This window comes from Bidens hawaiensis, unplaced genomic scaffold (genome assembly GCF_021521415.1).
Source record: "Bidens hawaiensis isolate Kalapana, Puna unplaced genomic scaffold, B.hawaiensis_p1.1 tig00056972_1, whole genome shotgun sequence".
In the NCBI taxonomy this organism is placed as follows: domain Eukaryota; kingdom Viridiplantae; phylum Streptophyta; class Magnoliopsida; order Asterales; family Asteraceae; genus Bidens; species Bidens hawaiensis.
Window position 1 is genome coordinate 20,184 of NW_027500276.1, and position 61,561 is coordinate 81,744.

General features: G+C 37.8%; 4 protein-coding genes and 4 pseudogenes across 4 annotated transcripts; 4 read left to right on the top strand and 4 right to left on the bottom strand.

Moving 5' to 3' along the window:
• Window positions 1–16,636: 16,636 nt before the first annotated feature.
• LOC143601687 (phospho-2-dehydro-3-deoxyheptonate aldolase 1, chloroplastic-like) lies at window positions 16,637–19,771 on the top strand. Its single transcript, XM_077079034.1, has 5 exons — window positions 16,637–17,083; window positions 17,920–18,197; window positions 18,814–19,090; window positions 19,179–19,424; window positions 19,489–19,771. Exons 1-5 carry the CDS (start codon window positions 16,637–16,639, stop codon window positions 19,747–19,749), a joined length of 1,509 nt encoding a protein of 502 aa, XP_076935149.1. The 3' UTR covers window positions 19,750–19,771.
• A 979-nt stretch (window positions 19,772–20,750) lies between these two features.
• On the bottom strand, window positions 20,751–23,326 carry LOC143601688 (small ribosomal subunit protein eS6-like). Its single transcript, XM_077079035.1, has 6 exons — window positions 23,277–23,326; window positions 23,112–23,176; window positions 21,794–21,851; window positions 21,598–21,706; window positions 21,250–21,519; window positions 20,751–21,190 (listed from the first exon to the last, which is right to left on the bottom strand). Exons 1-6 carry the CDS (start codon window positions 23,280–23,282, stop codon window positions 20,949–20,951), a joined length of 750 nt encoding a protein of 249 aa, XP_076935150.1. The 5' UTR covers window positions 23,283–23,326; the 3' UTR covers window positions 20,751–20,948.
• Window positions 23,327–28,481: 5,155 nt separating this feature from the next.
• LOC143601686 (wall-associated receptor kinase-like 1 pseudogene) lies at window positions 28,482–29,599 on the bottom strand (annotated as a pseudogene).
• Window positions 29,600–32,314: 2,715 nt separating this feature from the next.
• Window positions 32,315–33,148, bottom strand: LOC143601682 (wall-associated receptor kinase 3 pseudogene; annotated as a pseudogene).
• Window positions 33,149–33,354: 206 nt separating this feature from the next.
• LOC143601683 (putative wall-associated receptor kinase-like 16) lies at window positions 33,355–36,144 on the top strand (annotated as a pseudogene).
• A 1,345-nt stretch (window positions 36,145–37,489) lies between these two features.
• LOC143601684 (wall-associated receptor kinase 2-like) lies at window positions 37,490–38,395 on the top strand. Its single transcript, XM_077079033.1, has one exon. The coding sequence runs from the start codon at window positions 37,490–37,492 to the stop codon at window positions 38,393–38,395; it is 906 nt and encodes a 301-aa protein (XP_076935148.1).
• Window positions 38,396–39,771: 1,376 nt separating this feature from the next.
• On the top strand, window positions 39,772–40,341 carry LOC143601685 (wall-associated receptor kinase-like 22 pseudogene; annotated as a pseudogene).
• A 443-nt stretch (window positions 40,342–40,784) lies between these two features.
• On the bottom strand, window positions 40,785–44,347 carry LOC143601690 (serine/threonine-protein kinase SAPK2-like). The gene is made up of 9 exons (XM_077079036.1): window positions 44,207–44,347; window positions 43,544–43,636; window positions 42,930–43,031; window positions 42,287–42,340; window positions 42,104–42,196; window positions 41,916–42,008; window positions 41,594–41,698; window positions 41,406–41,504; window positions 40,785–41,164 (listed from the first exon to the last, which is right to left on the bottom strand). Exons 1-9 carry the CDS (start codon window positions 44,324–44,326, stop codon window positions 40,889–40,891), a joined length of 1,035 nt encoding a protein of 344 aa, XP_076935151.1. The 5' UTR covers window positions 44,327–44,347; the 3' UTR covers window positions 40,785–40,888.
• Between the last annotated feature and the right edge of the window lie 17,214 nt (window positions 44,348–61,561).

Consider the following 61,561-nt stretch of genomic DNA (forward strand, 5'->3'; position numbering starts at 1 on the left):
TGGGTAGGTTCTCCGAGCCGGAGAAAAAACTGAGTATGGTTCGAACCAATGAATCGGATCCGAAATTCGGTCTTGGGGACTTCCATACAATATTTTATACACATACCAAATAATCAGATCAATAATTATTCCCTAACGCCAACTTGGGGCCCGTTCGAAATTTTGCTAGTTTTGCCAAATGGGTATGTTCACCGAGCCGGAGAAAAAACTGAGTAAGGGTCGAACCACTGAATCGGGTCTGAAATTCGGTCTTGAGACATCCATACAAGATTTTATACACATACGAAATAATCGGATCAATAATTATGCCCTCACGCCACCCCGGGTCCCGTTCGAAATTATGCCAGTATTGCCTAAAGGGTAGGTTCTCCGAGCAGGAGAAAAAACTGAGTATGGGTCGAACCACTGAATCGGATCCGAAATTAGGTCTTGGAGACTTCCTTACAATATTTTATACACATACCAAATATTCGGAACAATAATTATTCTTTGCGCCACCTCGGTGCCCGTTCGAAATTTTGTCAGTATTGCCAAAGGGATTTGTTCAACGATCCGGAGAAAAAATTGAGTAAGGGTCGAACCACTGAATCAGGTCTGAAACTCGGTCTTGGAGACTTCCATACAATATTTTATACACATACGAAATAATCGGATCAATAATTATGCCCTCACGCCACCCCGGGTCCCGTTCGAAATTTAGCCAGTATTGCCAAAAGGGTAGGTTCTCCGAGCCGGCGAAAAAACTGAGTCTGGGTCGAACCACTGAATCGGATCCGAAATTCGGTCTTGGAGACTTCCATGCAATATTTTATACACATACCAAATAATCAGATCAATAATTATTCCCTAACGCCACCTCGGGGCCCGTTCGAAATTTTGCTAGTATTGCCAAAGGGGTAGGTTCTCCGAGCCGGAGAAAAAACTGAGTAAGGGTCGAACGACTGAATCGGATTTGAAATTCAGTCTTGGAGACTTCCAAACAATAGTTTATACACATGCGAAATAATCGGATCAATAATTATGCCTTCACGCCACCCCGGGTCCCGTTCGAAATTATGCCAGTATTGCCAAAAGGGTAGGTTCTCCGAGCAGGAGAAAAAACTGAGTATGGGTCGAACCACTGAATCGGATCCGAAATTCGTTCTTGGAGACTTCCATACAATAATTTATACACATACCAAATAATCGGATCAATAATTATGCCCTCACGCCACCCGGGGTCCCGTTCGAAATTTTGCCAGTATTGCCAAATGGGTAGTTCTCCGAGCCGGAGAAAAAACTGAGTATGGTTAGAACCACTGAATCGGATCCGAAATTCGGTCTTGGGGACTTCCATACAATATTTTATACACATACCAAATAATTAGATCAATAATTATTCCCTAACGCCACCTCGGTGCCCGTTCGAAATTTGGCCAGTATTGCCAAAGGGATATGTTCACCGAGCCGGAGAAAAAACTGAGTAAGGGTCGAAACATTGAATCGGATCTGAAATTCAGTCTTGGAGACTTCCATACAATATTTTATACACATACCAAATAATCGGATCAATAATTATGCCCTCACGCCACCCCGGGTCCCGTTCAAAATTTTGCCAGTAATGCCAAAGGGGTATGTTCACCGAGCCGGTGAAAATACTGAGTATTGGTCGAACCACTAAATCGGATCAGAAATTCGGTTTTGGAGACTTCCATACAATATTTTATACACATACCAAATATTCGGAACAATATTTATTCCCTGACGCCACCTCGGTGCCCGTTCGAAATTTAGCCAGTGTTGCCAAAGGGATATGTTCAACGAGCCGGAGAAAAAATGAGTAAGGGTCGAACCACTGAATCGGATCCGAAATTCGGTCTTGGAGACATCCATACAATATTTTATACACATACGAAATAATCGGATCAATAATTATGCCCTCACGCCACCCCGGGTCCCGTTCGAAATTATGCCAGTATTGCCAAAAGGGTAGGTTCTCCGAGCAGGAGAAAAAACTGAGTATGGGTCGGACCACAGAATCGGATCCGAAATTCGGTCTTGGAGACTTCCTTACAATATTTTATACACATACCAAATAATCAGATCAATAATTATTCCCTAAAGCCAACTCGGGGCCCGTTCGAAATTTTGCCAGTATCGCCAAAGGGGTATATTCACCGAGCTGGAGAAAAAACTGAGTAAGGGTCGAACCACTGAATCGGGTCTGAAATTCGGTCTTGGCGACTTCCATACAATATTTTATACACATACGAAATAATCGGATCAATAATTATTCCCTAACGCCACCTCGGGGCCCGTTCGAAATTTTGATAGTATTGCCAAAGGGGTATGTTCACCGAGCCGGAGAAAAAACTGAGTAAGGGTCAAACGACTGAATCGGATTTGAAATTCTGTCTTGGAGACTTCCAAACAATAGTTTATACACATGCGAAATAATCGGATCAATAATTATGCCTTCACGCCACCCCGGGGCCCATTCGAAATTTTGCCAGTATTTCCATAGAGGTATGTTTTCCGAGCCGGAGAAAAAACTGAGTATGGGTCGAACCACTGAATCGGATCCGAAATTCGGTCTTGGAGACTTCCATACAATATTTTATACACATACCAAATAATTGGATCAATAATTATGCCCTCACGCCACCCCGGGTCCCGTTCGGGGTATGTTCTCCCTGCCAGAGAAAAAACTGAGTATGGTTCGAACCACTGAATCAGATCCGAAATTCGGTCTTGAGGACTTCCATACAATATTATATACACATACCAAAACTGAGTGAGGGTCGAACCACTGAATCGGGTCTGAAATTCGGTCTTGGAGACTTCCATACAATATTTTATACACATACGAAATAATCGGATTAATAATTATGCCCTCACGCCACCCCGGGTCCCGTTCGAAATTTTGCCAGTATTGCCAAAAGGGTAGGTTCTCCGAGCAGAAGAAAAAACTGAGTATGGGTCGAACCACTAAATCGGATCGGAAATTCGTTCTTGAAAACTTACATACAATATTTTAAACACATACCAAATAATCAGATCAATAATTATTCCCTAACGCCACCTCGGTGCCCGTTCGAAATTTTGCCAGTATTGCCAAAGGGATATGTTCAACGAGCCGGAGAAAAAACTGAATAAGGGTCGAACCACTGAATCGGATCTGAAATACGGTCTTGGATACTTCTATACAATATTTTATACACATACCAAATAATCGGATCAATAATTATGCTCTCACGCCACCCCAGGTCCCGTTCGAAATTTTGCCAGTATTGCCAAAAGGGTAGGTTCTCCGAGCCGGAGAAAAAACTGAGTATGGTTCGAACCACTGAATCGGATCCGAAATTCGGTCTTGGGGACTTCCATACAATATTTTATACACATACCAAATAATCAGATCAATAATTATTCCCTAACGCCAACTCGGGGCCCGTTCGAAATTTTGCCAGTATTGCCAAAGGGGTATGTTCACCGAGCAGGAGAAAAAACTGAGTAAGGGTCGAACCACTGAATCGGGTCTGAAATTCGGTCTTGGAAACTTCCATACAATATTTTATACACATACGAAATAATCGGATCAATAATTATGCCCTCACGCCACCCCGGGTCCCGTTCGAAATTTTGCCAGTATTGCCAAAAGGGTAGGTTCTCCGAGCAGGAGAAAAAACTGAGTATGAGTCGAACCACTGAATCGGATCCGAAATTTGGTCTTGGAAACTTCCTTACAATATTTTATACACATACCAAATAATCAGATCAATAATTATTCCCTAACGCCACCTCGGTTCCCGTTCGAAATTTTGCCAGTATTGCCAAAGGGATATGTTCACCGAGCCGGAGAAAAAACTGAGTAAGGGTCGAACCACTGAATCGGATCTGAAATACGGTCTTGGATACTTCGATACAATATTTTATACACATACCAAATAATGGGATCAATAATTATGCCCTCACGCCACCCCGGGTCCCGTTCGAAATTTTGCTAGTATTTCCAAAGGGGTATGTTCTCCGAGCCGGAGAAAAAACTGAGTATGGGTCGAACCACTGAATCGAATCCGAAATTCGGTCTTCGAGACTTCCATACAATATTATATACACATACCAAATAATCAGATCAATAATTATTCCCTAACGCCACCTCGGGGCCCGTTCGAAATTTTGCTAGTATAGCCATAGGGGTATGTTCACCGAGGCGGAGAAAAAACTGAGTAAGGGTCGAACCACTGAATCGGGTCTGAAATTGGGTCTTGGAGACTTCCATACAATATTTTATACACATACCAAATAATCGGATCAATAATTATGCCATCACGCCACCCCGGGTCCCATTCAAAATTTTGCCAGTATTGCCAAAGGGGTAGGTTCTCCGAGCCGGAGAAAAAACTGAGTATGGGTCGAACCACTGAATCGGATCCGAAATTCGGTATTGGGGACTTCCATACAATATTTATACACATACCAAATAATCAGATCAATAATTATTCCTTAACGCCACGTCGGTGCCCGCTCGAAATTTTGTCAGTATTGCCAAAAAGATATGTTCACCGAGCCGGAGAAAAAACTGAGTAAGGGTCGAACCACTGAATCGGATCTGAAATTTGTTCTTGGAGACTTCCATACAATATTTTATACACATACCAAATAATCGGATCAATAATTATGCCATCACGCCACCCCGGGTCCCGTTCGAAATTTTGCTAGTATTTCCAAATGGATATGTTCTCCGAGCCGCAGAAAACACTGAGTATGGGTCGAACCACTGAATCGAATCCGAAATTCGGTCTTCGAAACTTCCATACAATATTTTATACACATTCCAAATAATCGGATCAATAATTATGCCCTCACGCCACCCCGGGTCCCGTTCGAAATTTTGCCAGTATTGCCAAATGGGTAGGTTCTCCGAGCATGAGAAAAAACTGAGTATGGTTCGAACCACTGAATCGGATCCGAAATTCGATCTTGGGGACTTCCATACAATATTTTATACAAATACCAAATAATCAGAACAATAATTATTCCCTAACGCCAACTCGGGGCCCGTTCGAAATTTTGCCAGTATTGCCAAAGGAGTATATTCACCGAGCCGGAGAAAAAACAGAGTAAGGGTCGAACCACTGAATCGGGTCTGAAATTCGGTCTTGCCGACTTCCATACAATATTTTATACACATACGAAATAATCGGATCAATAATTAATTCCTAACGCCACCTCGGGGCCCGTTCGAAATTACGATAGTATTGCCAAAGGGGAATGTTCACCGAGCGGAGAAAAAACTGAGTATGGGTCGAACAACTGAATCGGATTTGAAATTCAGTCTTGGAGACTTCCAAACAATAGTTTATACACATGCGAAATAATCGGATCAATAATTATTACTTCACGCCACCACGGGGCCCATTCGAAATTTTGCCAGTATTTCCAAAGGGGTATGTTTTCCGAGCCGGAGAAAAAACTGAGTATGGGTCGAACCCCCGAATCGGATCCGAAATTTGGTCTTGGAGACTTCCATACAATATTTTATACACATACGAAATAATCGGATCAATAATTATGCCCTAACGCCACCCCGGGTCCCGTTCGGGGTATGTTCTCCGAGCCGGAGAAAAAACTGAGTATGGTTCGAACCACTAAATCGGATCCGAAATTCGATCTTTGGGACTTCCATACAATATTTTATACACATACCAAATAATCGGATCAATAATTATGCCCTCACGCCACCCTGGGTCCCGTTCGGGGTATGTTCTCCGTGCCGGAGAAAAAACTGAGTATGGTTCGAACCACTGAATCGGATCCGAAATTCGGTCTTGGGGACTTCCATACAATATTATATACACATACCAAATAATCAGATCAATAATTATTCCCTAACGCCAACTCGGGGCCCGTTCGAAATTTTGCCAGTATTGCCAAAGGGGTATATTCACCGAGCCGGAGAAAAAACTGAGTGAGGGTCGAACCACTGAATCGGGTCTGAAATTCGGTCTTGGAGACTTCCATACAATATTTTATACACATACGAAATAATCGGATTAATAATTATGCCCTCACGCCACCCCGGGTCCCGTTCGAAATTTTGCCAGTATTGCCAAAAGGGTAGGTTCTCCGAGCAGAAGAAAAAACTGAGTATGGGTCGAACCACTGAATCGGATCCGAAATTCGGTCTTGAAGACTTACATACAATATATTATACACATACCAAATAATCAGATCAATAATTATTCCCTAACGCCACCTCGGTGCCCGTTCGAAATTTTGCTAGTATTGCCAAAGGGATATGTTCACCGAGCCGGAGAAAAAACTGAATAAGGGTCGAACCACTGAATCGGATCTGAAATACGGTCTTGGATACTACTATTCAATATTTTATACACATACCAAATAATCGGATCAATAATTATGCTCTCACGCCACCCAAGGGTAGGTTCTCCGAGCCGGAGAAAAAACTGAGTATGGTTCGAACCACTGAATCGGATCCGAAATTCGGTCTTGGGGACTTCCATACAATATTTTATACACATACCAAATAATCAGATCAATAATTATTCCCTAACGCCACCTCGGGGCCCGTTCGAAATTTTGCTAGTATTGCCAAAGGGGTATGTTCACCGAGGCGGAGAAAAAACTGAGTAAGGGTCGAACCACTGAATCGGGTCTGAAATTGGGTCTTGGAGACTTCTATACAATATTTTATACACATACCAAATAATCGGATCAATAATTATGCCATCACGCCACCCCAGGTCCCATTCGAAATTTTGCCAGTATTGCCAAAGGGGTAGGTTCTCAGAGCCGGAGAAAAAACTGAGTATGGGTCGAACCACTGAATCGGATCCGAAATTCGGTCTTAGGGACTTCCATACAATATTTTATACACATACCAAATAATCAGTTTAAAAATTATTCCCTAATGCCACGTCGGTGCCCGTTCGAAATTTTGTCAGTATTGCCAAAGGGATATGTTCACCGAGCCGGAGAAAAAACTGAGTAAGGGTCGAACCACTGAATCGGATCTGAAATTCGGTCTTGGAGACTTCCATACAATATTTTATACACATACCAAATAATCGGATCAATAATTATGCCATCACGCCACCCCGGGTCCCATTCGAAATTTTGTCAGTATTGCCAAAGGGGTAGGTTCTCCGAGCCGGAGAAAAAACTGAGTATGGGTCGAACCACTTAATCGAATCCGAAATTCGGTCTTGGGGACTTCTATACAATATTTTATACACATACCAAATAATCAGATCAATAATTATTCCCTAACGCTACCTCGGTGCCCGTTCGAAATTTTGCTAGTATTACCAAAGGGATATGTTCACCGAGCCGGAAAAAAACTGAATAAGGGTCGAACCACTGAATCGGATCTGAAATACGGTATTGGATACTACTATTCAATATTTTATACACATACCAAATAATCGGATCAATAATTATGCTCTCACGCCACCCCGGGTCTCGTTCGAAATTTTGCCAGTATTGCCAAAAGGGTAGGTTCTTCGAGCCGGAGAAAAAACTGAGTATGGTTCGAACCACTGAATCGGATCCGAAATTCGGTCTTGGGGACTTCCATACAATATTTTATACACATACCAAATAATCAGATCAATAATTATTCCCTAACGCTACCTCGGGGCCCGTTCGAAATTTTGCTAGTATTGCCAAAGTGCTATGTTCACCGAGGCGGAGAAAAAACTGAGTAAGGGTCGAACCACTGAATCGGGTCTGAAATTGGGTCTTGGAGACTTCTATACAATATTTTATACACATACCAAATAATCGGATCAATAATTATGCCATCACGCCACCCCGGGTCCCATTCGAAATTTTGCCAGTATTGCCAAAGGGGTAGGTTCTCCGAGCCAGAGAAAAAACTGAGTATGGGTCGAACCACTGAATCGGATCCGAAATTCGGTCTTAGGGACTTCCATACAATATTTTATACACATACCAAATAATCAGTTTAATAATTATTCCCTAATGCCACGTCGGTGCCCGTTCGAAATTTTGTCAGTATTGCCAAAGGGATATGTTCACCGAGCCGGAGAAAAAACTGAGTAAGGGTCGAACCACTGAATCGGATCTGAAATTCGGTCTTGGAGACTTCCATACAATATTTTATACACATACCAAATAATCGGATCAATAATTATGCCATCACGCCACCCCGGGTCCCATTCGAAATTTTGCCTGTATTGCCAAAGGGGTAGGTTCTCCGAGCCGGAGAAAAAACTGAGTATGGGTCGAACCACTGAATCGAATCCGAAATTCGGTCTTGGGGACTTCCATACAATATTTTATACACATACCAAATAATCAGTTCAATAATTATTCCCATCGCCAACTCGGGGCCCGTTCGAAATTTTGCCAGTATTGCCAAAGGGGTATATTCACCGAGCCGGAGAAAAAACTGAGTAAGGGTCGAACCACTGAATCGGGTCTGAAATTCGGTCTTGGCGACTTCCATACAATATTTTATACACATACGAAATAATCGGATCAATAATTATTCCCTAACGCCACCTCGGGGCACGTTCGAAATTTTGATAGTATTGCAAAAGGGGTTTGTTCACCGAGCCTGAGAAAAAACTGAGTAAGGGTCGAACCACTGAATCGGGTCTGAAATTCGGTCTTGAAGACTTCCATACAATATTTTATACACATACCAAATAATCGGATCAATAATTATGCCATCACGCCACCCCGGGTCCCATTCGAAATTTTGCCAGTACTGCCAAAGAGGTAGGTTCTCCGAGCCGAAGAAAAAACTGAGTATGGGTCGAACCACTGAATCGGATCCGAAATTCGGTCTTGGGGACTTCCATACAATATTTTATACACATACCAAATAATCAGTTCAATAATTATTCCCTAACGCCACGTCGGTACCCGTTCGAAATTTTGTCAGTATTGCCAAAGGGATATGTTCACCGAGCCGGAGAAAAAACTGAGTAAGGGTCGAACCACTGAATCGGATCTGAAATTCGGTCTTCGAGACTTTCATACAATATTTTATACACATACCAAATAATCGGATCAATAATTATGCTATCACACAACCCCGGGTCCCATTCGAAATTTTGCCAGTATTTCCAAAGGGTATGTTCTCCGAGCCGGAGAAAAAACTGAGTATGGGTCGAACCACTGAATCGGATCCGAAATGCGGTCTTGGATACTTCCATATAATATTTTATACACATACCAAATAATCAGATCAATAATTATTCCCTAACGCCACCAAGGGGCCCGTTCGAAATTTTGATAGTATTGCCGAAGGGGTATGTTCACCGAGCCGGAGAAAAAACTGAGTAAGGGTCTAAAGACTGAATCGGATTTGAAATTCAGTATTGGAGACTTCCAAACAATAGTTTATACACATGTGAAATAATCAGATCAATAATTATGCCTTCACGCCAACCCGGGGCCCATTCAAAATTTTGCCAGTATTTCCAAAGGGGTATGTTCTCCGAGCCGGAGAAAAAACTGAGTATGGGTCGAACCACTGAATCCGATCCGAAATTCGGTCTTGGAGACATCCATACAATATTTTATACATATACCAAATAATCAGATCAATAATTATTCCCTAACGCCACCTCGGGGCCCGTTCGAAATTTTGATAGTATTGTCGAAGGGGTATGTTCACCGAGCCGGAGAAAAAACTGAGTAAGGGTCTAAAGACTGAATCGGATTTGAAATTCAGACTTGGAGACTTCCAAACAATAGTTTATACACATGCGAAATAATCAGATCAATAATTATGCCTTCACGCCACCCCGGGGCCCATTCGAAATTTTGCCAGTATTTCCAAAGGGGTATGTTATCCGAGCCGGAGAAAAACTGAGTATGGGTCGAACCACTGAATCGGATCCGAAATTCGGTCTTGGAGACTTCCATACAATATTTTATACACATACCAAATAATCAGATCAATAATTATTCCCTAACGCCAACTCGGGGCCCGTTCGAAATTTTGCCAGTATTGCCAAAGGGGTATGTTCACTGAGCCGGAGAAAAATCTGAGAAGGGTCGAACGACTGAATCAGATCTGAAATTCAGTCTTGGAGACTTCCTAACAATAGTTTATACACGTGCGAAATAATCGGATCAATAGTTATGCCTTCACGCCACCACGGGGCCCATTCGAAATTTTGCCAGTATTTCCAAAGGGGTATGTTCTACGAGCCGGAGAAAAAACTGAGTATGGGTCGAACCACTGAATCAGATCAGAAATTCAGTCTTCGAGACTTCCATACAATATTTTATACACATACCAAATAATCAGATCAATAATTATTCCCTGACGCCACCTCGGGGCCCGTTCAAAATTATGTCAGTATTGCCAAAGGGCTATGTTCACTGAGCCGGAGAAAAAACTGAGTATGGATCGAACCACTGAATCGGATCTGAAATTCGGTTTTGGAGACTTCCATACAATATTTAATACACATACGAAATAATCGGATCAATAATTATGCCCTGACGCCACCCCGGGGCCCGTTCGAAATTTTTACAGTATTGCCAAAGGGGTATGTTCTCCGAGCCGGAGAAAAAACTGAGTATGGGTCGAACCACAGAATCGGATCCGAAATTCGGTCTTGGAGACTTCCATACAATATTTTATACACATACCAAATAATCAGATCAATAATTATTCCCTAACGCCACCTCGGGGCCCGTTCGAAATTTTGCCAGTATTGCCAAAGTGGTATGTTCACCGAGCCGGAGAAAAAACTGAGTAAGGGTCGAACCACTGAATCGGATCTGAAATTCGGTCTTGGAGACTTCCATTCAATATTTTATACACATACGAAAGAATATAATCAATAATTATGCCCTCACGCCACCCCGGGTCCCGTTTGAAATTTATTCAGTATTGACAAAAGGGTATGTTCACCGAGCCGGAGAAAAAACTGAGTATTGGTCGAACCACTGAATCGGATCAGAAATTCGGTTTTGGAGACTTCCATACAATATTTTATACACATACCAAATATTCAGAACAATATTTATTCCCTGACGCCACCTCGGGGCCCGTTCGAAAATTGTCAATATTTCCAAAGGGGTATGTTCACCGAGCCAGAGAAAAAACTGAGTATGGGTCGAACCACTGAATCGGATTAGAAATTCGGTCTTGAAGAGTTCCATACAATATTTTATACACATACGAAAGAATTAGATCAATAATTATGCCCTCACGCCACCCCGGGTCCCGTTCGAAATTTTGCCAGTATTGACAAAAGGGTATGTTGACCGAGCCGGAGAACAAACCGTGTATTGGTCGAACCACTGATTCGGATCAGAAATTGGGTCTTGGAGACTTTCATACAATCGCCCCAGTTACTTTAGTCTATAGATTAATGGCTATCCTATCAATCCACAAGTGGATAACAGGACCAAAACATGCAAGCATGTTCCACGAACTTAAATAACCGACATAATTTTCAGTGAGTGAATTAATTAAAAACACATAACGGTTGCCCTAGTTACTTTCTATTATCAGGTAAATGGTTATCCCAATCATTTACAAAAAATTTTAGGAGAATAAAAATAAATTCAATCGCCCCAGTTACTTTAGTCTATAGATTAATGGCTATCCTATCAATCCAAAAGTGGATAACAGGACCAAAACATGCAAGCATGTTCCACAAACTTAAATAACCGACATAATTTTCAGCGAGTGAATTAATTAAAAACACATAACTGTTGCCCCAGTTACTTTCTATTATCAGGTAAATGGTTATCCCAATCATTTACAAATAAACATCAGGACCAAACATATACAAGTATATGTCCTTCAAATATAAGTAAATGACATAATTTTAAGCAACAATATGCAGAAATCTTTTTGGGTTTTTCTCTGTACATGCTTTAAAAACACAATTTTTTTGTCTTTTCGGATTTTTCTTTACAAACACAAAACACAATATTTTTGTTTTGTTTTTTTCAATGTTTTAATGTTTTTGTATTTTCTAAAATATTTTAAAGACAAAAGTCCAATATCATTATTATAATTTGACATTGAAAAAACAGTTGTAACCCTAAGTAATAGCAAAATGAATGACTACAACTCCAACTCTCGAAACCTGTAACCGTAAGTACCCTAGAAAGTAGCTTTGAATTAAGCTCAACGACTAACTTAAAACACTAAACACAACTGTAACCCTAAATCGCAATAACAGAGTGTAGTGCGTGTACGTAACGTAACGTTTGAGATTCGATTTTCAGGCAAAACACAGGTCCAGTATTCAGCTACCGGTAATTACGCCAACCATAAGTCCACCAATATTATTATAATATTACCTAAAACAAGTAACTTAAAACACCAAACAGAATTGTAATCCTAAGTAATAGCAATAACAGAGTATAGGTCAACAGCTAATTAACTTAAAACACTAAATACAACTGTAACCCTAAGTAATAATAATAATAATAGCAATAACAGAGTGTAGGTTTGAGTTTACGAGATCACAGATTCGATTATCTTACCAGATGATGAACGAATCGGAAATTGGATGAACGGCGTTGGGTTTCTCAGTCTAGCGAGAGCCGTTACGTTTATAATTCTTCAATCAAACCGACCTTTCTATATTATTATTATTATTGTTATTATTATTACTTCTTTTATTTTACAACGGGTATATCGGTGTTTTTGAAAAGGAATAGGAAAGAATAAGGCGATGAAGGAATCGAGTAGAGAGTACTCATCTCTATATTTTCCTGAAATATAGATTTTCAAGTGAACACAATGAAATCTCTTTCAAATGAGGCATAAAGCTTACTAATATATATAAGAGTTGAAGAAAAATCAAGTGTCACACTTAGTTAGTGACTTAATGCTATAATAAAAAACTAATTAAGTGTCATCAAACTACTCTACTTAAGAGTTTCTTCAATCCAAGAGTTTTATACTAATAATACAATCAATTCTAAATAATTTTCCAACATTAATTCTAAATATAGTTATGATTAACCATGTTTCGTATTTTACACGTATAACATGTCGATATGTTCTTGGTGCTAAGTTTTCCTATTGTAACTAGTCCATTCGCAAAAACCACAATATTATGTCATAGGTTATTGTATGATGATAAGATACGTCTCCTCTATTGTAAAGATGGAAAAGTTGAGATAAACGTAAATTTGTAACGGTCTTGATGGGAATGAGAGCAACATGCCTTTTTGTGTGGTGATATGGTGCATCCAATCTATTGTAAAGGTGATTTTGGATGGCAGGTCTTGACGGGAATAAGAGCAACGAATCTTTTGGGATAAATGAAAGTTTCTCTTCATCCATTCCAATGCTCTAATGATATTTTATTGGATACGTTTGTTAGTTTGTTTTAGTTAAACAAATAACTAAGCAAAAAGGTAAATAATAATATGAGTAAGAGGAAATTAATTAAAAATATGAACAATACAAACGAATTTAGTTACTTACATAAACTCACTAATTAGCACAACTCATCATAACACTATTTCCTTCTATATTTTATTTTCTTACATGGTATATGGTAGGTAAAAGCCTCCATTCCCACAGCCTATGTCCGCCTCTGCCCTCATGTCCCGCACTTTAGTTTGTTAGAATGCTCGATAGCTTCAATTAGTTACACTATTAACCCCACACCTTTTAAATACGGTGACCCTTAAGTCTCAATAAGTTACACAAACAACCCTATAAGTTTTAAATATAGTACGGACCGATATCACCACAAACTAAATCAATATTGACTGAGTTTCTGACACATCCCCATCACAACGCGTGAGTTTAAAACAACTACTTTATTAATAATTATAAATAAAAAATTGTAAAGAAAATAGAAGCCAAACGAGGAGTAGGTAGACACTTTGACACAAACCGAAGTACCAAATAATCAGTTGACTTGACAAACATTATAGTCATGCCATTAATCCCACCACATATTATTGTCCTTATCATTTTTAGTAATTTACCAGAAATTATCCTTCCACCTAATCCTGTACGCTATATCGTGCTTGTTTCTTTGTGATTATATTATGACAATGATCTCTTAAATATTATTATGTATTTTGTAATTTTTAGAGTAGATATTTTACATTATGATTATAAAAAAAATATATTGTTATTGGCAGCATGTTAAATTATTTAATGTGTTTAGGGTATTATTACTCATTGAAGGGGTTTTAAAAACTGGTTCAAACCGACCGGTTGAACTGGTTAAACTAGATTTCGCACAGCATACCGGTATTTTCAACGGTTTGCTAGATAATAGTACCGGCGGTTTTTGTCTAAAATACCGGTTTTTATCGGCAAACCGGTTTTAAGTTCGATAAACTTTTGATTTTTGCGGCCCATATTTTTTTCAAAATTACTTTTAACCCAACAATTAACATTCAAACGTGTAAACCTTAGGACTATTTTTTTAAAATTGAGTCCCTTTGCATTATTTTTATTAATATGGATTAACTTTGAGATCATTTTTTGTTATGTAATTATTTAGTTTTGTGTTATTTTTAGATTGAAGTTACATTTATAAGAAATTATAAGTTAAGCTATTCAACAAGTTGAACTTCCCGACATAACTCGTTCAACCGGCTGTACCATTTTTAAACCCAATCCAATACAAATAAAATATCAATTTTTAAAACATTGGTTGAGATAAACTTAATAAGGTCAAAAAAGTTTAAAATTCAAAAGTAGATAAAGCCAAATTAGGAAATGTAACATAAAATACTTGAGTTAAAATTTAATACCTTAAAGATGCACATATTTTTTTATGACCATTAATGTTTTAATAGTCATTCATAGGCAATTCATCCGTTAACGTGCCTAACCCAAGCTTAAGAACATCACTTATTGGTGACCTTACAATTTACGATTAGGGTTCGTAAGAACTCTAGCTCCATAATTTGACGCTAAACTCTATGCCTCTACGCAACCATGCCATAGAAGAGTAGAAGCTCTGGATAAATGAAAATTTCAATTACACACGAGTTCAACATACGTGGTTATTGAAATTAAAATACAAATTTTTAATGAACGCGTGATAGTTTTTCTTCTTTTTTTTCTAAATACAAATGAATACAACGCACCATAATAATCAAATATATAGTCTAAGAACATACATGACGTGTGCCATGTTAATTTTTGTTTAATCATTACTAGTGGGGTACCCATGCGATACAACGAATAACAATACTAAAAAAGGTTGTTAACGAGCTGAGCCATGGTAACTCGAACTTCATTCTAATCTGGCTTGGTTAGGCTCCAAATTAAACTCGATTTGGCTCGTTCGACTCAATTAGCACGACATTACAACTTATTTGTCATAAGAGCCAAATATATAATTTGTTGTTGTTAGTGGGTTAAAAATAAAATTACTTGAAGTATGTAAGTTACAAAATTTATTAATTCTTGTAAGGGTTTAACTCGCATTTATAGAGTATAAATTGTCTCTCTACTTTTGTTTCTCCATCCAATGGGAGACAAATAAAAAATGACAAATGTTTTAACTTTAAACAAAAAAATAATCATCGTATGTTTAAATAACGAGCCTAAATACTTGTTTAAAATCTCGAAAAGACACCAATTATTCTCGATTAATCCCCACTAGACGCTTAGACTGATACCGCTTTTACTTTTCCTAGAACTACGACTTTCTTTCTTTTGTATTAGACCAATAGACTCTTCAAATTGGAGAGTCCGTTGCCCCACTCTGGCCAGACTGCGTTATCTTAACCGGCTCAGGTTGGCTTCAGAGTTTGATTTGGGTGTTCCTCCGAGAATAGGGATGAAATCGGTACCGTACCGACCGGTCCTGGTCCCGAAAATCTTCGGTTCGGTACCAGTACTGAGACGATACCGGTATTGAAGGTAAAAAATATCAGGAAATACCGGTACCGGCACCGTTACCGAAACTCAAAACTTTGGCACTGATTCCGTACCGATGGTACCAAATCGGTACCAGAACTGAATTTGCTCATCCCTACCCGAGAATCCATATCGACGGCCACCACTTGACAATCGTTATGCCATCACAAGAGCATAACTTTCTAATGAAACATACAATTGAACTAAACCTGAGTAGACTCAAAATTCAAACTAACAACTTTACAAGGCGTAGCTCAAATCATTCCGTCCTTTACTACTAGTGAAACATTATCCATCCTTAAAAAAAGATTTGGATTTTCTCTTTTCCTACCAAACCACCACCTCCTCATTAGGGGGGACGGGGCACAACGTGATGGAGCTCTCATCACGCGTGATGTGTTTTTGAACACCGCCGCCACTCTCTTATCAAACTTGACGGAGGTGTTTTGCGTGATGGCCATCACGTTTTAAGTGGGTTTGAGTGATGAAACTCTCTATCTCTATATACATATATATACACCCCAAATACAATACTCTTGCTCACACAAAAATCTATATGTATATATACCAAAACCTATCACATCACATCACTCCTATCAAATTCCATCAAAATGTGATGAATTTGAGGCTGGTGACTTGACATAATTTGATTGGGTGAGGGGTGGGATGAGTGATGACATCACCTCCACCACCACTCCCCCCTTATGTAACCCCTCACTTCTTCTTCTTCACTTCTTCAAAGCTACACCATTTGATCACACAACTTCTTTACTTTTCAAAACAATGGCACTCTCAACCACCACCAACTCTCTAGTACCCACCAAATCCTTCCAAACCAATGTCAGATCATTCAAACCCATCTCAGCCATGCACTCACCTAACCCATCAACCACCACCACCACCACAAAACTCACCACCAAACCAAACTGGACAGTTGACAGTTGGAAAACCAAGAAAGCACTTCAACTACCAGAATACCCAGACCAAAAAGACCTTGACTCTGTCCTCCAAACCCTTGATTCTTTCCCACCAATTGTGTTTGCAGGTGAAGCAAGACACTTGGAAGAAAGACTAGCTGAGGCTGCCATGGGCAATGCTTTTTTGCTTCAAGGTGGTGATTGTGCTGAGAGCTTTAAGGAGTTTAATGCTAATAATATTAGAGATACTTTTAGGGTGGTTTTGCAAATGGGTGCTGTCTTGATGTTTGGTGGTCAAATGCCTATTATCAAGGTTGAGTTTTTTTTTTTTTTTTCTTTTCACATTTCTTGTTAATTCATTCAATTTGATGATAATTTAGCATGAGGCTAGGATCATTTCGAGCTCTTTTTCTAAAGCTGGCTCAGTTGGTGAGTTGTTTTTTTCAAGATCGAGCTCAACTCGTATATTATTTATAGTTTATGTTATTTTTTATTATTCTTATATATCTAAAAAAAAGTATTAGCTCTTTTTTATGATTTTAAACTGACCCTTTTAAGTTTATTGGCAATTCATGATGATAATTTAAGCCCGAGCTCGGTTAGGCTCGAGCTCGGATCATTTCGAGCTCTTTTTCTAAAGCTTGAGCTCACGGCTTGTCTTTTCAAACTCGGGTTCGGCTCATATATTATTTATTAATTAACTTATGTATGTTTTAATTTTTTTTATATATTAAAAGAAAAACAAATTAAACGAGCTCGTCTAGTACCTTAAACGAGCCACTCGGCTATGCATCATTTTAAGCCTTTTTTATTATTATTATTTTTTTATTTTGTATGTTTTACTTATTTTTTATATATTATGAGAAAAACATTAAACGAGCCTAAATCAGTCTCGAGCTCGTGTTGTACGTTAGACGAGCCAAATCTCTGCTCGACTTCGGTTGTGTGGTGTGAAATTAATACATAGAAGTCCAAAAGAGGTCAAACTTAAAAACACACAAGGCTTGAGCTCGAAAAAGCTCGGCTCGTTTGAGATCTTTATCGATCCAATCCAAGCCACTCGCAAGCTAGATTGTAAAGTTATAATCTTTATGAAAATCTTGATTGAATTTGATCTGATTTTGGATTATCTTGATTTGTTGAAAACAGGTTGGACGAATGGCGGGTCAGTTTGCGAAGCCAAGATCGGATCCTTTCGAGGAGAAAGATGGTGTGAAGTTACCAAGTTACAGAGGGGATAATGTAAATGGTGATGCATTTGATTTGAAATCAAGAACACCGGACCCGCAAAGGTTAATTCGGGCGTACTGTCAATCTGCAGCCACTCTTAATCTTTTGAGGGCTTTTGCCACTGGTGGTTATGCTGCTATGCAAAGGGTTACTCAGTGGAATCTTGATTTCACCGAGCATAGTGAAGCCGGTGATCGGTATGTCTTTCTGTTAACTTATTTAATGCATATGAGTCATTGATAATAAGCATATGGGAAGTAGATTGAGTTATAAGGCCACATGTAGTGGGCGACAAAACCACAAAAAATGGGGCGATTTTTGGGCTGAACCCCCCCCCCCCCAGGCGATAAATGGGGCGAGGGGGGGGGAGTGTTTTTTGTTGCTTGTTTTGTTTGATTTATATTATTATTATTATTATTATTATAATTTTGTGTGTGTGGTATGTATATATATATTGTTCTACAACACCATTACACCCCAAAAACAAAAACCTACCTTTGGTGACTGGGTGCCACATGACACAAAACGCCCAATTTTGTAGCCCCTCCACTACACATAGCCTTAGTTATTCTTTTAAGTGTAGAATAGACAGTTAAGATCTTTTACCAAAATTTGAAATTGATGAAGGGTATAATAGGCATTTAAGAGCTTTTTATTGCATTTTGGAGTCCAAGATTTGAAATTGATGAAGGGTATAATAGACATTTAAGTGATGGAGTGACCAAAACCACGAACCTCTATATGATTCTTGTCTCTTGCTTATTTGTATGATTTGGACATATTGATGATAAAAGTTTTGGTTTGGTGTCATAGGTATCAAGAGCTAGCTAGCCGAGTTGACGAGGCACTCGGGTTCATGTCAGCTATCGGGCTTACAACGGACCACCCTATTATGACCACCACCGATTTTTGGACATCACATGAATGCTTACACTTGCCTTATGAACAATCTCTCACTAGATTGGATTCAACTTCAAGCTTATACTATGATTGTTCGGCCCATTTCCTATGGGCCGGTGAGAGAACTCGTCAACTTGATGGCGCACACGTTGAGTTCCTTAGAGGAATCGCCAACCCACTCGGGATTAAGGTAAATTTTATTTTTTGATTCGTTTTCTTACACCCTTTTGTTTGAAAAACATGAACACGTCGTTAAAATATATTTTTTGGTTGTGTAGGTGAGTGACAAGATGGACCCGAATGAGTTGGTCAAGCTCATTGATATCTTGAACCCTCAAAACAAGCCGGGGAGGATTACGATCATAACAAGAATGGGAGCCGAAAATATGAGAGTCAAACTTCCACATCTTATTAGAGCCGTTAGAAGGGCGGGTCACACTGTCACATGGGTTAGTGACCCTATGCATGGCAACACCATCAAGGCTCCGTCTGGCCTCAAAACTCGCCCGTTTGATGCTATTAGGGTAACTTATCTCATTACTCATATCCGTTTTACATAAATGTGTACTAACAATTTTAATATAACAGGCGGAAGTGAGAGCGTTCTTTGACGTGCACGAGCAAGAAGGAAGTAACCCGGGTGGTGTTCATCTTGAAATGACGGGTCAAAACGTGACTGAATGTATTGGCGGTTCAAGAACCGTGACCTTTGATGACCTTAGTTCACGTTACCACACCCATTGTGACCCTCGGCTTAATGCATCCCAGTCTTTGGAGCTCGCTTTCATCATAGCCGAGCGGCTCAGAAAGCGAAGAATGGGAGCTACACAATCTTTGTCCAATTTCTAGTTCATCTTGTTATGTTAAGTTTCTTGTTATATAAGTTGTTTTTAATAAAAAGGAATCATGATCTTGTATTGTATGTGCATACTTGAACAAGGGGTTGGAAGTGATGAGATAGTAACATCAAATGTTATATACTTATATATGCATCAGTAATATAAAGTTTACAGTTTTGTGAGTTTAACTTTGGTGTGATTACATTTCTGGTTTTTGCTATTAGACATTATACTTTTACATTTTATAAAGAAAACCACAAAAAATAATATAAGATTATATATTTAATAATTCAAGGCTTTTTGTCTTGTTTCATATAATACTTGCATATATGATATGATATACCTTTGATTTAGGCTTAGGATTTTGAGGTCTCCCATTTAAAAGTTAAAACCTAATTTACAGGGTTTTTTGTATAGTGATGAGTTTCTTTGATAGTGATTTGGAAACTAGAAGACTCATTTACATATCTAGAGTAGTCCCAACGCTATTAAAGAAAACATGGCACGTGTAAGTTAACATGGTTCTTGGCTACACATGGCAATAGGTGGACTATAGATGACAAAATGTCTCTCTTTTCAAGATCCCTTGTTATAAATTACTGATACCTAATTTTGTCTTTTTATATGATCTAGTGATACAGTTGTTAGGTAGGTAACAATACTTTTATCTCAATTTATGGGTTTTAAGTAGGTATGATCAAACTGTGATTTCAAAGTCTAGTTTGTATTAACTCAACTCAAATCAATAAACAAGCTTACCATATTCAAGTGAGGAGATTAGCTTTAACTCAAGTACTTTTAAAGGTGAAGTGAAAATTTAGGCTAGAAATTGGCGACACTTTATTTGTCGTTCATTTAAAGTAAAAAAAAAATCAGATCCTTAACAATTACAATATTATTAATTATTTTTAATAAACTCACTTTACTCTTTAAAGAAGTAAATTTTATATGAAAATTACACATAGCCTTAGATTGACATGTTTTGACACCAAAATCACAAAAAGAAAAAAAAAAAGCAAACATAAACACCATATAACAAAATCCATCCAATAAAACAGCTATGATCCAAATAACATATAACAACATCATATCAATAACTAAAACCAAACAATAATCCAACTTACTACCACAAAAAGAAACATAAGAAAACCATAATCAATACTTTGATAACCAAATCATTATCAAACTATCAATTCAAAACTCGTTACCTTACGCTGCAATAGACGGCTTCGATGCAGCAGAAAGCCTTGACCTTTTCTTAGCTAAGCTCTCGCTACGCCTTTCTCTCTGTTCCTTCAATCTTGTAGCCAAAAGCTTCTGGTACTCTGCAGCCTCGGATTTCGCCTTAGCAATTCTCTTCTTCTTATCAGCAATTCTCGCACGTTTCCTTTGTAAAGTCAACGGAGTCACCAGTCTTTGAATCTTTGGTGCTTTGCTAACTTCCTTTCCTGTTAAAGAAAAATTCAAAATCAACATTTTATCACCAAGTTTAGTCGCTGATGTGGCGCTAATTGAGTGAAAAAGGTTCTTCGGTATGTGTTAACGTACTTTCTAACATCATCTTCTTTGGAAAGATTGAAAAGCTTGCGGAATTTTGAAGCCCGTTTTGGACCTCTCATCCTCGGCTTTTCAACATCAGTCAACCCTGGAAGATCATTTTCACCCTTCTTCACAATCACCAAGTTCAAAACCGAAAGGTCTTGGCTTACAATGCAGCCGCGAACCGACTTTCTCCTCCTCTCAACGTTCCTTCTTCCATACCCACGGAAGCAGGGCGTTCCTGTAATTTGTTGGTAAATCTAGTAATTTAGATGAAGAAATGAAAATAAATATTAATGATGATGATAAAAATATGAACCTCGAACGAGAAGAAGGCGAACACGGCCTGGAGTTAAGACTCCCTGTTTCATTGGGAAGCCTTGCTTATCACAGCCGCCCATGATCTTGAAAACATAACCTTTGAATTCCTGGAAGATATAAACATGATGAAACTTAGTTATTAATTAAAAAAATGACCAATAATATTTAATTATATTTGAAACAAACTGTTTTACCTCGCCAAGAGCATCTCCGCTAACTTCTTGTGAGATCCTCTTGTCGAAAAATGCTCGGCTACAAAATAATACAAAAAAACAACTTTGAATATGCTTATTTAACATAATAAAACTATAATGAAATAAAAAAACACAGACTTTATCAGCAAACAAAACAATTTGAGCTATGTACAAGCTTCATGAACAAACTAATTTTGTAAACATTATATGCCCCAACTAAAAGTGAAATAAAAAGCAACATATATAAACACAAAGTCATTGTCATACAACATGATTCTGATATTTGAGAGTCAAACTCATCAAATGTAGTAAACAAATATGTTGTAAAAGCTGATTACCTAACTTCAATCAAATGATTATCTTATTTCTTAATATATGACAACGGGTGTAAACGAACCGAGCTATTCAGGATTGGCTCGTTAAAGCTCAAATTGATCCAAGCTCGAGCTTTTAAAAAGGCTAATTAAATAAACAAGCTCAAGCCCAAGCTTCACATATCAAGCTCAAGCTGGCTCGCGGGCCTAAACAATTATTATATAACTATTATTTAATATAATTATATAATAGCTAATTATTATATATAAACAGGGGGGCAAATGAGCCAAGCTGCTAATAAGCTACTCAAGCTCGAATCAATAAAAAGATCGAAACAAGCCGAGCTTTTTAGAGCTCGAGCCAAGCCTGAGCCTCTAACACAGCTTGTTTAGTTATCGATCCCAAACTCGAGCCATATGTGATTTTAAATTTGACTTCTTTTGGACTTCTATATATCAATTTCACACTGCATGACCCAGCACGAGCCAAGCTTCGGCTCGTTTAAGGTACAACACGACCTCAAGCTGAGCTTAGACTCACTTAACGTTATTCTCAAAATATGTAATAAATAATTAAAAACATACATAAACTTATTAATTCATAATAAACAAGCCAAGTTCGAGCTTAAGAAATAAACTCATAAGCGAAGCTCGTACTTCAAAAACTAAGCTCAAAACAAGTCAAGCTCAAGCTCTCTTCAAAAATAATATTTACAAACATTTATGTAAATAATTATAAAAGCTATATATAAAAAACAATTAACTAACAATAATAAACAAGCCGACCTCGAGCTCGAGCCACTTTATATAAACAATCTAAACTCGACTCGTTTACACCTCGAGCACATACGGCCATCATTTAAAGCCTTAAGTATACATTCTAACACCTAAAACCAGTACATACCTACAGACACACCAAACACAAACCCCTAATTTTCAAAATAATACACGATAGGTAAAATTAAGATGCAAATGAATGGAATTAGAAGCTTAATTAGGCTTACAGCTTCTGATCATCGTCAATTTCGAGCTTCTTCTGGCAACCAGTGGTTGGATTAGCGATATTGAACTGCAATTACGTAAATTTAATGATAAGAATCATACGTATTAGTGAAAACAGTAAGTTAATTGATGCAGATTAGAATAATAGTATTAATAATAATGCATACCTTCATCTTCTTCACTCAATTGGCGGCTAAGAGAATTGGAATTAGGGTTTGCTACCAGTTAAAAAGAGTGTGTATGTATGTATATATATAGTCTGTTTAAGCCCTTGTTTTAGTTTGTAAGTACAGTTAGACCCCTTGGAGTTTATTAATGTCTACAGGGTTGTTCACGAGTCGAGCCAGGGTGATTTCGAGCTCGGGCTTGAAATTAAACGAGGCAGCTCAGCTAGGCTCTAGCTCGATTTTAAAGTTTAATGAGATTAAGATCGAGCCGAGCCTAGGTCGATTTTGGCTCGATTACAAAAATGAGCCAACTCAGCTCAGGATGTTTCAAATCAAGTTATTTTAGATAACTTTATTCGAGCTTTTATCGAGTAAGCCATGAGCCCGAGCTTCGAGCCTCGAGCTTTTTAAACAACCATATTTTTGTATAAGATAACAAAAGTGGATACTTTTAGTTACCATAGTGATTATAACTTACTTTATTAGTTAGAGTAACATGATGTTTTTTTAACGGCCAACTAATTCTTTACATGATTACTGGTTAAATTTATCACATCGGAATACACTCATTTTTCGATTTGTGGAAAACACTCACCTAAGGACAACGCTCGTGAACACTCGCTCGAATGCACGACAACGCGATGAGATAAAGCCTGTTTAGTTCAAAGATCCAACTAGTGAACGTCACCTACTCGTCTAGTCTCCCATCACCACCCTAATGCCGTTGAAAATATACGTTGGTGGCAGGAATCAAACTTAAGTCACATAAAATAACAAGTCTCACTAAGTCACCCGATTACATTAATAAACTATAAGTGCAGAAAAGTATGAGACTCAAGGGTTAAAAGGATACCATCTACGACGAATAACGAATTCGTGTTTGTAATAACTTGTCACACCCCAAAAATTTCAGTGGTTCGACATATCAGATCTGCCCGATTCATATTGTAATAACTAGTACCTCTAATAAGGTGTTACCAAAATTATGTTAAAAGATTATCTATTGTAGCTCGGTTTGTGTTATATATAAATTAAGCAACTTATTTAAAAAAAAATCTATATAACCTTCTGTTAGTTCACCATTGTCTTTGCTTGTTCATGATATATTTTTCGACAATTTCACAAGGGTTATCAGAATGCATTGAGTTGTTTATCTAAAATAACCCTCATCTATAATTAAGTATTGCTGAGTGAGCTATGACAAAGTTAACTACATAAATTTGACAATTGTATGTGTAGGGGTATGGTACTAAAACCCGGTTCTACGACCCTAAATCTATTATGTTTGGCTTATTTTATTACATGGACTAATACAATGTTATTGGGCTGAGGGGGTTTTGTGGAGGTAACCCTAACTGGGCTAGGCCCATTAGGGTATCATGATGGTGGCCATGAGACTCTCTATATAAGGAGGTCTCCACCTCCTTATTAGGGGGATGCTCAATAAGAGCCACCACCACTTTTTGTGTCTGTGAACAAAAAATCCTCAGGATATCTTAGCAGTCACCTCCACACCCCCAAAAGCCATCGCAGGTCCGCCGCCAGGTCGCCGGCGCAGCCGCTGAAGAAGATCAAGACGTGGTTCGTTCATCTCGAAAATCCGTGGAAACATCGTCATGGATCAGGTTAGATTCATTTCGTGCTTCGACATTGGCGCCATCCGTGGGACGGCAACGAACTGCCCTTCGATCTTCATCTCGGCTGTCAGATCTCTCCCAGGAAAAACCCAGATCTGGAAGTTTACAGAAAAAGGCTTCAAAGCTCGTTCTATTAAAGCTCAAAAAGATCCATAGATCTAAAAAGAGGCTTTTAGATCTGGGCAAGAAGAAACGGCCTGATTCGAATGATCAGGTCTCCGGATCTATGATGGTTTTAAATCTGCTCCGGGCTTCAGATCTGTCCAGATCTGATTTACAGATTTAGGTCTAGATTACAGACCTGGATTTTAGGTCTAAAGTTGCAGATCTGACTCTAAAATTGCAGATCCAGAAATTACCAGACTTTCGCCGCCATGTACGCACGCCCGCGGATTCTCACTCCGCAGCCGTGCATGTGCCGCCGCGGAAACCACCATCTGGGTTTTGCGCAAGAGACCTCCGCCATGCACGCGCACTCACGAGTCACCACTCCATCGCCGTGCATGCGCGCATCAGGCTACGCGCCAAACTTCAAGGTTGGGAATCCTCCTAATATCCCATATGGCTACGCGCCAAACTTCAAGGTTGGGAATCCTCCTAATGTCCCATATGGCTACGCGCCAAACTTCAAGGTTGGGAATCCTCCTAATGTCCCATATGGCTACGCGCCAAACTTCAAGGTTGGGAATCCTCCTAATGTCCCATATGGCTACGCGCCAAACTTCAAGGTTGGGAATCCTCCTAATGTCCCATATGGCTACGCGCCAAACTTCAAGGTTGGGAATCCTCCTAATGTCCCATATGGCTACGCGCCAAACTTCAAGGTTGGGAATCCTCCTAATATCCCATATGGCTACGCGCCAAACTTCAAGGTTGGGAATCCTCATAATATCCCATATGGCTACGCGCCAAGGTTGGGAATCCTCATAATATCCCATATGGCTACGCGCCAAACTTAAAGGTTGGGAATCCTCATAATATCCCATATGGCTACGGGCCAAACTTAAAGGATGGGAATCCTCATAATATCCCATATGGCTACGCGCCAAACTTAAAGGATGGGAATCCCCATACCACATGCTCACGCATCACATATGCTCACGCATATCACACATGCTTGCGCATCACATGCTCACACATATCACAGTCTACGCGCACGCGCATGCAACATCTGCGCGTGGCGCGTAACACAAAACCAAAGTCTACGCGCACACGCATGCAACATCTGCGCGTGGCGCGGGACATAAAGTAGCTCGTAAGCCGCCTCACTCGCAAGCTCCACTATTATTACAGCTCATAAGACGCCTCGCGCGCAAGCTGTCATTATTCTTTTAGCTCGTAAGACGCCTCGCGCGCAAGCTCTATTATTATAGCTCGTAAGACGCCTCACGCGCAAGCTTTATTATTCACACAGCTCATAAGACGCCTCGCGCGCAAGCTGTTATTATTCTTACAGCCCGTAAGTCGCCTCACGCGCAGGCTTTATTATTCACACAGCTCATAAGACGCCTCGCGCGCAAGCTGTTATTATTCTTATAGCTCGTAAGACGCCTCGCGCGCAAGCTTTTTATTATTCATGCAGCTCATAAGACGCCTCGCGCGCAAGCTGTTATTATTATTATAGCTCGTAAGACGCCTCACGCGCAAGCCTTTATTATTCACAGCTCATAAGACGCCTCGCGCGCAAGCTGTTATTATTCTTATAGCTCGTAAGACGCCTCACGCGCAAGCTTTTATTATTCACACAGCTCATAAGACGCCTCGCGCGCAAGCTGTCATTTTTCTTATAGCTCGTAAGCCGCCTCACGCGCCAGCTTCATTATTATTGTCAAAGCTCATAAGACACCTCGCGCGCAAGCTGTTATTATTCTTATAGCTCGTAAGACGCCTCGCGCGCAAGCTTTTTATTATTCATGCAGCTCATAAGACGCCTCGCGCGCAAGCTGTTATTATTATTATAGCTCGTAAGACGCCTCACGCGCAAGCCTTTATTATTCACAGCTCATAAGACGCCTCGCGCGCAAGCTGTTATTATTCTTATAGCTCGTAAGACGCCTCACGCGCAAGCTTTTATTATTCACACAGCTCATAAGACGCCTCGCGCGCAAGCTGTCATTTTTCTTATAGCTCGTAAGCCGCCTCACGCGCCAGCTTCATTATTATTGTCAAAGCTCATAAGACGCCTCTCGCGCGCAAGCTTTATTACTCTCACAGCTCGTAAGCCGCCTCACGCGCCAGCTCAATTATCATTCTCAGCTCGTAAGACGCCTCTCGCGCGCAGGCTTTATTATTCTTAGCTCGTAAGTCGCCTCTCGCGCGCAGGCATTATTATTCTCATAGCTCGTAAGGCGCCTCACGCGCAGGCTATATCATTCTCAGCTCGTAAGACGCCTCGCGCGCAAGCTTTTTATTATTCATGCAGCTCATAAGACGCCTCGCGCGCAAGCTGTTATTATTATTCTTAGCTCGTAAGACGCCTCACGCACAGGCTTTATTATGCTACAGCTCGTAAGACGCCCCTCGCGCGCAGGCTTTATTATTCTCAGCTTGTAAGTCGCCCCGCGCGCCAGCTTAATTATTATTCTCATAGCTCGTAAGGCGCCTCACGCGCAGGCTATATCATTCTCAGCTCGTAAGACGCCTCGCGCGCGCAGGATTTATTATTCTTAGCTCGTAAGTCGCCTCTCGCGCGCAGGCTTTATTATTCTTAGCTCGTAAGACGCCTCACGCGCAGGCTTTATTATGCTACAGCTCGTAAGACGCCCCTCGCGCGCAGGCTTTATTATTCTCAGCTTGTAAGTCGCCCCGCGCGCCAGCTTAATTATTATTCTCAAAGCTCATAAGACGCCTCTCGCGCGCAGGCTTTGCTATTCTCATAGCTCGTAAGTCGCCTCTCGCGCGCAGGCTTTATTATTCTTAGCTCGTAAGTCGCCTCTCGCACGCAGGCATTATTATTCTCATAGCTCGTAAGCCGCCTCACGCGCAAGCTTCGTTATTATTACAGCTCGTAAGCCGCAACTCGCGCAGGCTCTATTATTATAGCTCGTAAGCCGCCTCACGCGCAGGCTTCATTGTTTTTGCAACTTGTCACCATCATGGGGAAAACCTCCCAAAACTCAGACAATAAAGACAAGGCCAAAGAAAAGGGAAAAAACCGCCTCACACCTTATAAAGTCCAGCGCTCCACCTAGACGCTTGCGCGCCCAGGAGCAACACTGGACTTGGGGGGCTTGTAGGGGTATGGTACTAAAACCCGGTTCTACGACCCTAAATCTATTATGTTTGGCTTATTTTATTACATGGACTAATACAATGTTATTGGGCTGAGGGGGTTTTGTGGAGGTAACCCTAACTGGGCTAGGCCCATTAGGGTATCATGATGGTGGCCATGAGACTCTCTATATAAGGAGGTCTCCACCTCCTTATTAGGGGGATGCTCAATAAGAGCCACCACCACTTTTTGTGTCTGTGAACAAGAAATCCTCAGGATATCTTAGCAGTCACCTCCACACCCCCAAAAGCCATCGCAGGTCCGCCGCCAGGTCGCCGGCGCAGCCGCTGAAGAAGATCAAGACGTGGTTCGTTCATCTCGAAAATCCGTGGAAACATCGTCATGGATCAGGTTAGATTCATTTCGTGCTTCGACAGTAGGCCTTGACTTGCCCTCATGCTCTAGACACGATTTGACAAGCCGAGCAACTTGATAAAGTTTGTCAGGTCTACCGTCGTGCTTCACTGGATCATCTAGTATTTCAAATAGAAGATCATTAGTTAGTGATATTACAAAATGATCTCCAAGGGACCTGCCTCTTTTAATCGCCTCGGGAGAGTTCACTTTCTCTCCGGTGAGCAACTCCGCAAGTAAAACCCCAAAGCTATAAATGTCACTCTTCTGAGTTAAAATACCCGTACTGAAATATTCAGGGTCTATGTATCCAAGTGTCCCTCGCATGGCCGTGGAGACTTGTGTTTTATCTTTAGGAATAGACTGTGATATCCCAAAATCTGAAATTTTAACCGTATAGTCATCATTCAACAGTATGTTAGAAGATTTAATATCTCGGTGTATGACTTTATTAGTAGAATGCATATAAGCTAGAGCTCCTGCAGCTTCAACTGCTATATTCAACCTCAATCTCCATGTCAGCAAAGAACCTCGTGATTTCTCGTGTAAGTGATGGTGCAACGTCTCATTGATTACGAACTCATAGGCTAGTAAAGGAACATCTGTTTCGAGACAGCATCCGATGAGCCTAACTATATTAGGATGGTTGATTTGTGACAAAAGTACCACCTCGTTAACAAACTGTTCGACTTGGTTTGGATCAGCTACCTTTGACTTCTTGATCGCCACCACGGTGTTATCTATCATAATCCCTTTGAAAACGGTCCCAAAAGCTCCTTGGCTAATGATATTGTTCGGATTGAAGTTTTTGGTTGCCTTTTTTAGTTCTTCTTCGGTGAAAATTTTGACAATTTTTGTCGATCCTTCACATTCCGATAGTAACTTCTTGAAAATCGTACCTCCGTTTCTCTTAAATAACGCGTCTTTCTTTTTTGCTACGCGTCGTTGTTTCAACAAATAATAGGATACGAACATCGTGAGAGATGTTATGATGACGCCCATGACGGTGCCTACATATGATTATATTTTAGTTACTTGTTTAAGCAGTTAACAAACGAGAAACCTTCTCTGAATAAATTATAAACGTAAAACATTTTGAATAGTTTGTTAAGTACTTATGGGCATTTCTTGAAATTAAGTCGCGGTATAAATAGACAATTCGAACTCAAACTCAAGCAAATAAACAAAACAAATCTAACATGACAATTCTAAAAAATAATCTCTTTTCATGAAATTTTCTTTTTGACTTATGTTTTTCGCCTTTGTTCCGATCCAAATAACTCTAACAATGGCAACTTCTTAAAACGGCGGTCATAAGTAATTAGCAAAACTCTAAACTTCCAAAATAAATTATGTGATTAGTTACCGATATAGAGACCAACTTTCTCTACATTTGTCTCTTTTCTTTTGCAACCCGTTCCACCCTTTCGACCATCACCAATGTGACCCTTTGGACAGTGACAAGTATAACTTCCAGCAGTGTTGTGACATTGATATGTGCAGTCGTTTAGACTGTCGTCTTCACATTCATTAACATCTAATCAATAGAAGATATATAGACATTCAAACACTAGTTACACCCAATATATAAAACCTAAAGATACTTCGAGATTTTAAGATACGCAAAAATAGATACCTTGGCAACTGTTTTCAAGGAATGGATTTCCTCAATAACCATGGGAGCAACTGCAACGATAGCCATTGGCGTTATTAGAATCAAAACACTCGCTTCTTTCTTTACACAAGTACCTCCTTGTGTTCTTTTGAGCTTCTTGGCATCTTGTATTACCTACCGTCCAATCTAGCATCATTTCATATGACCCGGGCTTCTCCATTGACAAGTCATAGACATCGATCGATGAGAAGTTATATCGACCATCTTCAACAACTATTGCATAGCTGCGGTTGGTATAATTGTTTTTTATAGTGATATAAGGTTGGTGCATTTGTAAATGAAGATGGAAACTTGTAAGTTGTTTAAGTTCTATCTTCCCACTTTCGCAACAATTGATTTTTCCCGAACATGACGCATTGTGAAGGCAATCTCCACACAATGTGGGGCAGATGGCTTTATATTCAACTTTAGTCTTGATCTCCGAATCAGTATAACAACCAAAAGTAACGAGCATGTTCCGACCCACAGAAAGGGGGAACCTTGATAATCTCACTAGCGATTCGTCTACAATATGCTGGCCGCTCTCTGTGTAATAGGCGCGACCAACATGTGATAGAGCATGTATATGACCGTCAAGTGTTATGTTTACGACATCTACGCTCATATTAGCTATGGAAACCCTCCCTGTAGTCGTGTTACAACTTACCTTGTAAAATTTGTCAAGGTAACAGTTTTCTTCCATTCCAAAAGGGTAGGGAATGGTGATGTTGCCACATATGTTGGAACATTCAGATGGCCCGGGCGTGCCTCGACTCTTGAGTGTGGAATTCGACATCAAAACAAAGGTCAAGAACAACATTTGAAGCAGTATGTGAAATCTCATGGTTAATGTTTTTGTTTATTCATTGTTTTCTTGTTTGTTTTCTTATTTATAGGCATCACGGATCTGATTTACATGTAATAAATAGAGGAGAAAACGACTTGGCCGGCTACTATATTACTATAATTGGAATTAATTAAGTACTGAATCTTGTCAAGATTCATTGCAAGCCAAGAAAACAACAAAATATATACTGTGGTTGACATGGTTGAAAGGCATAATTGCTTGAAAGATATTATAATCTGAATCAGTCTTATCCTTTTGTTTGTTAAATCTAGTGGGTTGAAGTGTTAGTTATTCTTACACTGTTACTAGCTAAATGCAAGTTAAATTACAGGAAACTTATATTGTTAAAATCCGTGTTAGCATGAAATCCATTAAATCAAAAAAATCCGCTACAATGAATTATTCGTATGATGTTTATATCAACTTCAACCGTTAAGATATTAGTACATATGAATGGAGTAAATAAACCGATAATTAACTTGGTTTAAATAAAATCTTGGGAAGTTAACCCGATAATTAATTGAAAAAAGGTAGAACAATACGGATTAATGGCTATTTAAGAACCGTTCGGTCACGGTTAACGAATCAGACGTAAGCTAAGCTAGTAAAAGAACATTTGTTTCTAGGCAGCATTCTACGAGCTTGACTACAGTATGTGCAATGCGAATATGATGCTCTAAGAATGTAAGACATTGAATTAGTTGAAGACAATTTTAACCCGATGATTGTAATTGTCAATCAATTATGCTTAAGTGAAGAGAAAATTGATGAATTTGGTGGCAATCTAGGAATACAAATTATTAATACCATAACATAAAATAATGTTCCCATACATTATTTTGTTTAAATTCAAAATAGTGAGAATATTCTAGAGGATTATGTTAGTCAATGGTTGTTGAGCTTTCCAACTTAATTCCTATAATATTGCCTATAACTATGCACTTGTTGCTATATGTATCATATGTACCATGTATTCATGTATGCAAATTAATATCAAAAGACTCTACAAAAGGAAGACTTGGCCAATAAAAAATGAATACAATTATTAAAGATCACTGATAGAAACATTTATGAACGATTGTCTCATTCGGTCAAGCTCCTCGATCTTTCACTGCCTTCATGTTCGGCCTTTTCTTTCCCTCTAGCTCGATACAGTCTTTTGCAAGCTTGGCAACGTATTTAATATGCTCATTGATCCCATCTTTTTTAACTTGATCATCAAGAATTTATATCAAGCAAAAAAACATTGTGAGACCCAAATCACTTTCACTTCCATCACACGAAAAGACATTTTCTACCCGCGAGCAGCTCCACAAGAACCATGCCAAAGCTATTAACGTCACTCTTCTCTGTCAAAACTCCTGATCGAAAGTACTCAGGATCTATGTACCCAAGAGTCCCATGCACCATTGTTTGTATGTGAGTCTGGTCCATAGGAATGAACCGCGAGATCCCAAAATCAGAAACTTTAGCAGTGTAGTCATCGGATAAAAGTATGTTTGATGACTTAATGTCTCTATGAATTATTTGTGTAGTTGAGTGTATATGAGCAATGGCTTCTGCCGTCTGTGTGGCTATATTAAGACGCCTTCCGAATGCCATGGAAGATGCATTTTCTTTTTCATGTAGGTGGTGAAAGACGGTTTTATTGGTTACAAACTCATACACAAGAAGAGTAGTCGGTGTTTCTAGGCAACAACCCAAGAGCCTTGCAATATTCGGATGGCTAGTTTCCGATAGTATGATCACCTCATTAACAAATTGATCGATTTGGTTTTTGTCAATAGACGACTTTTTAATGGCAACCATTGCCTTATCTTCTAATGTACCTTTATAAACCATACCATAGCCTCCTTGCTGCAAACGTCTTGGCCTGTGGGTAGATTGCTTAGATTCAAAGAGAATTTTGTGTAAAATTAAGCCGCCGTTTTTCTTAAAAAACATCTCCTTTGTCTTCACGATCCTCCTTTGTTTGAGTCCCCAATATAGTATAAGCGTTAACACAAAAGAAGTTGCAGTTCCCATGTCTGCAAGCTTATACCTGATGCGATGATCGGCAACAATAATACATCCAACATACAAAAGAACATGCACAACAGCCAAATCCATCTTTGTTTAGTAACTCCAAGCCACTAAATTTTAACTATTAATATCCAAGAAGTAAAACAAAAACAGGCCAATCTATATCTGTTATATCATTTCTGTAGGTTTTAAATCATAGAAACCACTGCTTGTGAAACCGGACACCCTAAAATACAATATATAATGTGTAATGTGAATCTAGAACTATAGTTTTTCTTGAGTTACTAATGACGATGACGACGATGCTGCTGCTTCAGCATTTCACAGTACTGATCGCAATACTATCAAGAAAGAAAGCGGTATCCCAAGCAGTTCAATCGCTGCCCGGCTGCTCGGATAAATGTGGGAACATTACTATTCCATATCCATTTGGGATAGAAGAGGGCTGCTACATGGAAAAATACTACAAGGTAAATTGTACAACACTAACGTTGTATCGCCACGATGGATTTAAACTCTTAGACATATCACTAGACGGTGTTATACATGGCGTTTTGCCAATGGCCTATTCGTGTTACAATAACACTCATAAGCTCAACGGATCAGACTCGATAATATGGATGAAAAAGTTCTTTATATCAAAAGTATTGAACCTTTTAACTACTGTCGGTTGTGATACTAGAGCAGACATCATGTCGTTTAGCGGCAAAGACTATGTAGCAGGAGGTACATCATGGGGCAAGTGTAACAGGCTACATAACGGTTCGTGTAATGGCTATGGGTGTAGGCAGGTACCACTTCCTGCGAGAATGTCAAAATTTCGTATCTGTTCACAAAGAAACACGGGGAAAGTAGGGACTTGGGGTTTCAATAACTGCTCATACGCGTTTATTGTTCAGAGAGGTCAATACACATTTTATGAAACTGATTTCGATAACATGCTAAATCGGCCTCTACCAGTGGCTCTCGAATGGTCAGTTGGGAGAAATGATTGTGAGCATTCACAAAAGAATAAAACAAGCTATATGTGTAAAGAGAATAGTGTATGTATTGATCACTATTATTCCAGAAAGAAAAGGGGTTATACTTGTCTTTGTGCTCCAGGGTACCAAGGTAACCCCTACCTCCCGAATGGCTGCCAAGGTAAGCGTTATATGTGTTTTCAGCATGGGAGGCTCAGAGGGTGTGCGAGTCGCACCATCGACCGGGGCACATAAGTTTTGGGGGCACAAGAAGTTTATATACATATTACATATATATGTTTTTTGGTGTTAAAAATAAGGTTATTTGCAACGGTTTATGAGATAATTACATGCTCGGAATGGTTTCTGCTTATAATAAAGCGGTTGATAAAAGTTTTATCCATGTACATTAGCGAATAAAAAAATTTCGTTAAGGCCTACAGGACTTTATATTTTGGCTCGACCGAGGTATTTAAATTCTCGGAGACGGCCCTGGTACTTTTCCGTTTAGTTATTATAACAAACAAACGTGCCTAGTAAGATCTCATTAATAAAATAAGCTACTCGTAGGGTTTGGGGAAGGTGGGATGGGGGTATATATTTCCCCTGATAGATAGGTTGCTCCCAGTGAGACCGTGATTCTACTGTTTTTGGTTAATATTATTACAAGATATTATTACAAGATTTAAATAAACAAATGCACCATTTAGGATGAGTTTTGATGTTTTACAGATATAAACGAGTGCGAAGGCGCTCTAAATGATTGCATATACGGGACATACCGATGTGTTAACACAAACGGTAGCTACAATTGCTTTTGCCCCTTGGGGAAAGGGGGTGACGGTAGAGAGCATGGAAGTGGTTGTTCTTATTTAGAAGCTGCTAAGTCACTTGGAAAGACCTTATATACCAGTGAGTCTAATCATGTTTTTCATATAACTTCTAAAAGCATATACATGATCAACATGCAAATGAACAAAACTAGAGGCTTAACATTATGATCACTTAACATTAACATTGTGATGTAAAAACTGTTGCTAATAAGAATGTTTATCAATTTGCAGGCATCATCATGGGTACGGCTACTTCGGTTATGTTAACACTTATCTTGTACTGGGGACTCAAACAAAGGAGGATCGCAAAGACAAAGACGATGTTTTTCAAGAAAAACGGTGGCTTGATTTTGCAGAAAATACTCTTTGAATCTAAACAATCCGCCCACACGGCCAAGATTTTTGCAGCAAGAGTTCTTGAAAAAGCAACCAATAACTTTCATAAAACCAATGTCATAGGTCAAGGAGGCTACGGTACGGTTTATAAAGGTACATTAGAAGATAAGACAATGGTTGCCATTAAAAAGTCCAAGTGTATTGACAACAACCAAATCGAGCAATTTATAACGAGGTGATCATGCTATCGGAAACTAGCCATCCGAATATTGTAAGACTCTTGGGTTGTTGCCTAGAAACACCGGCTCCTCTTCTTGTTTACGAGTTTGTAACCAATAAAACCGTCTTTCACCACCTACATGAAAAAGACTATGCATCTACCATGACATTCGAAAGACGTCTTAATATAGCCACACAGACGGCAGAAGCCATTACTCATATACACTCAACTACACAAATAATTCATAGAGACATAAAGTCGTCAAACATACTTTTATCCGATGACTACACTGCTAAAGTTTCTGATTTTGGGATCTCACGGTTCATTCCTATGGACCAGACTCATATACAAACAATGGTGCATGGGACTCTTGGGTACATAGATCCCGAGTACTTTCGATCAGGAATTTTGACGGAGAAGAGTGACGTTTATAGCTTTGGCATGGTTCTTGTGGAGCTGCTCACGGGTAGAAAAGTCTTTTCGTGTGATGGAAGTGAAAGTGATTTGGGTTTGGCAATGTTTTTTGTCTCGTCGTTGGAAAGAGGTTGCTTGATACAAATTCTTGATGATCAAGTTAAAAAAGACGGGATCAATGAGCGTATTAAATATGTCGCCAAGCTTGCAAAAAACTGTATCGAGCTAGAGGGAAAGAAAAGGCCGAACATGAAGACAGTGAAAGGGGAGCTTGAACAACTAAGACGATCTATTGTTCATAATGATTTCTATCAGTGAACCGTGACCATTGCATTCTTTTTCTATTGGCAAAGTCTTCACTTTGTAATTTGTATTCCTAGATTTCTTATTATTTAAATTTTTTCGATAGTATGACCTGCATCAATTTTCTCTTCATCAATTTTCCATAGTCTTCAACCAATTCAGTGTCTTTCCTTCTTAGGCCGTCAAATTCGCATAGCAACCGCTTATCTAATAAAGAAATACATAACATCGATAATAAAATAAACAAATATACAAATTTTATTGAAGTTTAGTTTATAAATCATAGTCTAATATATATAACTTATTACATGAAGGATCCTCGTTTGTTAATAGCTTCAAATGTACATTTTTATATATACGCAATGAGTTAATCAAAAGGTGGTACATTCTTTCAAATCCTAGATTCTCATTCACAAGCATGCACAATTGCACAAACGAATTGACTATGAGTTTGACTCTAACATGTGAACTAACTGGCTTGGCATGATCAATGATTTGGCTACGATAAAGCTGATTGGGAAATGGTTTGGCGTTCAGTTTAACCTCATATCGACCGTTTTTGACACACGTACAAGGCTATGTGGGAGAAAACTCTTCGCGGATTGAAATTGTGATTAGTGATTACCCATAGATGTATAACAGTTTATGTAAATTTGTTATGTGATTACTTTAGAAATTTCTAAAATAAAAATTCCCTAATAATAGTTATATATATAACTCATCGATAACATTGGGATAGTGATGATAATTAAGGCTGTCAACATTTCTTGATGATAACAATGAGATATTAATTTAAAATAAAACAAAATTAAAGTATTGATGAATGAGCAGACAAATTTTCACCTTAAATGCACTTTGGGACAAAAGATTCATGTTCTTATCTTCAAAACACAAGCAAACAGTCAAATGCATCTTAATTTGTTTTAGCAACCTCCGAGGTAGGCTCTTAAATTTAAGAGTTTACAAGCTAGAAATAAAACAAATCAACATCGGTTATATCGTTTCTTTCAAAATATATACATATATATATATGTGTGTGTGTGTGAAAGATTTGTCCGTCCGGCCTTGATATTACCAATATGTCCTCTTAATTTGCTCACGGGTAGCTCGTCGATTTGTTTTTGGTTGCCTGAGTAGACACTTCTTAGGAGTTCACCATCATGGAGTTCTCTCTCTCACCATCAACATTATTTTTTATGCTTTTTGGTTTCGATACAACTTGTTTTCGGTATTCTTGCACTACCGGTACCGAATCAGTGTTGTACTAATTATAATCAGAGGTATTCTCATATGACTACAAAAGTTACTCTTACATAAAATGCTTCAGCAATATTTCGCAGTACTGATCATGATACTATTAATGGTGAAATTAGCAGAATCTCAAGTAGTTCAATCACTGCCTGGCTGCTCAGATAAATGTGGGAAAATTACGATTCCATATCCTTTCGGGATAGAAGAGAACTGCTATCTGGACAGAGACTACAGGGTAAATTGTACAACTCTAAGGTTGTATGGAAACCCTTTTACACTTTTAGACATCTCACTAGACGGTTTTATGCGTGGCGCTTTTCCAGTCATGACTTACTCATGTTACAATAGCACTCATAAACGTAGCGGATCAGACTTGCAAATCTGGTTGAGAAGGTTCTCTCTCTCAAGAGACAAGAACCTCTTAACTACTGTCGGTTGCGACACTAGAGCTGACATCATGACAATCGACGGTGAAGAGTACATAACAGGAGGTGCATCAATGAGCACATGTAACTCTTCATATGATGCAACATGTTTTGGCTATGGTTGTAGGCAGCTACCACTCCCATATACTATGTCAAGATTTCTTATCCGCTCACAAACAAATAAAGGGAAACTAGGGAATTGGAGTTTCAATAACTGCTCATACGCGTTTATTGTTCAGAAAGATCAATACACGTTTCGCCATACCGATTTTGATAGCATGCTAAATCGGTCTTTGCCTGCGGTTCTTGAATGGGCAGTTGGGACTACTTATTGTCTAAATTCACAAAAGAATACAACGAGCTATGTTTGTAAAGAGAATAGTGTATGCATTACAAAAGAATACGGCAATGGGTATAATTGTCGTTGTGCTTCAGGGTACCAAGGTAATCCGTACCTCCCAAATGGTTGTCAAGGTAATTCGTGTACAAGAAAATTGCTTTGGTCAGACCGTATTTACCGACCACATGTGGTCAGTATAGGTTGGTCAATAGAAAACGGTCCCAATAAGTCAAACTGGTGGTCGGTATAAAATTGGTCGGTATACATATACCTTTCCCGACCACTAGTGATCGCAAAAAGTTTTGTCACAACTTTCTCCCTCATTTAAAAATAAATGTAAAATTAAAAATAAAAAACTCTTACTGACGATATATGGTCGGCATAGGGTTTTTTCAAAAATACATTTAACAACGACATGTGGTCGGTATAGATATTAAATTTTCAGTTTTTTTTTTTAAATTATAATTTTTTCAGATTTTTTACCAATTAAAATCTAATTGTAAAGCTGAAAATTGTCTAGATTAACAAATAAAACCATAAACTGTCAAATTACAAAACGTTAAACTAAATAGTTTAATTAACTGTCATACAAACTGTCAAAATATTATAACTAACTCACTATATCTTGATCCATATGTGTTTAGTTAATAGTAGTTTAATACTACAACAAGATTTCAAGAAAAACATGCACTATATGTTGAGGACGGGTTTTTTAATGTTTTTTCGTTTATTCAGATATCAATGAGTGCGAAGGAGATCTACATGATTGCATATATGGTTGTATTAATACGAATGGGAGTTACGATTGTACATGCCCCTTAGGTAAGAGTGGCGACGACAGTAAACATGGAAGTGGTTGTTCTTATATACAAGCTGCTAGGTCACTTGGAAATACTTTATATATCGGTGAGTGTAAACGCATTTTTTATATAACTTACACGATCCATAAAATTTGTGTCATTGGAACTGGAAATGGGTCGGATTGATTAAACATTTGGCGTGTTGTGAGCTTGCAAGAAAGTGTTAGTTAAAGTATCACATAAATAAATCCCAAATAGGCAGTGAGGCTTAAATTAACTAACGCACTCTTAACTAGCGCCTTGTGGTTTAACAATATTTAAACAAATAAATAAATAAATAAATAAATAAATAAATACAAGTGTTTGTGTTTGCATGTGATTGATGAAGATGAGTCGATCCCACCCACGTACCTAAAGTGAAGGAGATGGAGCAATTTCGTATGTCACAATTTTGAATATTAGAATTTGATCACAACTAGATACTACCATTGGACCAGGGTGCTACCATTGAGCCCTTGACAAGGGGGTTGGAACCCCTTGCTCAGGGGCTTTGCCCCCGAAGAGCATAATAAACTCAAATAATGGTGCATTGCGCACCTCCTAACTTGTTTGATGTATATTATAATTTACATTGGTTGACAAGTCATACAACTATACTAAGTTATCTAACATTTTTTAACGAGAAGTTCTATCGGAAACTAGCCATCCGAATATTGTAAGACTCTTGGGTTGTTGCCTAGAAACACCGGCTCCTCTTCTTGTTTACGAGTTTGTAACCAATAAAACCGTCTTTCACCACCTACATGAAAAAGAATATGCATCTACCATGACGTTCGAAAGACGTCTTAATATAGCCACACAGACGGCAGAAGCCATTGCTCATATACACTCAACCACACAAATTATTCACAGAGACATTAAGTCGTCAAACATACTTTTATCCAATGACTACACTGCTAAAGTTTCTGATTTTGGGATCTCGCGGTTCATTCCTATGGACCAGACTCACATACAAACAATGGTGCATGGGACTCTTGGGTACATAGATCCCAAGTACTTTCGTTCAGGAATTTTGACAGAGAAGAGCGACGTTTATAGCTTTGGCATGGTTCTTGTGGAGTTGCTCACGGGTAGAAAAGTCTTTTCGTGTGATGGAAGTGAAAGTGATTTGGGTTTGGCAATGTATTTCGTCTCGTCGTTGGAAAGAGGTTGCTTGATACAAATTCTTGATGATCAAGTTAGGAAAGATGGGATAAATGAGCATATTAAATACGTCGCTAAGCTTGCAAAAGACTGTATCGAACTAGAGGGAAAGAAAAGGCCGAACATGAAGGCAGTGAAAGAGGAGCTTGAACAACTAAGACGATCAATCGTTCATAATGATTTCTATCAGTGAACAGTCCATCTGGTTTGTTTTGAATTAACTAGTGTCTACTTGGTTTAGAATGCCATATAATACATAAAAAGATATTGTATGATAGATATTTGGCGTTGATTGTCGAAAGACAAAAGTACATGCACCAATCAGCCGGTGTCCAAATGGTTGTGTTTTATGTGCCTTTATGTCCAAGGCTTGATGCAAAACTACTATCGAGCCGAGGGTCTCAACGGAAGCTGCCTCTCTATTCCTACGGGGTAGAGGTAAGGTTGTCTACATCTTACCCTCTTCAGACCCTTCAATAGGTTTGCTATTGGTGGGATTTATGGAGTACGATGATATGATGATATTTTTTAAAAAATCTATAAACCATGTATCAGAAGTAGAAAGGGTCTAAATATTATCAGTAATAAGAATCTGCTAAATATATCATCATATACTGTTCAAAAGTTTCTGAAGGATAAATCTTTGCATGATACCGGAATCAAGACGGCTAACAAGATCTTATTACATTATATATTTTATAAATCCAATAACAATTCATATAAGAGCTCACAAGATATCCTCACAATGAGCAACCATAATCATCACTTATGTCTATGTCTTCAATTTCTGAATCATCCAAATCATCAAAATCCATACTATCACCAAGAAGTTGAGGTGATCCATCATTTAGCGGCCCAGGACGCGTTCTTGCCTCTTGAATTATCGACAATATTTCATCAATGTTTTGACTCGCATCGTTTGAACTTGTGCTGTTCGAGCTTGCACCTTCCATTAAATCTATAGGCAAGTTTTTTAAGAACCATGGGTGCATTTGGATTTCTTGAATGGTAATTCTCTGCATAAAAATGTATTAAAGATAAATAAATACTATCTAAAGTTGCAACATTTACTTCCATTATCAAAATGACTACAATTAGAGTAATCTTTGCTAGTAGCTATTGCGCAAAAGTGGCAATTCTGACCCGTTTAGTTAGAAAAAAAATGATTTCCATTTTGGTTATCTTTAATGATGTTTGATACATTAATTATTTACGATGTTAAAAAAGAAATGAACAAGAAATGCATGAAATTCTTACCTTTTCAGGGTTGGCAACGAATATTCGATAAAGAAGATGCTTGCATTCTAATGATATTTCTACACTGTCCGGTATAACGTATTGAGCACTAAGTATCCGCTATCATAAACCAAACCAAGTTTAAATACTTAAATAAAGATCATGATATGAAATTTTTGGAAATATGTAGTACTTCTAATATTACTCACACAAATAGTTGTTCTAAAGTTCTTTGGATCATCCGGATCTCCAAACGGATACTCCCCGACTAGCATCACATATAAAGTAACCCCACATGACCAAACATCTGCAAGCTACAAATGAAACGAAAAAAAACTAAACTTATAAAAGAAATATGTATTAAATCCCTATATATATATATAAAGAATCTTCTCATTGAGATTTTAAAAGTTAAAAATATTTTATCATGCAAAAATAAAATTTAATGATGTTTGTAAAGAAAAGTCAACTATGACCGCTAAAATGGTCAACGACCCGTCTATTAATCAAGTAAAAGCTCAAAGGCAGCACCTTTCCATCATATTCTTTTCTTGAAAGAACTTCAGGTGCAATGTACGCCGGTGTTCCAACTGCTGACTTCGGTTGCGAATGTAGAACCGACGACTGGATTGAATTAAAAGTAACTTAATCATTAAATCTTATACAATCTTATAATCCCGGTATGGAAATTAAATATGAAAATGTGGTAAATTTACTACCTTTGAGTACCCAAAATCACATATTTTAACACGTGGTGCTATGCTTCCGTCTAGCAATGTGTTTTCAAGCTTAAGATCTCTATGACAAATTTCCTACAACACAATAAATTGATCAAGAACTAAACTTGATATTGTTGTCAATGGAAAGGGTAGAATGGTAAATTGAATGAATAAAGTTTTTACCATTGAATGGCAATAGCTAACTCCTGATATAAGTTGTTGAAAGAAAAATCTTGCCTGGTGCAAATGACAGGAAAAAACAAAGTCAAAATAACAAATCTTGACCATATTTGACTTTTAATAAGCAACTTATAGGTATATAATATATAAAGTTTAGAGTGAACCGGTTTTCATCCTTGTGGTTTGTCTAAATCTGTGGTTTTATTCCAATAGTTTTAAATTTGCGATTTTCGACCCTGTGGTTTCATTTCACTTGCAATCAAACCCGAAGTCACTAATCCCGTTAAGTCTGGTCATTAAACCCATCAATATGCCCTTCACGTGATTGGCGGTTTTATGCTTTTTTTCTCCCAAATACACCCCAGCCCCTCACGTGAGGGGGTTTGCGATTTAGGACCGGGTTTATTTGGGGGAAGGACAAAATTGCACCTCACGTGAGGGGCACGCTGATGGGTTTAACGACCAGACTTTACGGGGTTAATGAATTCAGGTTTTATTGCAAATGAAATGAAACCACTGGAACGAAAATCGAAAATTTGAAACTATTTGACTAAAACTGCAAATTTGAACAAACCACAGAGACGAAAGCCACAATCTAAAGTTTATTAAATAACCTCTAAAACTATTAAAAACTTATAAAACGTGCCTCGTTCTCGCTGAATTTGCCCGCATTGCATATTCTTTGAAAAAGCTCTCCTCCTGCTGCATACTCCATGACTATTGCTAAATGAGTAGGAGTTAGTAAGACCTGAAAAAGGAAATATGTGCAACTATATAAAATATATATAAAACTGCACATTTTATTTACTATTTTAACTTCAAAATCAACAAGAATGTGTTTTTATATATGTAGAGAAAAATTATATGTACATAATATTTGGATTCTGAGTTTGAAAAACTCTTGTTTGAGCTTTTGGTTTGTATTATGTATATAAAGCCAAACTTGACTTTTTGGGATTGAGGATGTGTACACCTGTAACTAATAGAGCCAATTATCAGAAATCAACTGAACCTTTATTTTTAGGGTGTTATCTTTAACAAGGGGACAGAATTTTAAATATGAAAATTGCTATATTTTAACCTCTTAATAATAATGTAATCATTAGATTCAAATCCACACACACACATAGTGAATAAAGAAGATTTTTTTTTAAAGACCGAATATATTAAAACAGAAACGGAACCTCCTATCCAGTAGCTACGAGCCTGAATAAAGAGGTGTGTATCTTATAATGTATCTAATAAAGAATAAAGATTTACCTCCTTGAATCTGATAATATTTGGATGCCTTAAAGATCTATGATTTAGTATCTCCCTCTCTACATGTTCATCAATTTGAAAATGTTCAAAAATCTTGATCAAGCCCAGAAAATATTTGCATCAAGCTTAACAAGAATTGCATAAAAACATTAAATGCAAAATTTCAAAAATCTTGATCAAACCCGTAAATGGTATGCATTAATCAAGACATCAAGTGCAATGCATGATATACATCAAAAGCTTCAAGAAAAAAAAAACTGTACTAAAAATTACAAATTTTCAAAAATCTTGATCAAGCCCACAAAAGTATTTTATATTAATCAAGACATGGAGTGCATTAAAACATCAAAAGATTCAGGAAAAATAATAACTTTATGAAGAAATTGACCAAACCCACAAATTATTTTGCATTAATCAAGCTTCAAGTGCACAGAAAAATCAAAACTTTATGAAGGAATTGATCAAGCCCACAAAGTATTTTGCATAAAAACATTACAAAGATTCAAAGAAACTAAAAAAATGCCAAATTTCAGAAATCTTGATCAAGCCCACAAATTATTTTGCATTAGTTAAGATTCAACTCAATAAAAACATCAAAATATCCAAAAAAGAAAAAAAAAAAAAAAAAAAAACACAACTTGTTAGAACAAAAAATGGACAAACCTTTTGGCCTCTTTCAATAAACTTGACAGCAAACAACTCATTGGTCCCCTTGTCCTTAACAAGCTTTGCTACCCCAAAATTACCAGACCCTATCTCTTTAACCAATTCATATCTCTCCATGTTTGCCTTAATATAATCAAGAAACTCAAATCATCAAGTTTTCTTGTTTGTAAGTAAGCAAAAATGGAACTTGCTAAGGTTAGGTGGTGGATGATGAAGTGTTTTATGGGTTAGTGTGAGTAGACTTTAGTGGTGACTTGCTATATATAGAAAGCAGATGGACATAAAGAATTCTGAGCAGTATTTTTTTTCTTAATATACTAGCCCATACCTTGCTATTATTGGATGATAAAACTAGGGGTACAAACTAAACTAGTTAGTGTGTTGAAATTTGTAATCCACCATCCAAGTATCTATCACTTGTGATATACTGGCAGGAGATTTGGGTTTTTCAGTGAAAGGTTCGGTTCGATTCTTTATGTTGGACTTAATTTCAATTGGTATCAGAGCCAAGTTCATCAAGAATTTCTGAACTAGCTTCCGAGTAATCCTTTTTACCCTTTTGTTTATCCCCTTCGTTGGACCTTCCTTGTGAACCACGGTTTATGACTCCCACGTCCACCACCACGTCCATTACCATGTCTTCGATTTGACTCTTGATGAACCCTAACTCGCTTGCATCTAGATGAACCCTAACTCGGTTACATCTCGTGTGTATGTAGATGAACCCTAACTCGGTTGCACCTCACACCCACAATCTATAATGTCTAACCATGACTTGGTTTATATAAACTAACCCTAACTTGCTAGACAAGACATTACCAATTATAATTACAATACAATTAGGAAACATAACCACTATGACCTACTTGTCAATATTGGTCCCTCAAGTTTACCGACTTGTGACTTGGAGTCTGAAATTACTTTCAATAATCACCCCCTAATTTCTGACTCGAAATAGGTGGCTCTTCAACTCCGAGCATGTCTCCTTTGCCCTGTTTGCTTTGACCCATGACCTTGACCTTCTCGGTTTTCACAACCATCTTGGCCTTGATCTCCCCGAAACTTTTCTTGATCCATAGATGTGTTCTTTGGCTCTCCCGAACTCGACTACGTCTGTGACCCTGTCCCCGACCATTCACTCGGTCGTATGAACTCACATATCCACTTCTTTGGCTACGACTTCGGTCATCTAATCGAGCGAACATCAATCTTCCTTGATCTTCTTTTCTATTGTGAGTTTTTTTTCTTTTCGTAACCCTTACAACTGATCGAACTAACCTTGTTCTCCACGTTCACCGCACAAGACCATGATTTAGAAACCCAACTTGGTTATTAACGAGTTCGTGTTTCTTATTATAACCTGGTACCAATTCCATTACTTTACTTGTATTATTTTTTGTGGATCATGGCAATGCATGATCTGAGTTAGGTCTTCTGTAAGGTTGTCAGTTCAAATCTCGACCCCACTCGTGTTTTCGTCTCACAGTGTCTTACGCCAGAGAGTTCTGCTCTCTTGTGGCGGCGCAACGCTTGTCAAGTGGCAGTTGGTATGAATATATTATTAGATTTAAGTATTATATTGTTACCATAGTTAGGATTGCATTTGATTATGTTTCATTGTATTTATCGCATTGTAGTTTTATATTATTTACACCTGACGGGCTTTTAATTATTCTACAATCGGCGGCCCGGGGTACGCCCAAGCCTAACTCTAAAGCCAGCGTGGGCCCGGTTAAAAACAACATAATCTGGTCAGAGTGAATCAACGCGTTTTCAAATTTGAAGAATGCAATAGCTTAAACACAGAAGAGTTGTCGATATTAAATAAAAAATTGTAATCAACTGCACACTAACTGGATTTTTAGAATATTATATGAAAGGGTTTTTCTAGAAACTTTAATAGTTTAATAACTAAATTAGGAATTATGAAGTGTCACTCACTTCATTATCTTAAAAGCAGATTAGGTAAGATAGAGTTGGTGCTTATATATATAAAAAAAAATATTTTCTTTCCAGTTGTTTTTTTTCTTTTCTATGATGAATAACCTTTGTTATATATATCAAGGAGCTGTCTATGACAAGTTTATAGTGTTTGATTTTAATTTTGTCTAGGTTTTTATTTTACGCGATGATTATGGTATTTGTGAAATTCGTTTATTTGACATGTTAAATCTTCTTATGTCAACATTAACGATATATAAACTAAATCGTAATATTATCACTTAATTACTTAAATTCGCAAAATCAAAGTATTTGTGTTTTTTTTTTACTTTTGACAAACTCGAATGGATTATTATATCATTTTAAAATTGGTTTTCGGAATGTAGCACATAGATCTTCATTCGCTTATTTTTCAAATGTCTAAACTAAAAATCAGGCCATTAGAATGATAATAGTGTGTTAAATGCGCGCATAAAAGCTTGTAAAGTTGGCTACTTGGCCACAATATATTATACACATATAGTGAAATGTGTGAAGTTATGGTTAATAGTAACATTGTATGACTTGTATGTAGTGGTGTTTTTATACTTTCAATTATATAGTATGAATTGAAATAGGTAACATAATCTTTTAGAAGGTATAATCTAACATTTTTTGTTTTCATACCTTTAGCAATATATTTAACATTGTTACGTGTATGCTTTTCTGTAATGTAATTAAAGTAGGATATAAGATGGCAATTTAATATGATTAAGTTAACTCGAGTCAAAATGGATTTAAGTCAATATGTGAGAGTAAGGTGAAACACGAACGTGAACTAAATTCGATAGGCAACTATTTATTCTCACAAGGCATGGCTATATTCGTGAATATGCTCTAGCATGACTACAAAGGTATTGTCACACACATAAAAGTGTAATTTCTATAGAAACATTTGTTATTACAATATCATTCCTCTTGTAAATGTGTGCAACATAACTTGGTATACTTTAGTATATAAATCTATAAATTCATTAAAAGAAAAAAAAAAAAAACTTTTGAGTAGCCTAAAGGTTATGTGGAAAGTGTTATAAAGGGGACAAAATAAACTCTTTGGAAAGAACGAAGGAGCACACATGACACAACCTACAATTATGGAGGAATTTGTTTTATTATATGATATGTCTTTTCATCATTTTAATCATTTTGTGATATTTATTGAAGAGGTATGTACCCGCCTCAACACCGAGCAAGGCGGGTCAACCCACAAGATAAAGACATATGCGCATGGCGCATACAAAACATGCTCAGGCATCATACGCCCAGGCACCACACATGCTCAGGCATCATATGCCCAGGCACACATATGCTCGCGCATCACATATGCGCGCGGCGCATCAGCGCGCGGCGCATATCACATGCTCGTGCATATCACATCTGCGCATGAAACATCTGCGCGTGAGAATAAAGAGAAGACCTCGCGCATCCTCAGGATTGGCGCATATCACACATGCACATAATCGACCTCGTCCTTATCCAAATCAGGATTAGGGCAACCTTGATTGTGCACGTCAGACAACCTTCCAGAAGGTATCTTTTTAAGGAGTAAGAATATGCTGATGTTGACAGCTGCCAAATGAAAGGTCGACAACTCAGCATGACACATGTGCTACCACGTGATTACAACCAACGAGAAAGCGCCAGGTGTCCCAGAGGACACGTGGCGCAGTGCGATTGGAGGAGGCCAACGAGGCTGAGCCCAATCAGTAGAAACCCTAGCACTATAAATACAGCATCAACTCCACTTTGATGAGGACATTCATACTCAATCATTGACAGTTACAGGCAGTGATATCACATTCATTCATATTGAATTACATTCACTCACAGTCAGTTACAGACACACACACAGTCACACAATCATACAGTATTCAGCTATTAAGCAATACTCTCCAGATTCCCTTACTTTCACATTGATTATCTTCTCCTACACATACTTATTCTCACGCCGGAGGGTTACCTCAAAGAGGACCCCTCTGTCCCTTTCTGAGGGGTAAGTTCACGACGTTGTTCATTTTGTAGGTGGAAGAACACAGATCCAGAAGAACCATCGGTGACATAGTACAATCAAAACCCGAGGAAAGTAGATCTGCTACCAGTGAGTATATCCACGTTTCTTCATTTATGTTACACGCGTAGGAAGAATAATGAATACTCTAAACAAATATGCTTATTGTTTATCTTATGAGTCATGATCAATTGATATCTAAAATGTGAAATAATAATAGGCAGATAAATGTTCATAGAAATAGACATGAAAAATAAGCATACCAAATGTTCGACTTAAGAAAAGAGAAAACCAAATAAGTAGAAAAACGGGTCGTCGTTAGTCGTTACTCATGAGCTATGATTACAAAATCTTGTCATATCTGACATGTTATTTTTCACATCCAACTTTACAAGTGCTCTAAGGAATATGTCGATTTGATAGTTATTAAATTGTTGTGGTTAGTGTTTTAATAACTTATGGTAAAAATTTATCAGATATTTTATGTATAAAAGTTATCTACTTTAATTTAAACCATGTACTTGTTGGAATACCGTATGCCCGAGACACATAATTAGGTTAATGTGGCTAGCCGTGTTTGATCCAAGTCGGGTCATACCCAATAACGAGTTAGACACACACCAATTATATATTTGTTAAGATAAGATCTATAAAACAAATACAGAACACGACACATTCAGAAAAACGGGTTTCTGAATATTTACTTGAAAGTGTTAGATAAATTAATTGGTTAATTTATTTATTCAAATAATTATTATTGGAATGATTATTTAACTATGTATTCTTTTATAAAATGGTTTATAAAAGATGGGGTGTTTATATATTTTATAAAGTATAAAATAAATAAAAAAAAAAAAAAAAAAAAAAAAGGATATATTGGGGCCGGTTTTGGGTGGGCCCCACACCCCATGTCTTGATCAAATCATGTCATGCATTTGAGTATGGGATACTTTATCATAATACCTAACATCATGGGAGATGAATGATGAGAATGAATAATAATCAAGACACACCAAAATATAATACTTTCAAGTAACCAAAAACAAAAACAACTCTTCCTTTCTTTCTTTCTTTCTTGTTTACGGCCAAAAGGAAAAAGAAGGGCTCGGGTCTCGGGTTTTTCGTGTTCAAGCTTCCTAGCATAGCTCGGTGTGTGTTGGAGGCTCGGGGTATATTCCGTTTGAGGGTTTTCCTTTGAAAGTCTAGCATTCACATCATTATCTTCTTCAACCATCTACTAAACTCTTAAAGGGTTAAGAATGTAAGTGTTTACAAGCTTGATAGTTTAGCTTTTCCGTATCATTTGATCTTTGCTTCGGGTTTCTAGTAAATAGATTATTGGTAATCTTATAACATGAATAAATTAGGTTGTTCATGTACACATTTTATAAACTTGTAACATATATATAAACATGGATACATATGTTTAGTTTGTAAACATCACGCTTCCGCCTTAATTGTGACTAGTTAAATGGTTAACTAAGCTTGTAAATTTCATAGAAACCCAACAAATGGCATCAAGAGCCGGGATACGGGAAACTAAGCTTCGGGTTCTCGGTTTTATTTTTTTCCCCTTGAAAGATTTTATACAAAAAATTAACATGCATGATTTTTTTTTGTATTTAATCTTGTTATTGTTTTTGGCTTTGTTCAAAAAAAAAAAATAATAATAATAATAATAAAACCGAGTATATGGGCCGAAGCCCAATTCGGGTGAATTTGGGCCGAAGCCCACTTTAATAAGGTTATTGGGCTAACCGGAAATTAAAGGGAAAAGCTATATGGGCCGAAGCCCATTTTTGGTTAAATGGGCCGAGCCCATGAGTTTTTTTAATTGGGCCGAAGCCCATGTGTTTTGCACATGTGGGCCGAAGCCCATAATCACGTTATTGGGTCAAGCCCAAATTGGGTTGGGCTAGGCCCGATAAAGCCAAGGGGTTTTGGAACGGGTTCCTAAGACATAACGGGTTATGTTTGTTAATACTAGACCGAGCCGTAGACCAAGTGGATGTTTGTTTGTGGTTGATGTTGTGATTGTAGTTAATTATTCAAGTTTCGGTTTGTAATAATTAATTAGGGGCAATTTTGTAATTTTGTAATTATTTATTCATATGGGTATGTAATAAATAGGTTATTTGTAATATCTTTATTTTATAGAAAAATGTATTAGGACATTTGTTTTGTAAAATAAAGAAGATTGCAAAATTGGAAGTTTGGGCCTAATTGGGCCGGGTATGGTGATAATGGGTCTCACAAGCCCATTAAGGGATTCAAGCCCAAAAGGACCTAAGCCCACCAATTGAGCCCAAATGGAAGCTTATGGAAGCTAAGGCCCAAGTTCAAGCCCAATGGATCACAACGGGGTTGAAGAAGATGCTCGAAGCATTTGGATGCGGGATCGAGTGGGAGCTACAACATCCATGTGTCATGTGTCCCTTAGGATCGGACCTAAGACACACACTTGTTTCGGCTAACAAGTGTGGTCTAACTTAGTGGCTCGTGTCTAGTATAATTGTGTATGCTTGTTAATTAATTGATTGTTTGATTGTGTGGTTGTTAGATATTAGGATATCAACTTCGTCACATAGAATTAATTAACAAAGCATAAAACGGGTTCTAATAATTATCGGTAATTACGTGACACATAGTTTAATAAAATGGATTTATTAACTAGCCGTCTCACGCCCATAATAAAATGGCTTTATTATAAATTAGAATTTTGAAAATGATTTCAAAATATCATGTTACTAAATGCATGTTAGAACATGATTTAAAGTTTTACAACTAGAATTATTAAAACTAAAAATCCCTTTTAAAATTAAGGATAATAAGTTAAACACCATCCTTTTGTATAACGCTTAACATATTAGTAAGCTCTTAGTGGGAAAAAGGTCACCTAACCGCGTAGAGTAAATTAATATGTTAAGGTAATATTGGCATATAAATGGGAAAAAGGTCACCTAACCGTTTGTATGTTAATATTACAATTTGATACAAGTAGGACGACTTAAATTAGAACCATGTGAAGAGGGTCACCCAAGCATGGGGTCTAATAGGTGTTGATGGGATAAACATGCCGACACGAAATATGATTTCGAACCGGTCCCATAAACTCTAGAAGTTGCAAAAGGGTTTGCAATTGTTATGAATAACTACCTTGATAAAACCGACAATGGGAAAAAGGTCACCTAACCGGAGTCGGGTTTATCGTTGGATTCTAGATTTTAATTATTAATTATATTTGGTATATATATAAAAGGGTATTAATAATTAAAAAGGTAAAACACTAAAATGAACTTAATTAAAATTCTGCAGATGGCCGCACACGTCGACGACAACATAATCCCTAACGTCCAAAACGTATCTCTCCGATCTATTCTCGCTAAAGACCGTCTTAACCACAATAACTTTTCGGATTGGTTCCGAAATTTAAGGATTGTTCTAAAACAAGAAAAATTATATCATGTTTTGGAAACACCTATCCCCGAAGAACCGGAAGAGGGAACTGAGGTCGAATACATGAATTGGGTCAAACTCACGGAAGATTCCATTCAAGTATCATGCCTCATGTTGGCGACTATGGTTCCCGAAATCCAAAAGGATTTCGAAAACCATAATGCGTACGACATGATTACTCAACTTAAGGAAATGTTCCTTAAGCAATCAAGAGTTGAAAGGTTCGAAACGGTTCGAGCCTTGCATGCATGTAGAATGGATGATAATCAACCAGTTTCAACTTATGTACTTAAGATGAAAAGTTACATTGATCGCCTCGCCAAGCTCAATTGTCCCATCTCAAAAGAGTTAGCAACGGATTTGATCCTTAACTCTTTGTCGAAAAGGTTCGACACTTTCGTGTTAAATTATAACATGAACGGGTGGGACAAAACCATTGGAGAACTTCACTCAATGCTTAAAACAGCCGAGGCGAGCATGGGCAAAAGGGTTTTACCCATGTTTGCGATCAATGAAGGTAGATCCAAGAATCGATCTCAACCCAATCCTAAGGCTAAGGTAGCAAAAAGAAAGGGTCCTCCTGTGCATCTTAAGGGTAAGGGCAAATCACCGGTTATGGCGAAGAAACAAAAGGTTATGGAACCGAGGGGTCATAAGGATGATCCTTGTTTTGGTTGTGGGGAGACCGGACACTGGAAACGCAATTGCCCGGTCTACCTAAAAGAGCTAAAAGACAAGAGGAATGCGGCGCATACCTCGGGTAATGTCTTTATGATTAATGTTGAGCTAAATCTTATTTCTTCTAACACATGGGTATTGGATACCGGATGTGGAACTCATATTTGCAATTGGTTGCAGGGGTTCAAAAAGAATGAAGACTTAAAGAAGGGCGAAGTGAATCTTTTCATGGGCAACGGTGCAAGGGTGCATGTGGTCGCTAGAGGAGACTTCACTTTATCGCTTCCAAGTGGTTTGGAAGTTGTTTTGAGAAATGTTTTGTATGCTCCTAGTTTGACTAGGAACATTATTTCTGTGCACCTTCTTAGACAATGTAATTTTGACTTTAAATTTGTAAGATCAGAAATGCATGTATCATCTAATGGTATCTTTTATTTTAAAGCTGTACCAAACAACGGTATTTATGAATTGGTTCATGATAATACCTCAAATAGCTCATTATATCAAACTTCTACTAAAAGACTCAAAAAGGATTTGAGTGATTCCTACATTTGGCATTGTCGCCTTGGACACATAAACAAGAATCGTATAAATACTCTCCAAAAGAAAGGTCTTTTGAAAACAAACGAGTTAGGTTCGTTTGATGAGTGTGAATCTTGTATTCAAGGCAAGATGACCAAAGAGCCTTTCAAAGGTACAAATGAAAGGGCTAAGGATTTGTTAGGTATCATACATACGGATGTATGCGGACCTTTCAAGCCAACTAGTAGGAATAGTGAAAGGTACTTCATTACCTTTACCGACGATTTTAGTCGATATGGGTATGTTTATCTAATGAAACACAAACATGAAGCCTTTGAAATGTTCAAAGAATTTCAAAATGAAGTACAAAATCAGCTCGACCGAACAATCAAGGTACTCCGCTCCGATAGAGGAGGCGAATACCTAAGTGATGCTTTTCAATGTCATCTTAGAGATTGTGGAATTATTTCACAGCTCACTCCTCCTGGAACTCCTCAACATAACGGAGTATCCGAGAGGAGGAATCGAACACTGTTGGACATGGTTCGATCAATGATGGCACGAAGCTCACTACCGCCATCATTTTGGGGATATGCGCTACTCACAGCGGCTCGTATTTTGAATATGGCCCCGACCAAAAAGGTGGATCGAATACCCTATGAAGTGTGGCATGGAAAGGTTCCATCCTTTTCATATTTAAGGGTATGGGGATGCATAGTTTATGTTAAACGTGACACCCCAAATAAACTTGAGGCTCGATCCATCAGGTGTATCTTCATAGGATACCCAAAGGATGATATAGGATATATATTCTATGATCCTAGTGAACAAAAAGTGTTTGTTTCACGCAAAGGATACTTCTTAGAAACTAGGTTCCTTATGGAAGGACCTAGTGAAAGGAGAGTGGAACTTGAAGAGGTTCAAGAATCACTGGATGATACACAATTGGTCGATACTAGCTTTCAACACGAGGATGTTGAAGATGATCAAATGGTTGATCATACACACGTTGCTCGCAGATCTAATAGGATTAGTCGACCTCCCAAGAAATATGGATTTCTTGTGGATGATTGCTACTTGGTCGATTCGGATGAACCGATCTCCTACAAAGATGCTATGTCACAACCTGATTGTGACAAATGGCTTGAAGCCATGAGCGCCGAGATGCAATCCATGCACGATAACCAAGTTTGGGAATTGGTTGATCGTCCACTTAACTCCAAACTGGTTGGATGTAAGTGGGTCTTCAAAAGGAAGACTGATATGCATGGAAATTTAGATACTTACAAAGCACGACTTGTAGCAAAGGGTTTCACGCAAACTCAAGGGATTGATTATGATGAAACCTTCTCGCCGGTCGCGATGCTTAAGTCGATCAGGATATTATTTGCCATTGCAGCTCATTTTGATTATGAGATATGGCAAATGGATGTCAAGACCGCTTTTCTAAATGGATATCTTGAGGAAGATGTCCATATGGTTCAGCCTGAAGGTTTTGTCGATCCATCTAATCCTGATAAAGTTTGTAAGTTAAAGAAATCAATCTACGGGTTGAAACAAGCATCACGGATGTGGAATCATCGTTTTAATGAAGAAATCAAAGCGTTTGGTTTCGTCCAAAACGGTGATGAGGCGTGTGTGTATAAATGGGCTAGTGGGAGTATAATCATTTTCCTTATTTTGTATGTCGATGATATACTTTTATTTGGAAATGATATACCAAGTATGGAAAACGTTAAAGCGTGGTTAAGTAGTCGTTTCTCAATTAAGGACCTTGGAGAAGCGACATATATCTTGGGAATAAAGGTCTATAGGGATAGACAAAGGAAATTGATCGGACTCAATCAAAGTGCGTACATTGATAAAATCCTGAAAAGGTTCAGGATGGAAAACTCTAAGAAAGGTTTGGTACCTATTCCTAGAGGAACCGTGTTGAGCTCATCCCAAAGTCCTAGCTCTAAGGAAGAGCAAGATAGGATGAAGCATGTTCCTTATGCTTCGGCAATAGGATCAATTATGTATGCAATGATGTGCACTAGACCGGACGTCTCGTATGCTTTAAGCATAACGAGTAGATACCAGCACAACCCAGGTGACAGTCATTGGATGGCTGTCAAGAATATATTAAAATACCTTAGAAGGACTAAGGATATGTTTTTAATATATGGGTCTGGTGAGGAGGAACTCGTCGTAAAGGGTTACGTGGATGCGAGTTTCCAAACTGACCGAGATGATTCTCGGTCACAGTCGGGATATGTCTTCATCTTAAATGGAGGCGCTGTCTCTTGGAAGAGTTCGAAGCAGGATGTTGTCGCGTTATCCACTACAGAATCTGAGTACATCGCCGCTTCAATGGCAGCCCAAGAAGCTGCATGGATGAAAAAGTTCATCATGGATCTAGGGATTATCTCTACCATTCAGGAGCCCCTAGAGATATTCTGTGACAATGAGGGTGCTATTGCACAGATCAAGGAGCCTCGTGCTCATCAGAAAACGAGGCACATTGAGCGCAGATTCAACTACATAAGGGATGAAGTTGAAAAGAGAAAGATATGTATTCATAAAGTTCATACCGATCAAAATATTGCGGACCCACTCACGAAGCTCCTCGATAGGCCAAAGCATGAGGGTCATGTTTGTGCATTAGGACTTCGGTATTCTAGTGAGTGGATTTAATCTGTATTTAGTGTTTGTATAAGAACGAATGTAATGGGTATCTCATGAAAATTAATTATGTTTTAATTATTCAATGAGTTATGTTCTATATTTGCATGTTTAGTCCATGAATGACTTATGTTGTTCTAAACGTCCGTAGTCGATCATACTTGTGGGAACAAGTATGAAGTTAAGACTATTATGAACCCGGATTGGTTGATATTCATGTGATGAATATAGGGCATAGGTTTGCCACCAAGGTTCATAGATATTTGTGGGATACAAATATTGGACATGATCCGCTCTCAAGGATCACTGCATAGAGTTAGTGCAACTGATCATAAGTAATCCTTGAGTAAAGGCGAGTATCATTGTGTCCTCTGACCTGAGATGCATATTGGATCTGGTCTTTTCATCAAGTCTGATAACTTGACTCTCTTCTTTGTTTTTCGGTAACACGATGACGTAAAAGAAAGAGCTCAGATATCATACGAGATGTCAACAAGGATGTATGCAGTCAAGATGGGATTTGTTCCTCTTATGTGTTGAGAGTTTAGATGTCTAAGGCCTGTTAAGTTAAATCAATGAGAGAATGATCAATCTGTGTCTCTTCGATTTGACAGGACATCTAGCAACAAAGGGATGTAATGATAAAACTTACCTATATCATATCAAGTATGGACTTGAAGGGGATGATGTTATTGAATGGCACTTAGTCAAACACACTAGGGGTGGTGACCTGTTGTTAGGCGGTATTCACCATTAGCATTAACTTCTTATGAGTCACGTGCAAGTGGGAGATTGTTGGAATACCGTATGCCCGAGACACATAATTAGGTTAATGTGGCTAGCCGTGTTTGATCCAAGTCGGGTCATACCCAATAACGAGTTAGACACACACCAATTATATATTTGTTAAGATAAGATCTATAAAACAAATACAGAACACGACACATTCAGAAAAACGGGTTTCTGAATATTTACTTGAAAGTGTTAGATAAATTAATTGGTTAATTTATTTATTCAAATAATTATTATTGGAATGATTATTTAACTATGTATTCTTTTATAAAATGGTTTATAAAAGATGGGGTGTTTATATATTTTATAAAGTATAAAATAAATAAAAAAAAAAAAAAAAAAAAAAAAAAAAAAGGATATATTGGGGCCGGTTTTGGGTGGGCCCCACACCCCATGTCTTGATCAAATCATGTCATGCATTTGAGTATGGGATACTTTATCATAATACCTAACATCATGGGAGATGAATGATGAGAATGAATAATAATCAAGACACACCAAAATATAATACTTTCAAGTAACCAAAAACAAAAACAACTCTTCCTTTCTTTCTTTCTTTCTTGTTTACGGCCAAAAGGAAAAAGAAGGGCTCGGGTCTCGGGTTTTTCGTGTTCAAGCTTCCTAGCATAGCTCGGTGTGTGTTGGAGGCTCGGGGTATATTCCGTTTGAGGGTTTTCCTTTGAAAGTCTAGCATTCACATCATTATCTTCTTCAACCATCTACTAAACTCTTAAAGGGTTAAGAATGTAAGTGTTTACAAGCTTGATAGTTTAGCTTTTCCGTATCATTTGATCTTTGCTTCGGGTTTCTAGTAAATAGATTATTGGTAATCTTATAACATGAATAAATTAGGTTGTTCATGTACACATTTTATAAACTTGTAACATATATATAAACATGGATACATATGTTTAGTTTGTAAACATCACGCTTCCGCCTTAATTGTGACTAGTTAAATGGTTAACTAAGCTTGTAAATTTCATAGAAACCCAACAGTACTTTTATTCAATATTTAAATATTGAAACTATATTTAATTTAAAGTTGGTTGATCACTTAATCCCTAATGATTTAGAAGATACTTTATGAAGTTTTCTAAAATATTGGTGAGCAAGTGTCGATCTCTTCTGTGTTACATTATTCTAAGTAATGGTCAATAAAGTTTCGAGTTTTAATTTACCTCTCCATATCTCGATATAGAAAGGAAATTACTCTCTTTATCAACTTTTACCATGTTCATATCTTCTATGCGCTCCGTATTCCCTCATTCTTTCGCTTACACATCGGCACACGGATCTCTTCCACATAAAAGCATCGGAATGACTAAGTCATATAGTGTAGAGACATGCTTATGATTTGTTTGTAGTTTTTAGTCAATGATTTTGATGTATTGTGTAAAGATAAACATGACCGGATTAGCTAACCCGCTCCACTCATGGAGAATTATACAAATATAGTATGGTTTTTAGTTATGTTAGTATAAAGGTAAAGAAATTATGTTCTCGGTCCAAATCAGTTTAGATTGGAACCATGTTGGGTTCAGTCAACAAAGTCAAAACATGATTTTGTTCATATCAGGTCGAGTTATCAGTTTGAAACTCGGTTTAGATTAGGTTTGACATGTTTAAACCGGTTTCAATGTATATGGTTACAACCCGATTTCCACACTATAGTTCGATTGGCTCCAAGTTGGTTTCGATACCGACTTAGAAACATGTTTTCTTTTCTTCTAGCTTCTTTTAATTTTTAACAACAAATTTTTTCACCTAAAATCTTCCAAACCTTAGACTTGTAGTGATTTGAACCTATTATGTCAAGAAGGATAAGAAGCACCTTAGCAAACCCAACTCTATACCTCCCAACCTTAGGATCACTCTTAGCTATATGCCACCTAGGCACTAGCCAACTGCGCCATCACCCCTTGATAAATATCTATAAATTATTATATAAACTAAATACATGTTTGAATCTTTAAATTTAGTTGTAACTTGTAAACGCAAAACAGGCCGGTCTAGCATAATTCATAATACATCAGTCGTGAAGTGATCCCGCCTCTCCATAGATCCTGCATAAACACGAGAACCTAGTGCACCGGATACGCGTATTTGTAATTTGTAATTTGTAAACGTAAAAGACAAAAGAAAAAACATTAAAATACTAAAAAAGTATTGGGCATTGGTTGTGTTGTCTCTAAATGGTCCCATGTGTCTGGCAGTCAAACTCTCCAATGCATACCTGCCAGCCCATCTTACTTGCACGTGCCCTCAAAACAAAACATTTACTCTCAATATATATAGGACAAACTTTGTTATCACATACATTTAAGACAGATGATGAGGTGTATAGGAAACTTTCTCTCTGTATCCATAAACAGTTAAACGTGTTGTGTCATTTATATATCTTAAACTATATTTTTTAACATAGTAATTGATTTGATGATGTGTAGGTGTAAGTTGTAATGAATGTCATTGACTGACATGTCTGGTTTTTTTTTTCTATAAAACTTGTCTCTTTTTTCACAATTCTCACAATCCTTCATAGGTTATACGTGTGTTCATCAGGCTTTACCCCTCCGTCTCTCCTCTACATCAGACTGGTGTCCTGCAAGAATTTTGATTGACTCGATAATATGTTTGCACTCTATGTGTTGTTGTTTTATGAAACTAACTTTGGAAAATAGTTATACATATATACACCAGTGGTCATTAGAGGTGCGAAGAGTGATTAAGCATAATATAAGACAAACACAAGTTATATGATGTTGTATATCTTCTATTCAACATGTTTCGCTTGTCATGTATTTAGTCAAAATTATAAGTATTCTTTTTTTATCATGGATTATTGCCGCCACCTAAGGTATGTCTTCTTCCTATGCTTCTTTAATGATATTTAGGAGTTTATGTGACAACATGTGTGGATTGTTGAAACGGGTTAGGGTGAAAACATGCTTTGTAGCATGAATCAAAGCGGGCAGATAACAATATTATTACCGTAATAATTATCCAAATCGACCTATATCTAAACCGCTTATCGTGTATCCAATTCAATGATGTCACGTAAACATTTACTACTTTTGAGCATGTACCATCACCCCAATATTTATATTTATGCATTTGTGTTGTGCTTAAGGACCTTCCACATAAATTTATGTTATTTGTGTTTGCAGTTTAGGAATTCCAAACCTTTATGCAATATTCTTTTTTAGTATTGTAGTAAAGTTATTGAAATTGTGTGCACACCATTATATTTGGGCCTAAACCCAACACACAATTTCAAACCTTTGGAACTTTGAATTTGTTGAATACTTGGTTAATTTAAATATATGTATTTTCATATTTTTATCAAATAAACTACTTAACGTGTATTAAAAACTAAATAATATATGGGGTGTTTAGTATTTGGGTACAAGGTATTGGATCATTTCAGAAGTTTTTTTACAATGAAAAGTGCGAGAAGTGAAGGTGTAACTCCATAAATCCCTAATTTCACTCTCTTTCTTATGTGTAGGTGCGTTGTGTAGGTGCATATGTATATGTGTAGGTACGTATGTTTGTATATGTGTATGTATGTTTGTATGTGTGTAGGTACATAGGTTTGAATGTGGCTCGGTACATTTATATGTTTGTAGGTTGATTTGAATGTGTAATTAAGACATAAATACAACCAACCTACATATATATATATATGTGACATCATATGAAAGGAAGTGAAATTAAGGATTAATGGAGTTATACATTCACTTTTCGCTGTAATATCACTTCTCGCAAGATCCATCCCCTTGGGTACAATTATTAAACCGGAAACTAAACAAACCAAAATCTTCTTCAAACGAACCAAATTATATTCGATGTTCGACCAAACCGACTTAGTTATTTGAAGAATTTGGTTGAGTTCAAACACCAGTTAGTGTTAAAAAAAATCTATTAATTTTTTAAAACGATGGTTTATAAAAATATAAAAGCCCGCCACCACAACACCACTCCACCTCCGAGCGATGCCGCTACCCATCATCTACACCTTCCATAAATTCGCACACACATGACATAAATTGCAAGGGAATTAAGGTTATGACAAATTTAGGGCTCCATGACTTTGTTATTTTTTTGTAATAGGAAATTTTAACATATCGTTTTTAATACATGGAAATTTGAAGAATAATATGCTATTATATATGAAATCTTATGTAAACATTCTCAATAAACAATTATAAACAATCAACCTTTTCTAATTTATTAATATTCGTCATCTTAATTGTTTTAGTTACATATCCACGTTTTAGTTACACTTTAAAACAAAATTGCAATATTGCATCAAAACTCAACATAAATCTATATAAATAAACGTCAATTATAACTAACTCTTAAAAATCGAATAGCAAATATATTTCCCTTATTACGATATTAGATGATCTTAGTATTATTATCAATGATCATTCAAATTGCATCCATAATTGCAATTCTTTCTATTTGGAAGGCAATATTTCCCTTAAATACAATACTATATTTCTTATCATTATCAGTCATAATTCAAGTAATTACATCTATTATTAAAATTCTTAATTAAAATAATTTTTTTAACGATCAACAGATCCAGACCATTATTGTACACTCATTGACAAATGATCACCTATGTCCGCGATTGCAACTACCACCGGTAACCCCGCCTGCCACCAATTCCTCCCACTACCAAAAAAAAAAAGAAAAACACCAAACCCGGGGTAGGTAAAAACCGGCCGTACCCAACCCGGTGTAGCCAACTTTTGGGTACGAACCACGTTTCATACCATTAGAAAAACCATACCCGGATCCATCAAAACCGATTCCATCCCAACCATATCAAAACCTAAACCGGCCAACACCTGATTAAACCCTTAGCAAAACGGGTCATCGGTCCCTACCTGACCCAGCTCAGACTTTGTTGGCCAAACTCGAAACCAGTTGCTACTCATTTCAGGACCCGGTTTGCACACCTTTACCACTTTCAAAAGGCCCACTATAGTAAACCTCTAGCTAGCTTATTAAAATTTTATTATTATTATTGTTATAACAACATTCCTAATTTTAGGCTATAAAATCTCCACCTCTCTCACAATATTCTCCCATCGTCAACTTCTTCTCTCCAAAACCCTAAAACCCTAATCAATCTCCAAACCAATGGCATCACCATCATCATCACCATCACGTGAAGAACATGCATACATGGCCAAACTCTGCGAACAAACCGAACGCTACGAAGACATGGCCAAACACATGGA

What these genes read in the sequence shown, in the direction of transcription:
- LOC143601690 (XM_077079036.1), bottom strand. Translation starts at nt 44,326, where the DNA reads ATGGAGAGATATGAATTGGTTAAAGAGATAGGGTCTGGTAATTTTGGG. An exon ending in GCAAATTCAGCGAGAACGAG is followed by an intron (nt 42,341 to 42,929) that starts GCACGTTTTATA and finishes CATTTGCACCAG; the next exon opens with GCAAGATTTTTCTTTCAACA. An exon ending in ACTTTAGAACAACTATTTGT is followed by an intron (nt 41,505 to 41,593) that starts GTGAGTAATATT and finishes GGTTTATGATAG; the next exon opens with CGGATACTTAGTGCTCAATA.
- LOC143601684 (XM_077079033.1), top strand. Translation starts at nt 37,490, where the DNA reads ATGGTGAAATTAGCAGAATCTCAAGTAGTTCAATCACTGCCTGGCTGC.
- LOC143601687 (XM_077079034.1), top strand. Translation starts at nt 16,637, where the DNA reads ATGGCACTCTCAACCACCACCAACTCTCTAGTACCCACCAAATCCTTC. An exon ending in CATAGTGAAGCCGGTGATCG is followed by an intron (nt 18,198 to 18,813) that starts GTATGTCTTTCT and finishes TTGGTGTCATAG; the next exon opens with GTATCAAGAGCTAGCTAGCC. An exon ending in GCCCGTTTGATGCTATTAGG is followed by an intron (nt 19,425 to 19,488) that starts GTAACTTATCTC and finishes TTAATATAACAG; the next exon opens with GCGGAAGTGAGAGCGTTCTT.
- LOC143601688 (XM_077079035.1), bottom strand. An exon ending in GCGGAGATGCTCTTGGCGAG is followed by an intron (nt 21,707 to 21,793) that starts GTAAAACAGTTT and finishes TATATCTTCCAG; the next exon opens with GAATTCAAAGGTTATGTTTT. An exon ending in TCGCCTTCTTCTCGTTCGAG is followed by an intron (nt 21,520 to 21,597) that starts GTTCATATTTTT and finishes AACAAATTACAG; the next exon opens with GAACGCCCTGCTTCCGTGGG.